Source organism: Epargyreus clarus, unplaced genomic scaffold (genome assembly GCF_041222505.1).
Source record: "Epargyreus clarus isolate Ecla_fem2 unplaced genomic scaffold, WU_Ecla_fem_2.2 ptg000025l, whole genome shotgun sequence".
NCBI classification, from domain to species: domain Eukaryota; kingdom Metazoa; phylum Arthropoda; class Insecta; order Lepidoptera; family Hesperiidae; genus Epargyreus; species Epargyreus clarus.
Window position 1 is genome coordinate 957,515 of NW_027332232.1, and position 72,089 is coordinate 1,029,603.

Sequence of the window (72,089 nt, forward strand, 5' to 3'; positions counted from 1 at the left end):
TTTCGTAACTTTTTTTTATAATACATGAATATCAGACGAGCATGCAGTCCACCTGATGGTAAGTGGCTACTGCCGCCCATGGACATCTGTAATCATCTCCAGATAGGATTAGATATTCCTTCCTGAGGTCGGCCACGAGCGCAGCTACCCCTGATGATTAAGCTGGAGCGCCTCGAAAAAGTACGTCCATTAACACATGCTTCACAGCAGCGCTGAACCACAAAATAAAAACTAATTTTGTGACTTAACACTGCTGTTATGAGTTAGAAATAGGTGTGACGTGGTGCCGCCGGGAGTCGAACCACAAAGGGTTTTACCACCTTAGTCATCGGGTTTTCAGGAAAAAACAATATTTCTGAAATAGAATTGGAAAAACGTATTTTACGGTTTACGGTAACCTATATAATCGATTTCTCAACTCATTTAAATATGTAACATACAACCAAGTCCCAATTTTTTTATACTATAGGAGTAGCAGACGAGCATGCAGTCCACCTGATGGTAAGTGGCTACTGCCGCCCATGGACATCTGTAATCAACCCCAGATAGGAAAATAGGAATAGAAATTTCTAACCTAACCGATGCTATAGAATTTCATACAGGCTTGATATTGGTTTGTCCCTGTAGTCCAGGGACTAGAATAAGGCTACGGTATCCCCTGCCTGTCGTAAGAGGTTACTAAAAGGGGGCTTCCGGGGTTGCGGGCGGCAAGAGCGGGAGGTTGAGCCGTCCGGTAAGCAACTCCGGGAAGGACGGCGTGTGTGTGGTCGTATACCGTCGTAAACACCAGACGGTGTGGCGAGTCCTGGAGCTCACCTAGGTGGAGCCCGAAGGGGCAACGCGTTCAGAGGACTTCGGTTGCGTTACGTAGGAGATCCCGGAGTCCTCTTGACAGCGTAGAGGACGGCCACCGGGGGGGTTTTAGTGCGGTAAAAATCCCACATAACCGTGTCGCTCCCACGGCACCGGGTACCTTTTGAAGGTTTCCCCCTCGTAAAAAAAGGCTTGATATTGGTTAGGTTAGGTTGGAACATAAAACAAATATAATATTTATAATTATTGAAACGATTATTATTATTGCCTGCGAGTGGGTGGGTCCGATTTACGATAATTCGGATCTAAACTATAGTTACTATGATACAACAACTAAGATGACGTTTACACAATAGATTTTTTTTTTCTATCTTATATGATGATCTTTCTCCAGAATATCTGAAGTGTAAATTTCAATATCTGATAACCATGAACAGCACTTACGTTCTTCTGAGACGCTGACTCTCTTAATTCCTTCTCACCATTCTGGTTTCATGTCCTATTCGTTTGCTGTTCAGGCCGCTCGATTTTGGAATGCGCTTCCTGAAGATCTTAGAAAACCACTCAGCAAATCAGTGTACAAAAAGAAACTTCGCGCACATATTTTTTAAACCTAGACATGAAATGAATTAAATATAACATTTTCTCTTTATTTACGGATGTATATATTATATAGTATGTATTTATTTTGCATATATTTTGTATATTGTATTATATTTATGTGTATACATTGTATATATATATATATATATATATATTATATATTATTATCTTTATGCAGCCATCGTTGTCTTTCTCACTACCCGAAGGTTGACTGGCAGAGAATACTATATAGCATTAAGTCCGCCTTTGTGCCTTTACATTTCTGTAAGGTTCATAAAGAATAAATAAATAAATAAATAAATTTATCATTAATAATTTCAGTTAATGTTAAGATTTTCTGTTCTTCAGGCTTTTACAATAATCTTAGAAATAAAAGATTAGAAGCTTAAGAAAAGATTTAATTCATCACAAATAATCACAAAACTAAACAAAATGCTTATTAAATACTTCCACATATTTAATTCTAAACGTTAATAAAAATAATTACTTCAAATATTAACAATTTAACGAAAACAATAAATCGGTATAAAATCGGGCAGAGTTTCGGTGTTCAGCTCAACGTCTGACGAACGAAAGACCCGGCACTTGCTCTTCTTCGGCTTATAAAGCCGTAAAGGTGGGGTGATGTGACGTCACGTTCGGAATACCCTCTTCATTTTTCAAGAATAGCAACACCACATTTGCCGGGTCAACTAGTACATATATAGATTTTTCCTTCCTTTTTCCTAAATAATTTGTCATCGAAATGTGTATCGAACAGGAAACTTGACTATAAACTGGGTAGGTTCTAGCACTGAAATAAATTTAGGTACATACCTAAATTGGGAAAATCATATAAAACAGACATATGACAACTGAATAAAGCATAACGTTGTAAGAATTCTAACATGTTTGTCCTCTGTTTTGTGTGTAATTTGTAAAAATGTTTCGCGCTTATTTTTTTATGTTTCTTATTAAATTTTCGTGCTCACAACAATTGAAGCTTTATGAAGGTAAGTCATATAACTATCCACATGTAGTTTTATATTTCTAATATTTTATTTTGAAGGTAGAACCCTTTGTGGTTACGATGGCAACACCGCCATACATATTTCTACCTAATACCAGGCCTATCTTGTGAAAGTGAAAGTGTTATTTCCTCCTTAAAACAGTTAACCTATTTCCTATTTCTACCTAATAACAGCAGTTTTAGGCGCTGCTGTGTTCCGGTTTGAAGGGTGTGGTAAGGGAGACAGACTTTTCCGAGGCGTTCCAGCTTAGTCCTCAGGGGTAGCGGCCCATCTGTGGCCGACCTCAGGTAGGAATATCTAATCCTATCTGGGGTTGATTACAGATGTCCATGCGCGGCAGTAGCCACTTACCATCAGGTGGACTGCATGCTCGTCTGCTACTCTTATATTATAAAAAAATAAGTAAAAAAAAAAAAAAAAAAAAAAAAAGTAAAATATTCCGTCATACATAGTTGAACAAACCTAACGCCTTATTTTTTTCTCGCTTATCCATTGTATAAAACCAACTGAAATTGTCATATTTTGCTTAAAAAGATAAATTTCCTGCAAAACATGATTAAAATAATATTGTTTTAAGAGATGGTAGTAACTCCCGAGCACTGTTATGCGCTGCTGTGTTCCAGTTGAAGTGTGGTAAGGGAGACATACTTATCCGAGGCGTTCCAGCTTAGTCATCAGGGTTAGCGGCTCATCTGTGGCCAACCTCAGATAGGAATATAATCCTATCTGGGGTTGATCACAGTTGTCCGTAAGTGGCCGTAGCCACTTACCACCAGGTATATGCTCGTCTACTACTCCTATATTATATTCAGTTACATAAATATAGTCCGCGCCAAGCTGCTAGTCCGCTCTGTAGGACTACTATGAGTTTACAAAAGTATTACTCGCTAGCGACTGCGTAAAATAAATGTATGAAAAATTGTACAGCGCCTCTGGTGGTTACTCGTAGAACTAAAATCCGTAGTGACGTAACTCGATACGTAAAAAACCTATCGAAATCAAATCGCTAGCGAATGTCATTATGATCTATTGCCATACAAATTCGGTCCCATGAGTCATTAATTTGACAGACGTTGTCAAGAAATACCGTAACGATAGTAGTTATGTTATTCACTAGCAAAATGACAATAGTTTTCTATTTACCATTTCTATAGTGGCGTTTCTATGCCAACTCATGGTAGTGCTACCGAAGTTGTTGCGAGCAGGTGTCATACAATTAGCTATGGCGACGCGATTCATTTTTATATTCAGAGCGGACTAGCAGTTTTACACGGACTATATAATATACTTACCTACACACAGGTCAAGCTAATAAAACCGTGGTAAAAATATCCTTCATGTACAGGGCCGGATTTAAGCAACCGGGGCGGCAGCCCCGGGGCCTCCACAAAAGGGGGGCCCGCACAATAGAGACGTCGGATTTTTTTTTAATTCCGACTCGTAAACACTAGTAAAAAAAATATATTTTCCTTTGATATTTTTTTCGCTGTTTTACCTTTATCTACAGTACTTTGTACAAACATGAATACTAGAAGAATTTACCTGCGTATCACAATAAAATATTTATTGAAAAATTCAACTGAAAAAAATTTTCATTTTATTCAGAAAATAATTTGGGGCCAGGAGGCCTCCACTCCTTTGTTGCCCCAAGGCCTCTAGACCTCTAAATCCGGCCCTGTTCTTGTATAAGACATGGGGGATATTGTTAAAGCTAGTAAAAGCGTGTTAATAAAAAATGAATATTTTGCTGGCACGGAACCCTCCTGCGAGTTCGACTTGCACATGGCCAATTATATTTATACTACTGAATTGGAACGCACTCTCAACTGAGAAGATCCGGTGAGAAACTCAGCGGGGTTTTTCTTTTTTTATCCAGTGATAGGAACGTAAAAATGAAAATTAATTAAAACACAATTTGTTGGAACAAATAACATCATCATCAACTCATCACTGTCCCACTGCTGGGCACGGGTCTCAGAATGTATTCTAATTTATTAATTATGATATTTGTGTGTATAATTTTATATTTAAATAATAATAATAAATAATAATAATATTTAAATAATAATAATTGATCCTGTAATTTTATTAATAATTTTGTACGTCAGTGATGACAAAATGTATATGAAGCATTTTACAAAATAAATTTGATTTGATTTGATTTGATTTAATGAGTACAAGGCCATAGTCCACCGCGCTGGACAAGTGCAAATTAGTAGACTTCAAATAACATTAAATACATTGTTTTTACCGATTTTTACACCATTATAAACACATGGTGGTAAAACCCATGGTATTTTGAGCGTCTCTTTTCCTGCTTTATGATTTAACTGGAATATGTACTTGTTTTTTAAATTAACCGAAGGCTTATTACAAATTAATTATCCCTTATTTAAACGGTGAAGGAAAACATCATTAGTTTCCTGAGAATTCCTAACATAGTTCTCAAAGGTATGTGAAGTCTACCAATACGCACTTCAGCGCGGTGGACTATGGCTTACCTAATCCTCATTCTGAGACCCGTGCCCAGTAGGACAGTGATGGGTTGATGATTAATTATTAATTACGTAATCAGAAAATCACAGATGTCTGGGACTTGGGACTCGGATCCTTGATTGAGCCACGTTTCAACCACTAGGCTATCCGCTTATGTCCCTGTAGTTCCGGGACTAGAATAGGGCTACGGTATCCCCTGCCTGTCGTACTCGTAGGAGGCGACTAAAAGGGGGCTTCCGGGGTTGCGGACGGCAAGAGTGGGAGCTCGAACCGTCCAGCAAGCGACCCCGGGAAGGACGGCGGTATGTGTGGTCGCATACCGTTGTAAACACTACATGGTGCGGGAGGAGTGAAAACTGCTCCCCCAGGGTAGAGCCCGTTGGGCATCGCGCTTGGAGGGCTCCGGTTGTGTTCCGTCGGAGATCCCGGAGTTCTCCAACAAGCGTTGAGGACGGCCACCGGGGGGGTTTTAGTGCGGTAAGAATCCCACATAACCCGGCATCGCTCCCACGTCGTCGGGTACCTTTTGAAGATTTCCCCCTCGAAAACAAAAAAAAAAAGTGTGTGTGTGTCAGCTACGACGCACGATTGGAGTTTACTCCTTACGAACGATAATTATGATATATATCGAATAGAAAATAGTTAATGACGTTTTAATGTTTTATATATTGCTAATTATTTTTATTGTAATAATTACTTTCATATGGGATTTGAACTTTTTGTATTTTAAATTAATAAAAGCACTCTTGATTCATATTTTGGTTAAAAACGCTACTTCCTTTTTGAGAGGATATGATGATTGTAATAAAAAGGAGGGATTGTAATGGATACGTTGCCGCCCAGCGACATGTATACATGTCCGAAACGAAATGTACCGTAACCGTCCACGGACATGTATACATGTCCGAGTTTAGCACCTTCGTATTTGGCTTATTTTAAATTATCTGTTTTATTTGTGGCTAAAAATACTATACTATTTTAATATGTAGTCTGTGAGCCTATTTTACCGATACAACGCATTCCTTCACGTCACTAGTACAAAAAAATAAAATTATGACATTTCTATTCAGTGACTTCACTGGTGTTGCGCGTAAAGTGTGGATATATATGTTTGTCTCTTTCTACGTAACGCCTCAACTTTTCGTGTTACACTTGATTTTACTCCTCATAAAATTTCCGTACCGGGCCTTATAACTCAAATCGTTTCTTAAGGAGTAAACTCCAATAAACTCCAAAAACAGGCTATCCGCTTAATGATTAAGCCCTTAATAATGTTTCAGGTGACGAGTGTCCACTAACTAATAGAAGTAAGGGCATTTGTGTCCTAATGCGCGATTGTCCAAGTGCTATAAATAAATTGAAGACATTTGACGAGTACCCTAAGGTATGTGTAATAAGGACCCCTCTGTGGTTCGGCTCTGGCGGCACCGCTTATTTCTGTTATAACAGCAGTGTTAAGCGCTGCTGTGTTCTGGTTTGAAGGGTGTGGCAAGGGAGACACACATTTCCGAGGCGTTCCAGCGAGGCGTCAACGTAGTCAACGTTGCCTGGACATTTGCGATACAGGCGAGGAGTCGCCAATACATCACCGGCCATAAAGGAGAGCTCTTTTTGCATTTTTTGATGAGACCCATATCATAGCGCTAAGGGAATACCTCAGGAGGAATTTCATTCCACATCTTGCACGTCTGTGGCAAGAAGGTAGAGGACCGCCACGAGTCCAGTTGCTGTGGATGGAACTTCATCTTTCGGCGAGTGGTGCGATGGAGGAAGGATTAAGTACCTTTTATCCTGAAAAGTACTGTTCCCGAGGAATAGTTAATTTTTTTATCTAACCTAACCTAAGCTAGTAAACTATAATTTTAAGGAGTTTTCATTTTTAACTTTGTTAAAATTCCTCTCGTTTTCAGACATGCTCTTTCGTGAGAGACGAACCTGTGGTGTGTTGCCGTAAAAAGGACATTACCACCACAACACCAATGTAAGGACCAATTTTTATGGGTTCCGTACCAAAAGGGTAAAAACGGAACCCTATCACTAAGCTTCCGCTGCCTGTCCGTCTGTCACAGGGCCTACCTCTTGAACCGTAATAGATAAACACTTTTTTACAGAGTACCTATATATAAATGTAGCCGCTATCAAATACTAAAAATAAAAAGTAATTGCGAAAGTGCGAATTGTAGCGCACTTTGCGAATAATTTATTAATTTTATTTACATAACACGCAATTTTATGTTTTCGATGTCATGGACGGTTAGTGTATACAGTAATGTTACTCGGCCGCCATCTTGTCTTAGGTATATGGTATATGGACCGCATGCTCGTCTGCTACTCTTATATTATAAAAAAAATCGCGACAAACTAGTTTTGATATATATATATATATATATATATTTTTGATGTGAAACATCCATAGCCGCACGTAAAACCGATTTCTGGCGTGGTGACGCATGCCGTGGCGACGCTATACGATGGTATATATATACAGTCTATATGCAGTAGTGTGTACGGTGAGGCGACGCGTCGCCATGCGCAATCGAATTCAATAAATAGTCATCGTTATCTGGAAAAAAATCGTAATATTTTATTTTATCATTATGACATATTTAGTTCCTATCACAATATGTCCTTTTCTGCATATTACTTTTACAAAATAATGTCGATGTTTCACATCTGCCAGGCGTCCCGTGACGGCTCACATTTTTTTGTATTTATTTCAGGACAACTGTAAATGAGTGTCCACCGGTATCGCCGACGAAGACAGAAGTAAAAACTGGAAGAAAAGCTCGGGACAGTAAGTAACGTGTGATAAAAACCACCCATTGATACGGCACGGAAACGGCAACACATAGCTTTACCTTTTTTATTTATTTAGGGTTCCGTTTTTTTTTTTATTATAATATAAGAGTAGCAGACGAGCATGCAGTCCACCTGATGGTAAGTGGCTACTGCCGCCCATGGACATCTGTAATCAACCCCAGATAGGATTAGATATTCCTACTTGAGGTCGCCCACAGATGCGCCGCTACCCCTGAGGACTAAGCTGGAACGCCTCCAACAAGTCTGTCTCCCTTACCACACTTCAAACCGGAACACAGCAGCGCCTAACACTGCTGTTATTAGATAGAAATAAGTGTGGCGGTGATGCCGCCGGAGTCGAACCGCAAAGGGTTCTACCACCTTTAGCAATACGACATACGATACGACAACGACACGACACGACACGGAAACGGCAACACATAGCTTCACCTTATTTAGGGTTCCGTGCCCAAGCGGTAAAAGCGGAACCCTATTACTAAGCCTCCGCTGTCTGTCTGTCTGTCACAGGGCTCTATCTCTAGAACTGCAGTACTTTTTTAAGTAACCTAAGCTTTTTCTTTCTTTTCTTTTTTTTATATTTTTTATGGTAGTTTTTATATTTTTGTATTTCTTTTTGTATATATGTACATACATTTTGTTAATAAGTTTCTATTAGTGTATAATTTCATTATTCTTTCTAGTTTAATTATTTTTTTTTATTCGAGATTTTATATCGAAAATTGTAATGTATATAAACTAATTATTATTTAATAAATAATTTATTTAGCTTTTCTCAAGTTAAACAATTTCAATTTTAAATAATTCAAGTTAGTTCATCTTAAGTTATCATATCTGTCGGGCGTCCCACGCACATTTTATTTTTATTTTTACTACACTTATTAGCTTGACCTGTATGCATCTAGGTATGTATGTATGTAACGGAATCTTTGAACTCGATTTTTACCCACTTTGAACGTTCAGTTTAATTCAAAATTTTGAACAATTATCAAGAACCGATGACAATACACGATTTTAATAATATTGTCCCATTGTTGTTATCAAGATCATTAGGATTTACGATTTTCGAGGCGCTATTCGGGATAGCTGGCGCCACGGCTATGTGGTGTGGACTAAATCATAACTAATTAGCCAAGTGATGCTACAAAGTTTACCATTGAATCGCTAGATGGCGTTAATTATCGGGATAAAGTTCATCGCATAACTAGATTGCAACAATAAATTATTACCTACATTTTAGTTTGATTAACTATAAAGTGTAGTTTTTAGTTTTTTTTACTATTTATATTTCTTAACCACTAGGCTATCAAGCTGGGCAGTGATAGCCTAGTGGTTAAGAAACGCGGCCCCTCGATCGAGGGGTCCGAGGTTCAAATCCCAGGCACGCACCTCTGATTTCTCAAAGTTATGTGCGTATTAGAAATTAATTATCACTTGCTAAACGGTGAAGGAAAACATCGTGAGGAAACCTGCATACCCGAGGGATTAATAAAAAAAAATCTCGAAGGTATGTGAAGTCTACCAATACGCACTTGGCCAGCGCGGTGGACTATGGCCTAATCCTTCTCATTCTGAGAGGAGACCCTTGCCCAGCAGTGGGACAGTAATGGGTTGTTGATGATGATGATGATGATATATTTAATATGTCGTAGTGCGTGAAACGAAACGTGAAGTCGTCGATTGACTTGGGTGTATTCGGAGTCGAGATGGACCAAACCATAGACATATTATCCTACTAGTATAATATATCTATGGACCAAACGGTGATTGTCATGGTAGATGGATGTCTTTTTTTATAATATAGGAGTAGCGGACGAGCATACAGTCCACCTGATGGTAAGTGGCTACTGCCGCCCATTAACATCTGTAATCAACCCCAGATAGGATAAGATATTCCTACCTGACGTCGGCCACAGATGCGCCGGTGCCCCTGAGGACTAAGCTGGAACGCCTCGGAAAAGTATGTGTTCCTTACCACACCCTTCAAAACGGAACACAGCAGCGCCTAACACTGATGTTATTAAGCAGAAATAGGTGTGGCGGTGGTGCCGCCGGAGTTGAACCACAAAGGGTTCTACCACCTTCAATCTGGTTCAATGTCATCTGGTTTTGGGTTTTTGGAAAACGAGTTTGCTGCTGATGATGGACTGATGGACTTTGTTGGGTTTGCGGACGTAAAGCAAGATGCATGTGCTGTCAACCTCCTTCCGACTTCACCACGTTTTGACAATCTGTTTTGATCCGACCTACCAGCGTATATTTGATTATTGATCTTTCATCTGCTATAACCAAATACATCGAGTGTACCGCGACTTTTATTTCTGTGAAATATGACATCTACGATGAGCGAAAACCGAATAGCGATAAACGGTGGTAGAACCCTTTGCGGTTCGACTCCGGCGGCACCACCGCCACACCTATTTCTACCCAATAACAGCAGTGTTAGGCGCTGCTGTGTTCCGTTTTGAAGGGTGTGGTAAGGGAGACAGACTTTTCGGAGGCGTTCCAGCTTAGTCCTCAGGGGTAGCGGCGCATCTGTGGCCGACCTCAGGTAGTAGGCGCCAGTAGCCACTTACCATCAGGTGCACTGCCTACTCGTCTGCTACTCCTATATTATAAAAAAAAGTCCACACACCCTTTGTTAAGTATACCATTATTTTCCAGAGTGTATTGAATACCAGGAGCAGTTTGTGTACTCCTGTTCCAAGGAAACTGGCTACACAAGAGTCGATAATTGTTGGAGTGACAACCACATCAACATTGTTGAAGGGAAAGACACTTTTAAAGGCGAATTTCCTCATATGGTAATTGATTTTTTTTATATAATACTAGCTGTGCCCCGCTTTCACTCGCGTTATTTCTTTTTAACTAGTTCTAAAATATGAGTAGCCTAAGTTACTCCTTATAACATCAACTACATGCCAATAAAAGTCCCGTCAAAATCGATTCAGCCATTTCAGAGATTAGCCAGAACAAACAGACAGACAGACAAAAAATTTAAAAAATGTTAATTTTGCCGTATATACCGTATCTATATTCATATGCATATAGTAAAAAGCGGTTATTTCAATGTTAAAAACAGACGCTCCAATTTTATTTATATGTACCTATAGATAGGAGCAAGCAAGGATTTATATGTACCTATAGATAGGAACAAGCGAGCATGCAATCCTGATGGTAAGTGGCTATTGCCGCCCATGGACATCTGTAATCAACCCCAGATAGGATTAGTTATTCCTACCTGAGGTTGGTCACAGATGCGCCGCTACCTCGGAGGACTAATCTGGAACGCCTCGTAAAAGTATGTCTCTTACCACACTTCAAACCAGAACACAGCAGCGCTACACTGCTGTTATAACAGAAATAGGTTGGGCGTGGTTCCTTCAAAGTGGTTTGATGTAGACCAATCATAATAATTCGGTATTTTCAGGCTTTATTAGCATATACACCTACTCCCAACGAAATATCTTTTGATTGTGGTGGCACTATTATAAGTGACAAGTACATACTGACGGCGGCACACTGCAGTTCGACAGCTAATTTGTAAGTCGGATTCTTCTTTACTCATTCGATTCTTCTTACTGGTGGTCATAGATCAGTAAAGATTACTCACGCCTTACAAGAAAATGTAACCAGTTTTGACAATTGAAATTGTCACTGTCATCTGTTTTCGTGTTTGAAAAATATTAGAAAAAAAGTAGTTTTAAATCATTTACGACTGAAACGATTCTTCGATTTTGTGTTTTTGCACCGCTTAACTGCACATTTCGGCATTGTTCCGTGTAAATTACACCATGACAGCCATTAAATAGCTGACGCATTTGTCAGCCGTTTAAGCCATTTAATGGCTTCCTTCAATTACAAGGCGGTGAGATATCTATACTTATCTAGACTGGTGGTATAATTTAACTGTAGGCAGTAAATTTCTAAACGACAACGAAAAAAATATTCCTTTTATTTGGAAAATAATTTGAGTCTCGCTTCTTCGAAGCGGACCGCCAAATCAGGTCCCGGGCAAAATTGGTAGTCCTGATGGTAAGTGGCTACTGCCGTATGGACATCAGTAGGACTACCATGAGTTTACAAAAGTATTACTCGCTAGCGACTGCGTAAAATAAATGTATGAAAAATTGTACAGCGCCTCTGGTGGTTACTCGTAGAACTAAAATCCGTAGTGACGTAACTCGATACGTAAAAAACCTATCGAAATCAAATCGCTAGCGAATGTCATTATGATCTATTGCCATACAAATTCGGTCCCATGAGTCATTAATTTGACAGACGTTGTCAAGAAATACCGTAACGATAGTAGTTATGTTATTCACTAGCAAAATGACAATAGTTTTCTATTTACCATTTCTATAGTGGCGTTTCTATGCCAACTCATGGTAATGCTACTGTAATCAACCCTGATAAGATTAGACTTATACCTGAGGTCGGCCACAAGTGTTTCTACTGGGGAATAAGCTGAAGCGCGACGGATAAGTAATGTTACCAACCAACAAGTAGCTTGCCTAAGGACACTACACATCAGTTTGATTATTGATGTGAAACATCTATAGCCGCACGTAAAACGGATTTCTGGCGTGGCGACGCATGCCGTGGCGCCACGCTATACGATGGTATATATACAGTATATATGCAGTAGTGTGTACGGTGTGGCGACGCGTCGCCATGCGCAATCGACTGTGCGATCGTAATATTTTATTTTATCATTATGACATATTTAGTTCCTATCACAATATGTTCTTTTCTGCATATTAGTTTTACAAAATAATGTCGATGTTTCACACCTGCCAGGCGTCCCGTGACGGCTCACATTTTTTTTTTTATTGTATAAGAATTATTTACGTCATAGTCATGTTTATAAGTTATTGCGTAAATTACATATTTAGTTTTATATTATTAATTATTTATGTCTTTAAAATTGTTATTTAATTAATTTATGTTATTTTATAAATGCCTTATCATTTTTCAATTTATGGAATGTTTTACCGGAAATATGTGTTAATAAACGTTTGTTCAATTATAAGTATAAAAAGGTAGTGCAAAATTATAAAATCATATTTAAGTAGAAGCTCTGCATTGACATGATGTATTCTAATATTCGGTCTGTAAGAGGAAACTGCCCGAGAATATAGTTAAATTATTTCACGACTACTTTTATTTAAGTCTATCCCAGCTGCAGTTACAGTACTTATGTCTCCCTTACCACAGCACAACCGGTACACAGCAGCGCTTAACACTGCTGTTATAACAGAAACAGGTGTGACGATGGTGCCGCCCAAGTCTCATACCATGAATATCATCCGACCGCCCGTGTAACATCATGAAAACTTTTTTTTTTTTTTTTTTTATAATATAAGAGTAGCAGACGAGCATGCAGTCCACCTGATGGTAAGTGGCTACTGCCGCCCATGGACATCTGTAATCAACCCCAGATAGGATTAGATATTCCTACCCGAGGTCGGCCACAGATGCGCCGCTACCCCTGAGGACTAAGCTGGACCGCCTCGGAGAAGTCTGTCTCCCTTACCACACCCTTCAAACCGGAACACAGCAGCGCTTAACACTGCTGTTATTAGGTAGAAATAGGTGTGGCGGTGGTGCCGCCGGAGTCGAACCACAAAGGGTTCTACCACCTTCAAAACCTTTGTTTTATTTCAGGGGAAAAGTTAAATATGCACTGATAGGTGCGCTGAACAAAACTAATTACACGGCAAACCAACTACACAAAATCAAAAATATCATCCCACATCCCCGCTACAGATCTCCAAAAAAATACGACGATATAGCGCTCTTAGAGCTGGAGACACCGTGAGTATCAAACTGTCCTACTGCTGCGCGCGGTTTGAAATTAAAGCCTTTGCCACACCAAGTGCGAATTGGTAGACTTTTACCACGCTTTTATTAGCTTGACCTGTATGTATGTATGTAACGGAATCTTTGAACACGATTTTATCCACTTTGAACTGTCAAATTTATTCGAAATTTTGAACACTTATCAAGAACCGATGACAATACACGATTTCAATAATTTTATCCCATTTTCCTCATCAGGATCGTCAGGGTTAACGATTTGGCTTGTACGATTTCAGCGGGGTTTTTAGTTTTTTAAACTATATTTATACTATTGAAGAGCATGCAGTCCACCTGATGGTAAGCTACTGTCGTATGGACATCTGTAATCAACCCCAGGTGACGTAAGTCCTACCTGAGGTCGGCCACAAGCGTTGCTACTGAGGTCTAAGTTGGAACGCCTTGGACAAGTTATCATCATCATCAACAACAACCATTACTGCCCCACTGCTGGGCACGGGTCCTCTCAGCATGAGAAGCATTAGGCCATAGTCCACCGCGCTGGACAAGTGCCTATGGTAGAATTCACATACCTTTGAATACTTTTTTTAAGATTTCTCAGCTATGCAGGATTTCTCGCGATGTCTTCTTCACAGCTTGATCAGGTGCTAATTAATTTCTAATACGCACATAACTTTATAAAAATAGAGGTGCGTTATTGTCATTTGATCCTTAAACTTCTCGATCAAGAGGCCGAGTGTCTTAAACACTAGCCTATCACTGCTCTCTGGTATACTGTTGTAAAGTGTGACTTTAATAAGCACAGAATAACTATATAAATGACTTAAACTGTCATTAACTAAGAATGATGTGATCTTTACTTGAATCAGTATGACGTGGTCGTAACAATACTCTTCCAGACTCAAGTTAGACCCATACACAGTGCCGGCTTGTCTGGATATTTCCGGATTAGACGATGTGGAAGCCATCGCCACCGGCTGGGGACAGACCACATATAGAGGGAATACCTCTGACGTCCTCCTTAAGGTAAGCGATTTAAATTTTTAATATAATATAGGAGTAGCAGACGAGCAAGCACTCCACCTGACGGTAAGGCTACTGCCGTAAGGACGTAATCAACCGCAGATAAAATTTTATAAATCCAGGGGGCATTCGACCACCTGAGATCTGCCCGGGCAAAGAGTGTATTCTCGAGACCCGAATTTTCTGCCCTGAATTTAATATTTTTGTCCCATTCATCAGGATCGTCAGGATTGACGATTTTCCTTGTGCGATTTTAGCGTGGTTTTTAGTCTTTTAACTATAATTATTATAAGTTACCTTGTAATAAATGAGGCGTATTTTTAGAACACAACATTTTACTCCGCAGTCGGGAAAGAGGAGGAATGTTTTTTCAAGTGTCACAATTTTCACGCCCTACAGCCAGAAACCGCTGGACGGTTTAACATGACACGTGAGGAGTCGGTGGATTCGTCTTCGTGGCGACGTAAGCTACATTTCAAAGCCGTCCACTTTTTTGTTTTTATAATATTTTTTTAATTTGCAGGTGAAAATTGAGAAGATTGAAGAGGAAAAATGTTCCAACATTTATTTGACAAATCGCAATTATGCTAATGGCATCGACTCGAGGACTCAGCTTTGCTTTGGAAGTAGAGATTCATCCAAGGACACATGTGGTGTGAGTTCTGTGCTTATGACGCGGTATTGAACAATTTGATGGTGCACCCTTTGTGGTTCGACTCCGACGGCGCCACCGCCACACCTATTATTGCCTAATAACAGCTGTGTTAAGCGCTGCTGTGATCTGGTTTGGAGTGTGGTAAGAGAGACATACTTTTCCGAAGCGTTCCAGCTTAGTCCTCAGGGATAGCAACGCACGTGGCTGACAACAGGAATATCTAATCCAATTTGGCGTTGATTACAGGTGTCCATAGGCGGTAGTAGCCACTTACAATCAGGTGGACTGCATTCTCATCTGCAGCTCCTATATTATAAAAAGTCTCCACAACCTTCAAAGTACTTCAACCTAATCTGTAGTTTTCCTCCCCAGGGCGACAGCGGCGGACCACTTCAGGTGAAAGACAAGAAGATAAAGTGTATGTACACAGTCATAGGAGTGACGTCATTCGGTCAACATTGTGGCGTCGCGGGCGAGCCTGCAATATACACCAAGGTGTCGCCCTACGTCGAATGGATCGAAAGTGTCGTGTGGCCAGCTTAAGAAAGAAAATAGTTTATTCAATATTGCAACACTCAGTACAATTGCAATTAACAAAATAAACAAACTGCACGTTTATAAAGCAAATTAATAATTTTTTATTATTTATTAAGACCGAAACATATTATTAAAAAACCAAAATGGAAAAAGTAGTACAATTAAATACATGAAAACCAAAGCACTAAAGGCTGAAATATGTGTAGCCGACTTCAGGGGGTTTACCACCATCTTTTAAAAACATCACAGTTCAGGAAAGTTTTATTTCAATATTGCATCAATATTATTTTGATTAGTACCACGTCATCCTTTAAAAAGTTTTGTTTTATTCCTGCCGAATGATGTAAAAGAAAGTAATTTGTCTATTCCTTATCCAAGAGGAAACTGACATCGAAATAAGTGTCATTTCTTTCATACCACTGTCTTGATTGTTCCGTCATACGCAGTTGAACAAACTTAAACCGTTATTCACTTTTCGTTTATGCATTTTATAAAACCAACTGAATTTATCAATTTTGCTTAAAAAAATAAATTTCTTGCAAAAAAAGAATGAATAATTTTGACCGAAGACAAAAGCCGTCGATTTTGTCTTATTTGGCGCCAAAAAAAGGATTTTAGTCTCCTTCGGGCGGTGGGATTTAATACGCCTCGTGCCGCCACAATGTCGGGTATAGGACGAGGTTTAAAACAACTCGTAACGCAGTAATGGAAAGTACAGAAAAATCTGTGCCGCTGGGAACGTGTTAAAAAATTCTTGCAAAAAAAGAATGAATAATTTTGACCGACATCATACACAACTGCTTATTGTAATATTATAAAACAATCTTACTTTAACGAGTTCGAGGTACGAAATTTCAATGTGATTAAATAGGTAGGTGAAGGTGGTAGAACCCTTTGTGGTTCGACTCCGGCGGCACCACCGCCACACCTATTTCTGTTATAACAGCAGTGTTAGGCGCTGCTGTGTTCCGGTTTGAAGGGTGTGGTAAATGAGACATACTTTTCCGAGGCGTTCCAGCTTAGTCCTCAGGAGTAGCGGCGCATGTGGCTGACCTCAGGTAGGTATCTAATCCTATTTGGGGTTGATTACAGATGTCCATGGGCGGCAGTAGCCACTTACCATCAGGTGGACTGCATTCGTCTGCTACTCCTATATTTAAAAAATAATGTAGTAATCTAATCTTATCTGGGTTTGATTACAGATGTCCATCCAGCAAAAGCCACTTACCATCAAGTGCTGCTAAAATATATAGCCAGTGTAATCATATTTTTATTTCTCTGTATAGGTTTTATAATAAAAATACTGTTTTAAATCTCTATTATTTATTAAACCTTACCTAAATATATCATGGAAAATACTCAACACAATAAAATTCCAAATGAGCGAGTTTGCAGAAAAGCTTCCAAATTAAAGAATAAACTTAAAAGTGATAAAATGACACATTTGTGAAAATTATACAAAATATTATAGAAAAAGTTTAGTAAGTAATTGTCAAGTGTCGATCTTTGGTGATACATCTATCCAAGATTAATTATTAATAACCGTCTGTATTCAACTTGGTTGTTTCGCCTTTTGACAGTACATTTGTCAATTGCAAGTCAATTTTGTAATAAAAATTCAGCACTTCATTATTAAGAATATTTATGGAGTTTCTTTCGCCGCTTCTTCTCCATAACGAAACACCTTGTGAAGTGGTGGTAGTTGTATTGACATTCAAAAAGTTGATTTGATTGATTTGATTTGATTTATTATTTTTCTAAAATATTAAAACGCCCCGTAGCCGGGAGAGCTAAGGCCGCTTCATCATCATCAGCCCATTACTGTCCCACTGCTGGGCACGAGTCTCCTCTCAGAATGAGAATTAGGCCATAGTCCACCGCGCTGGACAAGTGCGTATTGGTAGACTTCACATACCTTTCGAGACTTAAAACTCACACTCCTCACGATGTTTTCCTTCACCGTTTAAGCAAGTGATAATTTGTCATACGAACATAACTTTTGAAAATCATTACATTTAACAGCTTTAAACTTTCGCATTATCCTCTAGAAGATTCCTTCTTCTAGAACGAGTGACCGTTTTCTCTTCTTTCCCCAACTTTCCCGGACTAGTTGCTCTTTTTAGGGTCCTTTTATCCCTTAGGGTCTTAATTGACCCTTTTTCCACCTTCCCCTTGGGATCCGTCTTTTTTGGGCCATCAGCAACCTTTTTGCTTTCAGATTTCGTTTTTCCCTCATTTTTAGTTTCAACTAACGGTCTTCTAACACTTTTCGGAGTAGAGAACTCCGCTTCTAGATTCTTTACTACTTTCCCGTACGTTTTAACTGACATGGGGGTGAAGAATAGTTCATTAGGGGTTGATTGGGGGGTGAAGAATTCTGTGTTAGGGGTGTTTTCGATATCGGTTACTGTGATATCCGGTTTTAATCGCGGTCGGGGGGTGACATTTTCGAAAATAGGTTTACTTGTGACCGGTATGGGGACTTTGAAATGTGGCTTCGACGGTTTTATTTTCACATCATCATCTGGATTATCGTCTAGATTAAGTTTTATCACTTTGCGCTTAACATTCGGCAGTTCTTCTGCTCTCACTAACTTCACTTCTGACTTTACTGGCACGAACTTGGTTTCAGGTGTTTTTGGTTCATCAACATTTTTTGGACTTATTTTGAGAGCGTCAAAATCGATTTCTATGCCTAATTCGGGAGTTTTAACCACCTGACGAAGTTGAGCTGACGCTACCATTAGATTGTAGATCTCATTCTTTAAATACAGATCGACTGTCACCTCTGACATAAGCTCGTATAGCCTAACTACATAATCGTCCGATCTCTCGTAGAAACCTTGCGCTAACTCGAAAAGGGACGCCTCTATTAAAAAATCAATTTCAATCCTCTTAATTTCCCTCCTGTACACCTCACCAACAATATCCAGGACATTCTCATCAAAATGTCTAGTCACAAACCGTTGTAACTTATCCCCAAGCCTGTACCTAGTCAAATCGAACACTTTCGACGCCCCCTCAAAATAATTCCTAGCTATATCGTATTCCTTCGCCCTGAAGAACATCGCCGCCTCGAGTCCACATGTCACACATGCGATGACGTCACACGTCAGCATGTCACATGCGTAACATGTGCATGTTGGGTTATGTGTAACGAAATCTGGTAACTTGAACGCTGGGATGGTGATACACGGGACTGAGGGACTAATTTGTGTTCTTTTCATCATGTTATCCAACATAGTCTCTATGTGTGCTGGTTTAGGCGTGAACGCCTCGTGTTTTATGTTAGTCTGCGGTCCGAGACAGTGCGGTTGAGTTTCGTTAGTCGGTTGCAAGCCTAAGATATGTTTCAGGCGGTTATCTATCTTTACCTGTGAACAAAATAATATTTTATTATTAATACGACTATAGTCCTATTGGTCTAGAATTCGCGTGGAGGTACCACCGTCACACCTCCACATGAAGCTCTGCGTGTGTGTGTGTTTTTTGTTTTCTTTTTTATTATAATATAGGAGTAGCAGACGAGCACGTATTCCACCTGATGGTAAGTGGCTACTGCCGCCCATGGACAGATGTAATCAACCACAGATAGAATTAGATATTATTGAATACGGATACGTTTAAATTAAAATACAAAACAGCATTGCTAAAGAAACAACTTGCAACAGAAAACTTGAAGCCTGCCTACAATAAATTTTTAAATTTAAAGACATATTTTAGTAAGTATTGATAACACACACACACACATACACACACACACACACGTACACATACACTGACATACACACTCACACATCTACATTCACGCACTCACGCAAGGGTTATTGTTATTATTTTTTTTTTGTTTTGTTCATAGTTTGTAAAATGTTTGTAACTTTATTTGTCTATCACATATATCTATTTCTCTGCATAATATATGTTTCTATTATTTTAAGTTTCGATGTAGAGATAAAAGTAGTAAATGGTTGGGAACCAGGGACCTTTTCTCCCGCATAACACCATAGGGAGAAGGGGGTGACTGAAAATCAGCGCTGAACAGGATTACAATCCTTGTCAGCAAAAGCTGAGTCACTTCCTTTTGCCTAGTATTAATTTTAAGTTAGCTGTAATGTGTATTTTTTTGTATTTCAAAGGCAATAAATGTTTATTATTATTATTATATTCCTACCTGAGGTCGGCCACAGATGCGCCGCTACCCCTGAGGACTAAGCTGGAACGTCTCCAACAAGTCTGTCTCCCTTACCACACCCTTCAAACCGGAACACAGCAGCGCCTAACACTGCTGTTATTAGGTAGAAATAGGTGTGGCGGTGATGCCGCCGGAGCCGAACTACAAAGGGTTCTACCACCTCCTGCGGGTGTGTACTGACTTACATATGAGGCGAGCGGCTTAGTGCTCAGGAGTGACGTGTGATCGGCTTCAGGTGGAACCTGTTCTGTGTGGAGTTACAGATGTCCATACGACAGTATCTACCATCAGGTGGACTGCATGCTCGTTATTAGGATTCCGTACTCAAAAGGTAAAAATGGAACTCCATTACTAAGCGTCCGCTGTCTGTCTCTCACAGGACTGTTTTACGCCAACCGGAGGTACCTCCCGAACCATACTGCTTCGGCTATCAATCATTTGCTATAATTTTTATGTAATATAGGAGTAGCAGACGAGCATATTTCACCTGATGGTGGTGGTGGTATAGTCCGCGTAAAACTGCCAGTCCGCTCTGAATATAGAAATGAATCGCGTCACCATAGCAAATTGTATAACACCTGCTCGCAACTTCAGAGCGGACTAGCAGTTTGGCGACTATACCTACCTGAACCATACCTCTACTGTCAACACAAACCCACCTGCGTATCCTCAACATTGCTAACATTGACGATGCGAGCGTACACCGCAGCCTGCGTAACCGCAGCGGCCCGCGGCAGTGTCGCAGCTGCGGCCGCCCGCGCGCGGCGGTACAGCCGCTGCGTAAACGCTGCGGTCACCGCGCGGTTCCCGGACGACGCCGCGCGGTACTTCAGTAGCGTGGCGTGTAACCGGCGGGTTGTGTATGTCGTGCCTGTGAGATTTAAAAAAAAATGTAGATGAGTAATTTTTAAGCTGTAGTGCGGAGAAGTGCGGTGTGGAGAGGGGAGAGAGATAGTAAAAAATGTAGATGAGTGTAGTAGTTCCGGGACCAGAATAGGGCTACGGTGTCCCCTGCCTGTCGTAGGAGGAGACTAAAAGGGGGCTTCCGGGGTTGCGGGCGGGTAGAGTGGGAGCTCAAACCGTCCAGTAAGAGACCACGGGAAGGTGTGGCCGCAAACACTACATTGTGTGGGAGGAGCGAACGCTCCCCCAGGGCAGAGCCCGTTGGGCATCGCGCTTGGAGGACTCCGGTTGTGTTCCATCGGAGATCCCGGAGTTCTCCAACAAGCGTTGATGACTGCCACTGGGGGGGTTTTAGTGCGGTAAAAATCCCACATAACCCTACGTCGCTCCCACGACACCGGGTACCTTTTGAAGGTTTCCCCCTCGAAAAAAAAAAATAAAGCTAGCTACTTTTATACATACCATTAGTACTGATAGCAATATAATGTCTCTGTATATTATTGACAGAGCTCAATATAGTTTGCACGGAATATCTATCTTCTAATAAATCAAATTGCGCTTCCATTAGACGCCCGATAGATAGATCCACTGAAAGAAAATAAAATCATCATCATTATTCGTGGTAGAACCCTTTGTGGTTCGACGTTAGCACCACCGTCACACCTGTTTCTGTTATAACAGCAGTGTAGCGCTGCTGTGTGAGTTTGAATTGTGGTAAGAGACATACTTATCCGAGGCGTTCCAGCTTAGTCCGATGTAGCGGCGCTTGTTGCCGACTTAGGTAGGAATATCTAATTCTAACTAGGGTTGATTACAGATGTCCATACGGCAGTAGCTTACCATCAGGTGGATTGTATGCTCGTCTGCTATTCCTATATTAAAAAAATATCATCATCATCAACTCATTACTGTCTTACTGGGCACGGGTCTCTCAGAATGAGGATTAGGTGCGTATTCGTAGACTTCACATATCTTTGAAATCTATTATTTTTAAGTTTTCTTAGGTATGCAGGTTTCCTCACGATGTTTTCCTTCACCGTTTAAGCAAGTGATAACTAACTTCTAATACGCACATACATTTGAAAAATCAGAAGTGCCTGGGATTTGAATCTCGGACCCCTCGATCAAGAGGCCGAGTTTTTTTCAAATTCAAATTCAAATCTCATTTATTCAAAATTGATTCATATAGAATACTTTTTGAAAGTCAAGAAACTACCAGTAGGCTACTAGGTTTCTCAACCACTAGGTTATCACTCCTGGAGTACTACTAGCAAATAACTATTTATTAATCTGTGCTACTAGTTGATATATTATACTTACGATTAACATTAGATTGTTTGTTATAAGCCTCCAAGATTCGCGTTTGAACGAATGCCACGAGCCTAGCCGCCACACCTACTAGATCTATCTTATTGTAGTATATCTGAAAAATACATAGACTTTAATAAAAATAATTATAGTTTAAAAACTAAAAGCCACGCTAAAATCGCACAAGGAAAATCGTTAATCCTGATTCCTGACGATCCTGATCAACAGAATGGGATGAAATTATTAAAATCGTGTACCGGCATCGGTTCTTGATAATTGTTCAACATTTTAAATTAATCGGACCGTTGAAAGTGGGTAAAAATCGAGTTCAAAGATTCCGTTACATACATACATACAACAAAAGCTAATAAAAGCGTGGTAAAAAATACAACCGACTTCTATGTCACTACAAAGTAAATAATAATTGAAATAAATGTTGGTTTAGTACATAGTTCATAGTCGGCGTTTCATATTGGACATGCTGTTCACGTCGTTATCCAACGAAATATTGAGCAATTATTTTTTACTTTGTTGTGACATAGAAATCGGCTGTATTTTTAACACGCTTTTATTAGCTTCAGACGTATGTATGTTGGTATGTTGGTATGTTAGTATGTAACGGAATCTTTGAACATGATTTTAACCCCCTTCAAAACGTCGGATTAACTCGAAATTTGGCATACTTATTGCAAAAAGTGTGGGGTGCTCCACTTATCAAGTTCGAAAAGCACCCCACACTTTTTCCACAATTATACTATTTACTGTTCCTTAATTGATTCTTAGATTGAAAATTATTTTCTACTTTTTAGTTGATTTTATCATAAAAGCGTGTTTTTTAGTTTTTTGAACTATAATTATTTTTATAATAATCGACTTAACCTAATGGTACATGTGGAGCTGGAGCTACTTCAGACCACACCATTTTGTCAGACAAATAATCATTTAGTTTATAGTACGCTTTTTTATATAGCGTTTGTTTAACGACATGTTTGAACTTTTTTTCTGTAAGATTCAAAATGTGGTCGGGTATTTTATTGTAGTAGCGAATACAGTTACCCATGAAAGATCTAGCCACCTTACATAATCTATGTTTAGGAATTGCTTATTTATTTCTATTTCTAGTATTAAAGTTATGGTGGTTACGATTTTCTTCAAACATATCAGTGTGTTTTCTTACATACATTATATTAGATAAACATTAATATATAGTTAACTAGCTGACCCGGCAAACGTTGTTACCATATAAATAAAAAAATGTTAAGAGTGAACAACCCTTATCACTTAGGGGTATGAAAAATAGATAGTAGCCGATTCTCAGACCTACTGAATATGCATATAACATTTGGCGAAAATCGGTAAAGCCGTTTCAGAGGAGTACGGTAACTAACATTGTGACACGAGAATTGTATATATAACGAGCTTTTGTCCGCGGCTTCGCTCGCGTTACGAAGTAATATTTTCATCCCCTATTTTATCCCCTTGGGAGTAGAGTTGATCGAAATCCTTTCTTAGCGGATGCCTACGTCATAACATCTGCCTCCATGACAAATTTAAGCCCGATCCGTCCAGTGGTTTGGGCTGTGCGTTTATAGATCACTATGTCAGTCAGTCACCTTTGAGTTATATATATTTAGATAGAAGATAGATATTTTTAAAGTATATACTTACCGCCACATCACACATATAAATCAGGCATATCTCCAAACTGGCACCATTTTTCATCAGAGATGCTACAAACTTCGACGCTGTAGCAATCATATTATCAATATAATCACTCCGTCTGTCCGTAAAACTTATAATATTACCAGCGCTCCTTATATACGATTCTCTGCAAAAAAAAATATAGTTTTAACCTAAATACCACGCTAAAATCGCTATATTTACGATCCTGACGAGAAAAATGTGACAAAATTATTAAAATCGTGTATTGTCATCGGTTCTTGATAATTGTACAAAATTTTAAATTAATCGGACTGTTCAAAGTGGGTAAAAATCGAGTTCAAAGATTCCGTTACATACATACATACAGGTAAAGCTAATAAAAGCGTGGTAAAAATCAATCATAATTATTTTGAAATAGATGTGGCGACTTTTTTTTATAATATAGGAGTAGCAGACGAGCATGCTTCACCAGATGGTAAACTAATGGCGTATAGACTTCTGTAATCAACCCCAGATAGGATTAGATATTCCTACCTGAGATTGGCCACAGATACGCCGCTACATCTGACTAAACTGGAACACTTCAAACCAGAACACAGCAGCGTTACACTGCTGTTATAACAGAAACAGGTGTGACGGTGGTGCCGCCGGAGTCGAACCACAAAGGGCTCTTAGTCAGATAGGACTCTAATCCTATCTGAGATTGATTACAGTAGTAGCTTACCATCAGGTGGACTGCATGCTCGTCTGCTGATTCAATAGAAAAATGTATATATTTACTCACTTGTCTCCCACAGTTAAGGCTATATCACAGCATATGCTAGATAGCTGCAATCCATGCACAATGTCTTGCATATGCAAGAAATGTTGCACTGTCACCTGGGCGATTTTCAATGCGTTATGTAATAGAGGAATTGAAATTTCTAGAACAAAAGAAAACATAATTTTAATTATCAGTATAGTTCGGATAGGTATAGTAGGATAGGCTTGTCCCTGTAGTACCGGGATCAGAATAGGGCTACGGTATCCCCTGCCTGTCGTAAGAGGTGACTAAAAGGGGGCTTCCGGGGTTGCGGGCGGCAAGAGTGGGAGCTCGAACCGCCCAGTATGCTACCCCGGGGAGGACGACGGTATGTGTGGTCGCATACCGTCGTGAACACCAGATCGACGGGTCCTACGTAAACTGGTGCAAGTGCGTTTTCACAACTTTACAGTAGAGCGATTTGAATGTGCTAATGCGTGTCACTTTAACATTATTCACGTAAAATGCAGTTTTTTTTTTCAAAAGGATTCAATTATACCATTTTAAAATTTGAACTATGTACGTTGAATAATATTAAAGTTACACGCATTAGAACATACAAATCGCTCTACTGTAAAGTTGTGAAAACGCACTTGCACCAGTTTACGTAGGACCCGTCGAGATGGTATGGGAAGAGCGAAATCTGCTCCCCCAGGGCAGAGCCCGATCGGGGCATCGCGCTTGGAGGACTCCGGTTTTAGTTTTAGTGCGGTAAAAATCCCACATAACCCGGCGTCGCTCCCACGTCGTCGGGTACCTTTTGAAGGTTCCCCCTCGTAAACAAAAAAATAGTTCGCGCTAAACTGCTAGTCCGCTACGAATATAGAAACAAGTCGCGTCGCGATGTTTGACTATTCACCCTGTATACAGGGTATATACAGGGTGAATTTTTCAAACGGGACTTTAGGGCTAAGTTTCAAACTATAAGGATTAGCAAAAAATGCTCAAAGGAGTTACGAGGCCGATTTTGTTGGAATACGCGAAATATTTATAATTAATGAATGGCGGGAAATTAACTACCAAATTAATATGAAAAAGTATGTATTTTCTTAAAATTGAGGCATTTCCTTTAGTTTGTCATTTATCATTACTTCCCAGAATTTGGTCCTTATAAGCGACACTATCAGATAGTCGAATAATATAGAGGTATGTATTTTTTTTTCAAAATGAACTCGTTCGATTCCCGGCTAGGGAAAAAGTCATTTTAAAAAAGTAATGATGCAGTTTTAGTCTTTCTTAAAATTGGCCTCGTAACTCCTTTCGCCATTTTTCGCTAATCCTTGTTTCGCATTTAGCCCTGAAGGCCCGTTTGAAAAATTCACCCTGTATACTAAACTGTTATATCTAATTACGTTGGGCCGCAGGGCATTTATTTTTAATATATTATTTAAAACATTACCATCCACAATCAGTTAAAATTCCCCCTGTATATACTAATACCTAATTTCGGCTCATAACCTCGTGGTAGCGTGGCCGAGCGGTCTAAGGCGCTGGTTTAAGGCACCAGTCTCTTCGGAGGCGTGGGTTCGAATCCCACCGCTGCCAATTTCTTTTTATAATTATATTTTTAATAAAAAAAATAATTTCATGAAGTAACATTATTAATGTGTAGATTATATCTTCTCATATATAAAATTCTCGTGTCACAATGTTAGTTACCGTTCTCCTCCGAAACAGCTTTACCCATCACCAAATTTTATATGCATATTCAGTAGGTCTGAGAATCGGCTACTATCTATTTTTCATACCCCTAAGTGGTACGGGTTGTTCACCCTTAACATTTTTTTGTTTATATGACAACAACGTTTACCGGATCAGCTAGTATAAATATATTTTTTTGTGTAAAAAATTATGTTTATCATTAACTAGAATATTAATTTACATTTTAGAATTTTTGTCTGCCAAGGATTGTAATTTTATAATTTCTTGTAGTCAGAAGTTCTCCAAATTCTAATATTTGAATAGCTAATTATTATAATTATGAATAACGGGCTCTGTTTAACAGACAGATTTTAAGGTGGTAGAACCTTCTGTGGTTCGACTCCGGCACCACCGTCACACCTGTTTCTGATACAACAGCAGTGTAGCGCTGCTGTGTTCTGGTTTGAAGTGTGGTAAGAGACATACTTATCCGAGTCGTTCCAGCTTAGTCCGTAGTAGTAAGCGTATCTGTAGCCGACCTCTAAAGGACTCTAATGCTATCTGGGATTGATTACAGATGTCCATACGGCAGTAGCTTACCATCAGGAGCATGCTCGTCTGCTACTCCTATATTATAAAAAACACATCTAAAACTATGTAATAAAACTTACTTTTTATATTCCGTATGACTTTGATCCATATTTCCGTCGCCCTCATAGCAGCTTGTACGGAATGATGCTCTTGTGGCAATGTCCTGATGGCTTGCCCCAAATCTGGATCTACCGTCTGTTGAAATAAATAATTATACATAGTTTAAAAACTAAAAAACACGCTAAAATCACGGTAAGAGAGATATACTTTTCCGAGGCGTTCCAGCTTAGTCCTCAAAGGTAGCCGCGCAAATGTGGCCGTTCTCATGTAGGAATATCTAATCCTATCTGGGGTTGATTATTGATGTCCATATGGCAGTAGCTTACCATCAGGCGGACTGCATGCTCGTCTGCTACTCCTAAATAATAAAAAACAATCTCATTTTGGCTTACAATGACTTACATGTTCCGTTGTCTTCCATCCATACTTCTCACTGGCTTCCGTTAAGTCATACTCCGTTTTGAGGCACAATAAAGTTGCCAGAACAACATCCTCTTCAAAACTCCGTGCCTACAACAATATAAAAAACTCAGAAACAATAATATTTGTGAAATAAAGAACAAACTAAAACAAGAATTAATTTTACTAAAACACGAATGGCGCTAAACTCAACTATAGTCTGATTCATAATTAGGTGTCCAAAATGTAAACAAAGGTGTTGACATGTCAAGAAAATTTGTTTCAAATGGTAGTTTCTTATTTTTGATGATATTAAAGTAATAAAACAATAATAAAATGATAATCAAAATAAATTAAGATTAATTCACATTTTCTAATATTTATATTATCTCAATTTCGTTCCATACAGTAATAATAATAAAAAAAAGGTTGGTAGAAAATTAAAATGTAATAATGGTAACACAATCGGAATCCAAAGCATTTCTGGTGCCGTCATTTTTAAGTTTCGTAGCTGATGTTATTCATTTTCGTGACTGTGATCGCACTCTAATATTGTCTCGTTTTCATCGCGCATTTGTTAAATTGTGTATAGTTGTTTAAGTTTAAAGTTTTTTGTTGAGTTTGTTAAAATTTTGGTTTCTTGTTAATTTTAACAGTGACATTTCTTTGTTTACATTTTGGACACCTAATTATGAATCAGACTATAGATTAGTTTTCTTTTTTACGTGACAACGTCTTATAATTCGATGGAGCCGGCTGCACGCACCAAGAAACATGACTCATGCGGCGTTCCCTCGCTCTGAGGCGTTCCATTTAAGGCTTGAAGTGCAAGCGAGAGCGCGGAACGTGCGACAAAGAGGCACAATCGGCCTCCGCGTTCGGCAGCGTTCGACATAAAAATTGACATAATTGTATTTACGCGTACAAATAAATGTAACTTGATCAATTCCATTGTGATATCCATTTACCTCCTTCTCTATATCCATACAAAATATCTATCAAACAATAAAATTGAATGTTTCTTTTGTAAAATGCAACCATTCCATCAGTATTTTCTTATGACGTTGTCACGTTCAACTATCGTCAGTAAACCGACTTTACAGACAACCGATTTTTTTTAAGTATAGAAGTAGCAGACAAGCATGTAGTCGACTTCATGGTGAGTGGCTACTGCTGTATGGGCATCTGTAATCAACCCCAGATAGGAAAAGATTCCCATCTGAGGTCGGACACATGCGCCGCTACCCCTGAGGACTAAGCTGGAACGCCTCGGAAAAGGATGTCTCCCTTACCACACCCTTCAAACCGGAACACAGCAGCGCTTAACACTGCTATTATAACAGAAATAGGTGTGACGGTGGTGCCGCAGGAATCGAACTACAAAGGTTTCTACCACCTTCCAACTTAGTCCTCAGGGGTAGAGGCGCTTCTGGCCGTTTTCAGGACGGAATATCTAATCCTATCTGGGATTGATTACAGACGTTCATATGTTCAGTAGCTAACCATCAGGTGGAGCATGCTCGTCTGCTACTCCTATATCATAAAAAAAAAAGAAAAAATTGAATTTGAATAATTTCTTTAACATACCGATTTCTCCTCTAGATCTTCGACCAATCCTAAAATAATTTCCTTATAGTACTCAGTATGTATAGACCGAACCACCGATGGAGTTTCTATTACTATTTCATATAACATCTTTAATAGCACGTCTCTGTCTTCTAAAACTGAAATATACATAAATCATTATTAACACGGTAATTCTTATTAAACTAGGCAACTTAATCGTGGGTCCAAGGTTCGAATCCCAGACATATTAAAAACTAGTTTTTGCCCGCGGCTTCGCCCGGGTTTAAAAGAAAATAATATGACATACTAACATACATAAAACTGAAAATTCGTACCTTCATTGGAACGACAGTGGCGCCATCTGGCGAAAAGTGATCGTACCAACTCTGAAACCTTCGTGGGCTCATGGACAACAACTTTGCTCAAATGCATAGTTTACGATTAAATCCTTACTAATATCGATTAAAACAATCGATTTTTTTGGTCCAAAAGATCGATTCTCCGATTAATCGATCTTAGATCGCCATCCCTAGTTCCCGTGGGATTTCCGGGATAAAAACTATCCTATGTCCGTTCTCGGGTCTCAGACTATCTTTGTACAAAATTTCATTGAAATCGGTTCAGTGGTTTAGGCGTCAAGACGAGATAACCAGACAGACAGACAGAGTTACTTTCGGGTTTATAATATTAAGAAGGATTAATTATAATTTGCTTTCAGAGGAAAGGAAAACATTGTAAAGAAACCTGCATACAAAAAAAGTTCCTAAAAGTCTATCAATGCGCAAAAAACATATATTTCAAAGGTAAGCATGGAGTCTACCTGATGGTAAATGACTGCCGCTGCCCATCAACATCCGTAATCAACTCCGGATAGGATTAAATTCCTACCTGAGATCCCCCACAGAGGCGCCGATGCCCCTGAGGACTAAGCTGGGACACCTCTAAGTATGTTCTTACCACACTTCAAACTCACACAGCAGCGCCACTGCTGTTACAACAGAAAGAGGTGTGACGGTGGTGCCTAAGTCGATCCACATAGAGTTCTACAACCTTCAAGTTCATTATAAATATTTTGAAAATAACTTACCGGGCAACCAATCATTATGTTTTTCTTTCACCATATCATTTAAGGATCTCCATATTCCGGCTATGGGTACTATTGATGGCCATAACTTGGCATACATTTGAAATTCATGTTGCAATAGTTTACTGAAATAGAAAATAGTTTATAATTAGCTTAAATTTAAATCTACACACACATCTTATAAGGAAATAGAACCCTCTGTAGTTAGACTCCGGCACCACCGTCACACCTGTTTCTGTTATAACAGCAGTGTAGCGCTGCTGTGTTGGTTTGAAGTGTGGTATGAGATTATCCGAGGCGTTCCAGCTGTGTCCTCAGGGCTAGCGGCGCATCTGTGGCCGACCTCAGGTAGGAATATCTAATCCTATCTGGGATTGGTTACAAATGTCCATGGGTAGCAGTAGCTACTTAACATCAGATACAGCATGCTCGTCTGCTACTCCTATATTATTAAAATAAATACAGTTAAAAAAACTAAAAATCACACTTTTACGATAAAATCAACTAAAAAGTATAAAATAATGTTCAATCTAGGAATCAGTTAAGGAACAGTAAATAGTATAATTGTGAAAAAAGTGTGGGGTGCTCCATTTATCAGTTTTCGAAAAACGATCCACACTTTTTCCATTTTCACTTGTCTATACTAATATTATAAAGAGGAAAACTTTGTTTGTTTGATTGTAATGAATAGGCTCAAAAACTACTGGACCGATTTTAAAAATTCTTTCACCATTCGAAAGCTACATTATCCACGAGTAACATAGGCTATATTTTATATGAAATATATTCGATAAATAGATTTTGAGGTGGTACAGTTTGCCGGGTCAGCTGGTTATATTATAAAGGAAATTGGTCAGAAGTGGACTATGGTCTAATCCCATACTCTGAACCCCTTCCCAGCAGTGGGATAATGAGCAACAAGCTACTCACCTAAATTTCAAATTCTGCACAAATTTTGTCAAATCTCCATACGTATTTTTTTCCAATAAATTTTTCATTACGTTTAAAACTGTCATCATTTGATAGTCATCTTGATTCTCATCTAGACCACTTCTGTCATCATCTGCCCCGATTTTCAGCATCTTCGCCTTAATATCCATGACTAAGCTCATATACTTCTCCGTGCTCGGTTCTGCGTCGCTAAGAACCAAGCTTAAATACGCATCATACAATGCTTGCTCATGTAATTTACTATCTAATTCGCATATACTCTTATTGTACAACCCTCGGCTGATATTCTTCAATTCTGTCACCGATTTAGCGTTCTTAACTTCATTCTTCAAGTACACATCGAAAGTTTTGATCGAATATTCGTAATGTTGAGCTTTATTTAAATTAATCGCTGTGTTATGTACGTCTGTTTGCAGTTTCCTGAAGCATTTGTCGAAGTTTGAGCAACCTAACGCCCTCAATTCGTAAAGTATCACGTACTGATGCTCAATTACTTTGTTGTAACACGACAGAATAATTTTTAAATCAATTTTCTGATTAACCGCAGCGGATATAACATTTTTGGCAAGAAAAGACAGACGCAGAGCGTCGTGTAAGCCACTCCTTACTGAACAGTTCTCGCATTTCAATAACTGTGTTGTTTTACCCAATTTTCTCATCAGCAACAGCATAAATTTCAAACAATTCGTTTGTGTATCAACATTCCATACTTTATCGAGTCCATTTTCTATGAACATCTTCAAATATTGATTAAGGAACGGATATGTTGCGTATGTGACTGTCTTATAACCCAATTTTTCAGACGTCTCACAACTGATGATTAAGTTTTTCAAGATCGTTGCAACATAATCCTGATCGTTACTGTTGAAAATACAGCAAAAACCGTTCAAGAGAAATGTTTGCAAACAATGGAAGATGTCTGACGAATGACCGAGTACCTTAATACAACATCTAACAATACCATCAAGAGATGTTTTAAAATTAACCTTCAAAGCATTTTCCGTTACAACAACAAAACATTCGTTAAACTTTGTGTAGAGATCCAATGATTCCTTCTCCGTTACATTCTTAAATCCTTCTACATCCTTTGATATTTCATTGAATATTCTCTCGAAGATATCATTCAACTTTTTAGCAGAATCGTTGAATATAAAAAACAATTTCTTCACGACAAACACAAGAAGATTGCCACAAAAAGGTACAGTATCATATATTTTTACAACTCTAATCAAATCTTCGGTTAACTTAGGTAATAATTTGGCAACGTTCACTCGGTTAGCTTTTAATCTTTCGATATATGTCAATCTATCCGCAATAATACTCCAGTAAGTCTTATAATAGTCGGTGAGTAAGGCACTATCGTCACACTCAAACGGCATGTACGAGAATTTCAGTACTAACTCCGGTGGTGTGGGTGAATTCTGAAAATTCAAAATCCAAAATTTATATGTAATTCAATCATACACAATTTTCATATTTTTTAATTAACTCTCAACAATAGCAAACACAGTGGTAGAACTATTTTTGGTGTAAAATTCTCGTGTCACAATGTTAGTTACAGTACTCCCCCGAAACGGCTTTACCAATTATCACCAAATTTTATACGCATATTCAGTAGGTCTGACAATCAGCTACTATCTATTTTTCATACTCCTAAGTGATAAGGGTTGTTCACCCTTAACATTTTTTTATTTATATGGCAACACAACGTTTGCCGGGTCAGCTAGTATATGTATTATAAAAAAACCTATTTCTTTAATAACAGCAGTGTTAAGCGCATCATTCTGGTTTGTAGGAAGTGGTAAAGGAGGTATTCCATACTATTCTGAGGTATTTCATCTTAGTTCTCAGAGTTATTCACCTGTGGCGGACCTCAGGTAGAAACCTAATCTGGTTTGATTACAGATGTCCATACGGCAGTAGCCACTTACCAAAGAGCCTGCTTGTTTATTACTTTTACATTTTGAGCATCTTAACGTCATTAGTGTTCCCTTATTGTTGCTACAGAGCATATGCTTTTTTTTATAGTTTAACCTAACGATAAGGCAGACGTGCTACCTGATGGAAAGCAGTCACCGTCGCCTATGGACATTCGCAACACCAGAGTCGCCAATGCATCGCCGGCTTTGTATGAGAGCTCTTTTTCCACTTTTTTTGTCATAGCTTATAGTTGTGTTTGACCACATTAGCTCTCTGATTACACCTGCGCGCAACAACTTCAGAGCGGACTAGAAGGTTGGCACGGATCTTACCTGTTTAACAACATGCCTGTGTATATGGTAGATACAAGCCAACGTTTTGACTCTGTCTCCCTTTTCCATATTTCTTGTCCCTCTCACACACTCTATGCTTAGAACCAGGAGGGCCTTGTTGTCCACACCGCTACGCCATTGGGGTACTTTGTCGAGATTCCTGCAAGAAAACAAAATTATCTAGATTTATAGATATATTGTTACTAGCTGACCTGTTTTTAAATGGTAAGGGTAAACAACTTATCACTTAGGGGTATGAAAAATAGATAGTAGCCGATTCTCAGACCTACTGAATATGCATACAAAATTCGGTGAAAATCGGTAAAGCTGTTTCGGAGGAGTACGGTAACTAACATTGTGACACGAGAATTTTATATATAAGATTGAGGCCATTATAGGAATTGGGAACTTTGAATTAATGAAGTAGTTAACAAGTATACAGATCAACTCATGGAGGTCACTGTTACCTATGGACATCTGCGACTAACTTCATGTGTCAAGTTGTACCTGAAGTTGTACACTGTTGGATATAAGTCTCTATCTATATGGTAGTGATTTTATATAATGTAGAAGGAATAAACGAGCATGCAGTCCATCTGGTGGTATGGCCACTGCTGTCCAAGAACAAGGGTAATTAATTCTACATAGGACTAGATTCCTACCTGAGGTGGGCCTCACGAGTTGCTACTTTTTTATTAGGAGTAGCAGACGAGCGTGCAGTCCACCTGATGGCTACTGCCGCCCATGGACATCTGTAGTCAACCCCAGATAGGATTAGATATTCCTACCTGAGGTCGGCCACAGATGCGCCGCTACCCCTGAGGACTAAGCTGGAACGCTTCGGAAAAGTCTGTCTCCCTTACCACACCCTTCAAACCGGAACACAGCAGCGCCTAACACTGCTGTTATTAGGTAGAAATAGGTGTGGCGGTGGTGCCGCCGAAGTCGAACCACAAAGAGTTCTACCACCTTTAAAAAATACTTAGAACTAAGTTGAAACGCCTCGGATAGGTATGACTCCCTTACCATACCCGCCAAAGCAGAACACAACAGCGCTTAACGCTGCTTTTATTAGGCATAAATAGGTGCTTGCTCCGGAATCGGACCACAGAGGATTCTACCATCCATTACCATCAGGTGGGCTATAGGCTCTTTGGCTACTATTATAATATAGAATGCAAATTGGTAGAGATGCTCGTAAAATCATTTTGTTTTGAAAATAAAGAGTTATACTGTTGAATATTTGTATTTTTAAATAATAAGACTTTATATATACCTGCATAATACGCAAAGGGCGTTCAAAGCGAACGTACCCTTGTCCTTTTTAGGCAATGCTGATAAAATAGTTTGGTAATCTTCGAAAACTTTATCCAAATTTATAACGTCTTTTTCAGAGCTACCTGCTTTCAGTTTCGCTATGAAACCGTTCGCATCCATCTTAATCACTCACAAACGCAGTTATTCATTAAAAACATACAATATTCAATATAATAATTAACCAAATTTCACAATCAACATTCATTGATAGCAAACTATTTTCAAATTCTTCGACCGTTTGTAAGTAAGTTGTCAATAGTGTCAATCTATAACTTTTTTTAAAGTAACTAATATTATTCGTAACTTGTAAACGACAGACATTCATCCTAATCATTTAGAAATCATTAAAGAAAATATGTTACTTTCAAAAATGAATGTATAAAGCTTTAAACAAATATTTAGAAATAGATGTTTATTAATATTAACAGTCATATTGAAAGATATTATATATTAAAAATATTCTTTATTTTAACATAAGACAACACTTTGCGTTAAATGAAACGACGTTTACGTTTTGTTGATTCATCAACGTAGCATAAAATAAGTAAAATGATATGAATTTTTGTAAAAATAAATTCATTTTATAAAGAATATTATGTAAAAATAGTAAAATGACTCCTTATTTACCATTATAATGTAGATATAAGAAAATAATTATTTTTCGAGTTAACTGATAAAATTTTATATCTATGGCGAATCCCAGATGGATCAATAATGCAGTATGCCATCGACATGCACTCTGTCATAGATAACAGAAAAAACATAAAAAACACAGCCGGCTACCTGTGAATTTCGCGTTTTCTTAAGAAATAATCGAAAATATTGTGTTTTATAAATGTGCAAACGCTGAAATTACATTATTATGAAGTGGTGATGTGATATATTGGTTGAATATTCTACAATATCGGTAAGTCCTTTTTGCCTCCATTTTCAATAGATAACATTAAAATCAATATTGTATTTTTTATATATTAGAGATAAATAAGCATATAACTGGCTTGATGTTACGATTGAAAAAGAAGACTATTAAAATTCAAGTTCAAACTTAGACCATGGGTACTCCTGAAGACTAAGTAAGACTAAAGAACGCCAAATATGTTATATATTCAGCTGATTGTTAGGGTTCTCAGTGTCATAGATACCACGAAATTAGCGTACATAATTCCAGAATAGAAATATATTGTAATTATTAAGATATCAAGTAAGCTGACCAGGAACCTAACCTCATGAAGGTTACCCACATGTCCAGTGCAGTGGACTGTAGCCTAAGCCTCTCACTCTTAGAAGAGACCCGTTCCCAGCAGTGGGAGTAGTGGGTTGACGACGGTAGCTAATTTTAAAGGTAGTAAAACGCTTTGTGGTTCGACTCTGGTGGTACCACCGCCACACCTTTTTCTATTATAACAGCATATTATAGCATTGCTGTTTTCTGCTCTTTGTGGTTTGATTCCGATTGCACCACCGCCACATCTATTTCTGTTATAACAGCAGTGTTAAGCGCTGCTCGTTTCTGTTTTGAAGGGTGTGGTAAGGGAGACATACTTTTCAGACGCATTCCAGCTTACTCCTCAGGGGTGGCGGCACAAGTGTGGTCGACCTCAAGTAGCAATATTAATCCTATCTGGGGTTATTACAGATCGGCAGTAGCCACTTACCAACATGTGGACTGCATACTCATCTGCCACTCCTATATTATAAAAGAAAATTATATTATCTTTTCAGATCATCGAAAAGAATCAACAATGGATTTGTTATCACGCAATCACATTTTTATATATGCCATGATTGGTTTATACATGGGTTGCTCCATACCTGTGTTCGACAAAGTCTACAATACCCTGAAGGTTGTCATCGACGAGAAGTTTCATATACCACAAGCTCAGGCCTATTGCAACGGACAGTTTGATGTATGGGACCCGAAGATCACAACTCTACCAGGATTGTATTTGGCTGCTGCGAAGTTTGTGAGCCCTATCCTACCTTGTACCACTTATAACCTGAGATTCTTCAATCTAGTCATCTCCGGAATTAATATGGGGCTCATATACATAATCCTGAACATCGTGTACGGACACAGCTGCAGTCGATTCAATCTGACGTTACAAGCTTTGAACATGGTCTTACTACCTCCGCTATACTTCTTTGCGCATGTTTTCTATACCGATGTGTTATCTCTGATGTGTCTCTTAGTTTTCACGATCGCTGCAATCAAACGTTACCGAATAATGATACTGATCTTTGGTCTAGCCAGCATCGGGTGCAGGCAGACTAACGCTATATGGATTTTAATGTTTTTCTCGCAAAAACTATGCGAGATTGCCCTTAAAGCGTCCAGGGTGTATGGGAACGTTAAGATAGAGCATAATAAGAGTATTAAGAAGAATTCGAGCATGTATCACGTTTTGGACCGGTCGGCATTGAAACGTACCTATGATTATGAGGATGGCTACCATGTATTCTCAATGCCGTTCGATAGATTATACAAGAGCATGATCCACAATGAAGAACTCCTCACAGACTTACAGCACTGTATGGTCTTGTTCGTTCCCGTTTTAGCGTTTGGTCTGTTTGTCTTGTACAATGGTTCGATAGTGGTCGGAGATAAATCAGCCCATACCATGACACTGAACTCACCCCAATCGCTATATTTCCTACTGTTCTACGGATTCTTTGGGCTGCCATTCGTGCTGGCACGGTTTAAGTCCACGATGAAATTTATGCTCCAGAATAAATTAGTTGCGCTCGAACTCGCAGTGACTTCTGCCATATGTGTACACTTCAATACGGTGGCCCATCCGTACCTTCTAGCGGATAACCGGCACTACACGTTCTATATTTGGAATCGTTGGTTCGGTAGGTACCCCGCGGCACCGTACCTAACTATACCGGTCTACGTTTTCCTAACATTCAGTCTGTTGGATACTCTGAGAACTCAAAACTGCATATCGTTTCTACTAGCGTACTACCCATCTCTTATGTTGGGAACAGCGCTCCAACGCCTACTTGAAATAAGGTATTTCATTGTACCCTACTTTGTGGCCAGATTGAGGTTCCCGAAGTCACCTAACTGGCTAATAATATGTGAGTTCCTTTGGTATATGGCCATCAATGTAGCCACATTCACCATTTTCTTCACCAAAGAAGTTAAATGGGAGGAATTTGAAGAACCACAAAGAATAATATGGTAAAATGAATGACCTGTACTTTTAAGATGGTTTATTAGGCGAGTCTTACGGATTTTGATGATTTTCAACTATCAACTCCCCTTCCCCTTCTGGTCACTCCTTCCCCCTTCTTGTTGTCACTCCTCCCTCTTCTTCTGGTCTCTACCCCCTCCCTTGTGGTCACTCCTCCGCTCTTCTGGTGACCCCCCCTCTTTGTGACGTCACTCATTTCATTTGATAGTTTTATCATTTTTTTAACACAATATTATTGCCTTATGAAAGAATTTCATACCTTAAAAAAGTGACAGCGCTTCTAAAGGCCCTTATAAAGGCTTAAATCATACTTTTTTCTCAAATTGTCATATTACCTGTCACACCTAACTTAGCAGCTGAGTGACGTCACGGCTCAGTACTGTCACGTGACCACGTGACACTTCACTAATGACAGAACTATTCTTCATAGTACATTCAAACGTTATTCCGTAGAATTTTGAAGTAAATGTTACTAGTCGATGTATAGATGTAAGATTTTATCAATCTAAATGTTATAAAATAAATATGTTTAGACACAAAATACTATTAATTTCTTGAAAAAGTCTCGAAGAATACATTGAAGCGCTGACTTACATATGAGGCGAGCGGCTTAGTGCTCAGGAGTGACGTGTGATCGGCTTCAGGTGGAACCTGCTCTGTATGGAGTTACAGATGTCCATACGACAGTATCTACCATCAGGTGGACTGCATGGTATTCTACTTTAACTAACTAAATACAGATATAAATACGAATTTTGGCCACTTCAATATATTATTTCAGAGGCTAAAACTATCCTTTTTGACCTAAATCTGAATTTTAAAAACAAAAAAAAACATCTTTTACTAAACTTTTTCAAAAATATACTTTTGATATTAGAATTTTGGGACTGTCCTTGTAAATATGTATTTTTGAGTTTTTTTTCGAAAATGTATGCTTATTTTAGGTAACTTGTAAATAATAGGTAGTTTTTTAGGATAGAATCCGTATTATATAGCTTTTTTAGTTTAATTCTGTTAAGGATATTGCATTAATTTATTCTAAAAGTTACATCAAAATTAATTCCACTGTTTAAAAGACAATTAAATTTTGGAAATATTATGATGAAAGACATTTATTTATTCGTTCCATTTTTTGTTTCTTTGTTTTCTTCTGCTCTTTTCTTTCTTTCTTTGGCGACATTCAGAAATACGTAAAGTTTAATTTCTTGACTAATGTTTTTTAAAACGACTTATATATTTTTTTTTCATGTTTTTCATTAAATATTATTTCTAAAAAACATATGATATGGGTATTTGTTAATTTTCAGAAATGACTATTTTTTTCTACATTCTAAGTATAATTTTAGCAACATATTATATAAAATACATTAGTAATAATAAGTTTAACCTCATCTAAAGACTACGGTACTTAATACTATTTTTCAACTATATTTAATTATTAATAATAAATTATTAAGTGGACTAAGAATTTTCATTTTTATATCTAAGTTAAAACTTCTAGTGGCGACATCTATTGAATCTCGAGTTTTCGCAAAACGATAATAGATGGCGCTGGTTGGCATTCCTGAAACACGCTATCAATGTTTTCTTAAAAAAAGCTTTTTTAAAACAACTTTTCTGTACTGTTATAAATGTGTTATTATTTTTATATGTATCGTATATACAAATTCTAATATTTTGTATTCTTCAGTATGTAATATTTATATCTTTTGTATAACAGAATATAGGTTTTTTTTTTAATATTTGTAAGAGAAATATTTATCTTAGTATAAGTTATTACTAATGTGTGTTTGTTACGATTATCAAAACTTATTGTATTCAAGGCAATTGTTATTTTTTTCTATTTTTTTAAATTTCCAAAATGTTTTCAAAAAAAGACATTGTTATTTAAGTGTTTATTTCGCTAAAATTGATGTTTGTTATTTATCGAAATATATTTTTATGTATAAAATAAATTGTAAGTGCCAACACCAGTTTTCGTTGATTTATATATCTATTTTATATTGAAGATAATTGCTCATATCTATCGTAAATATATTGTGATGCAAAAAAAAATAAAAACTGTTGTGTATTTTGACTTATCGATGTGAATTAGACTTTTTCAACTGTGACTAAAGGTTTATTTAGATCTACAGACATATAACGTTTCAGACGCGTACCGTGACAGACAAAAGTATTCTCCCATGATATAAGGACCATGGGACAAAATTTTAAAAGTCGTGTATTGTCATCGGTTCTTGATAATTGTTCAAAATTTTTAATTAAACTGACCGTTCAAGGTGGGTAAAAATCGAATTCAAAGATTCCGTTACATACATACATGCAGGTCAAAGTAATAAAAGCGTGGTAAATATTATATTATTATTATATTATCATTTTGTCTGCCACGACACGTGTCTGTGACGTTCGATATCTGTACACTAAATGAGGACTTGTTCAACAGCATGTATGTAAAGAGTGAACTACAGACTATTTTCTCGCTTTAGAAATAAAAATAATTCAATTGTCTCCATTGTAGAAGAAATACTTTTGTCAACTCAAAACATAATGTGACTTAATAAATATTTGATGTGTGGTAATTTGATTTTATTTAAGTTTATCCCTTCGTAGTACGACGTTGGCACCATGTTATACCTATTTCTGGCAGATAAAAAAGTTTTAAAGGTAGAACCCTTTGTGGTTCGACTCCGGCGGCACCACCGCCACACCTATTTCTACCTAATAACAGCAGTGTTAGGCGCTGCTGTGTTCCGGTTTGAAGGGTGTGGTAAGGGAGACAGACTTTTCCGGGGCATTCCAGCTTAGTCCTAGGGGTAGCGGCGCATCTGTGGCCGACCTCAGGTAGGAATATCTAATTCTATCTGGGGTTGATTCCAGATGTCCATGGGCGGCAGTAGCCACTTACCATCAGGTGGACTGCATGCTCGTCTGCTACTCTTATATTATATAAAAAAAGTAAAGCGTTGCTGTATTCTGGTTTGAAGGGTCAAATTTAACTAAAAATAAAAGTGACAACGAATGAAAGATAAAAATCAATTTAAACTTTTTTAAAATTTATTTCCACAAATATTTCATAACACAATCGGATGGTAACACAGTTTTTGTAAAACAATAACACAGTTTCAAATTTCTAAAATACAAAATAAGTATCAAAAGTAAGTAAAATTATTATTATTAACTATAGATTCTATAATGGTAATAAATTACATTTTTTTATTATGTTCTCACAATGCACATTTTCTAAATTTTAACACATTTTTTAAACATTGTCCAAAATAAAAATGCTCTGTTAGCGACCAAATATACAAAAATAAGAATATATTTCTCTTAATTACACAACTAATTTAATTATACATTATTATTAATTTAAATTTACATTACATTATTATTATTATTTTAACGTCATCTATAGAATTTTCTATTTGACACTTAAACCACTTTTTTTATAAATAACTGTACTTTTGTCATAAATGTTATATTTTATTAAAATTTGTATGTTATTTTATATAATAATATTGTATGTATGTAATTGAAACTCGATTTTTACCCACTTTGAAAGGTCCGATTAATAATAAAATATTGAACAATTATCAAGAACCGATGACAATACACGATTAATAATTTTATCCCATTCTCCTCATCAGGATCGGCAGGAATTACGAGGACTTACGAGTTTCCTTGCGCGATTTTAGCGTGGTTTTTTTCAAAACTAAAATTATTTTACTAAGAACATTCGGTAATGTGTTGAGTTTGTAAAATATAGATACATAAATTATATAATGTTATACTAAAAATGTCAAATAGAAAAATACTATAACAGACGTTATAACCTACTTAATTTACTAGTATTATTAAAATAATCTATAAAAATTGCTATTAATTTATCTAACGGCTATGTAAATCGGAAGATCTTGTACCTGAACCTGCTGAACGAAATTAGTATTTGATGTCTTTCAAACTACATTAGCGAATTACATAATGAGATGTAATGATGTAAAATCCAATGGAAAAAGTCTTCCCTCAAAAATATACGAACTGAAAGTGCTACAACACGGAAGATATACTACAAAACTTCGTTGCAAGAACTTTGTATCTTGAATGAAACATTTATTAATATATAAAGGGTATTCTCGATACGCGGTTTTGATTATTATTGATAAAGTTTTCCGGGTTCGATCTCTGCCTGACAGATTATAAAGCTATATTTCTTGAGTGTATCACGATAAAAGAAACATTTAGAGGAAGATGACATATTTTCATACATATTTTATAACTATGACAATTGACAATTATGACAATTGGATTCCCGCCAAAACTCAATCTCTCCCGCGAACCCCACCGCGCCTCACCGCACCACAGATTAAAAATCACTCCACCACAGATATTTGAATGAATTTAAATCTGTTTAGGGTCTGGGTATTTATGTATTTGCGTTTGTGTGTTCATGGCACACATAATACAGGGATTCCTAGTGTGGGGTTGTGGGTGTACAAAGCGTATTTTTGCCAATATTTCGAAGAGTTGCATGGATAGTCACAGCGAAACTACCACCACTTTGCCGAGACCACGATCCATGCAACTGGCAATCATAAAATAATAAAATTAAAACCGCGTACCGTACCCGATACATATTAAAAAGTCTCAATTCCGTGATAATATTAGTCTAATATAAACATATAATCAACACATATACTTTCTTCGGGCAATATTTTTGTAAATTTATTTCTAAGTAACTTAAAAAGATAACGTTTATTAAATAAATAGTTTGAAAGACATCTAGTCGACACCAATGTTATCCATAATTATACGGGATAAAATAATAATTCTTACATATACAATTTATTCATAAATTATAAATAATACATTTTATTACAATTTTAAATGCTTAGTCGTCACACGACACAATATTATACATTTCTGTACGGAATGTGTAAAATATTTTGATAATTTTACATGAATTATACATAATATTTCATTTTTTGTACTATTTTATTTTTATTGAGATTTCCTGTGAGCCACAAACAGGAAAAGAAAAAAATAACATATAAATGGAACATAATATTTCATTTTCTTTACTATTCTATTTTATTTTGGATTACCTGTTGTACAAACAGGAAAAGAAAAAAATAACATCAATACAACATAAATTATACATAATATTACATTTTTTATACTATTGTTTTATATTTTGGATTGCCTGTGAGCCACAAACAGGAAAAGAAAAAATTAACATATAAATGGAATGTATATTTTGTACACTTGTATAATTTGTATAATTAATTTGCTTTGCAATAGAAATGATTATTAAGTACATGTGTTACTACATAAACATAAAATTATTATTATTAATGTGTGTTAATTAGAATATTATGCTTTGAATTGAATAAAATTAAAAGTGCCGCCCATGGACATCTGTAATCAACCCCAGATAGGATTGGGTTCCTACCTGAGGTCGGCTACAGACGCCGCTATCCATGAGGACTATGCTAGAATGCCTCGGTTAAGTATGTATCATTAACTATAAAACAATAAAAATTAAAGACACGACACGACACGACACGACGCGACGATACGACACGTATCGTATCGCACACCTAAAAATATTTCTTCTGCTAAACTTACAACCCTTCCCAGCTAACTTCATGGAGGCGATGTTTTCGTCATAGATTAGTAAAGATACTTCGCCGCCTTGAAATTGAATGAAGCCACAAACGGCTTATTAGTAAGTTCTTTTTTTGAATTCTTGACAAATAAAAACATTTTTAGAGAAAATTTACGAATAAATAACTAATACTGCGTAATTTACATAATAAATAAGTAATTATTTCAAATATTTTAGGGACATTTTAGCACGGAGACGTGGCAAAACTTTTTTACGCAACTATTTCAATTCTCAAAACTGGGTACATTTTCTTGTTAGGAGTGAGTAATCTTTACTAATCTATGGTTTTTGTACTAAATCACTCATATTTTTTCCTAAACACCCCAAAAAAAGTCAAACTTCTAAATAGCGAATCAATTGTAATTTATCCTAAAAGCGTACGAAATACAAATAATGCAGTTTCGTTTTATAAAATTTAAAATAAATATTTACTATAAAAGTGAAAAAATATCACATACACACATCATGTGATTCCAATTTTTAAAATTAATAATGAAGTAGCTGAAACTAACTAATTTTACATCGAATACGTAGCCAAATTCCTTAAATTTGCCTTTTTAAATAAAAAAATCTTTTTGAATTATGTATTTTTTTTCTCTTTCTTGTGCGACCTCCCAGGGGGTCTAACTTTGAAACACACTGCACTGTACTAATTTACTCACAATAAAACACTAAAAAAATAATAACTCCTTTCAATAACGATTAGAAATGGTTAGACTCAAAATTTTTGACAAACTATGTTTTAGTATTTTTACGTTTGATTTAAAAAATTTAATTTCGAGTTTTAAGGAACAATTTTTAAAATTTAAATTTTAAATTATGACTAATTATTTAAAAACACTGTTATACAATGTTGTAATTCCTTAATTAGGAACTAAATATATTATTATTTTGCCATTGAAGAAAACTACAGTCTAACTCATAGCAGACACTGCCGTATGAACTATAACCAACCTCAGATAGGCTAAGGCTGCTTGTCCACCGCACCGTCACCGAGCCGATACCGAGAACGAGATTATTTTAAGCCGATTTTAATATGTCGTGACGGCGATAGTTTGTCCACCGCGACCTATATCGGCGGTTTATTTTGTTCGATCGATGTCGGCGTGTGACGACAGTGTATGGACCAGTTCCAACGTGTTTTATATTGCCGGCACATCGGCCCGTCGAAAACTCGGTGCCGATCTAGCGGTCACGCCGATCTACTCGCAATATCGGCGGCCGGGATGACGGTGCTCGGGTGACGGGCGTGCGGTGGACAAGCGGCTATAGTAAATGTATATGGGCTACTTCGGCGCCGTCATTAATTATCGGTATCGGCTCGGTGACGGTGGCGGTGGACAAACAGCGTAAGCCCTATCTGAAGTCGGCCACAAGCGTTGCTAATGAGGACTAAGTTGGAACGCCTCGTGCTTTACCACATAAAGTAGAACGTATTTTTACGCTATTTTAAGACAAAATATCATAAAACTAATATATAGTGTAAATAATGTAAAAAAAAAATTACAAATTAATGGTAACATATTATATCACAATCAAAATTATTCCAAAATTTACTTTTGAAATTAAGTAAAACAAAATTTAAATTGGTAATATAAAAGAAGTTATTAAAATAAATAATTATAAATTGAAAATTCAATTCGTATAAAAATAAAAAAAATGGATAACATTATAAAACGCAGAAAGAATATTTTAAGAATCGGGTTAAATAGCGAAAAAATATTGTAAATTATAAATAAAAATACATTAATTTCGTAATAAAAGAATATACAAAACAGAAAAATTAAACATAAATAAATATTTTAAAAAATTGCGTTAAATAGCAAAAATAATTGTAAATGATAAATAATAAACATATAAATTAAAAACTAAAAACATAATTAAAAAACGCTACGAATATATGCGTAACATTTAAAAAATATAGTACAAAAATTAATAATATCGTATATAAAATTGTAAAACGTAAAAAAGTTAAGTAGAAAAATAATAAAATAAATTGGTAACGTATCAATTAAAAATATAAAAAATAACACAAAGTAATACGAAATACAAAATATAAAAATACAAATAATAACATTATCATTTTTTTAATCTTTTTTAAAACAACTTTAGTATTTTTAAAATTAAGTACGCTCATTAAAAAAATATATAAAAAATACATTAAGGAACAAAAATCACAAAAAACGCAATAAATTAATAATTGCACAACCAAAAAATTATTAAAATTAATATTCCAACATATACATAAAATTCACATAATAATTATTACTATTAAGTATGTCTGAACCCGCAAAAAGTAACGAAAAAATAAAAAAAATGAAAAAGTCACTCAACGAAGGTAAAATACAATATTATAGGAGTAGCAGACGAGCATGCAGTCCAACTGATGGTAAGTCACTGCCGTATGGACATCTGTAATCAACCCCAGATAGGATTCCTACTTGAGGTCGACCACAGCCGCTACCCCTGAGAACTAAGTCCGGATAAGTATCTCTTACCACACTTCAACCAGCAGCGCTCAACACTGTATAACAGAAACAGGTGTGACGGTGGTGCCGCTGGAATCTAACAGTGTTCTACCTTCAAATCCCTTTTAAATCCATTTATCCTCTTTCCTCCCATTCAGCAACGGTGTGGATTCAATCTCCTTGCAATCCTTCACAGGACTCACATCTGGTTTCCCGTTGAAGTATTTACCCAAACTTGAGTTGGTCACGACGTACGGTATCCCAGAGAGCTCTGACGTCAGAGGGTTGTAGTATTGCTGGTAGCATAATACAGCTACGGAGAAGCCCAGAGCTGATCCCACTAGGATATCTGAAAAGAAAAAAATATAGTTTAAAAACTAAAAGCCACGCTCTATTCGCACAAGGAAAATCGTTAATCCTGATTCCTGACGATCCTGATGAGGAGAATGGGATAAAATTATTGAAATCGTGTATTGTCATCGGTTCTTGATAATTGTTCAAAACCTTATATTCATCGGACCGTTCAAAAGGGGAAAAAATCGTGTTCAAAGATTTCGTTACATACATACATACAGGTCAAGTTAATAAAAGCGTTGTAAACAAAAGGTACTTTAATATACATACATATAATCATTTTTTACTTAAATATGGATATTATTTTATTGGTCTATTTTAGTGGTGGTGGTAGTCTTAGCTCCGGAACAGCGGCGGCACCACCGCCACACCTATTTCTACCTAATAACAGTAGTGTCAAACGCTGCTGTGTTCTGGTTTGAAGGGTGTGGTATGGGAGACATACTTTTGCGAGGCGTTCCAGCTTAGTCCTCAGGGGTAGCGGCGCATCTGTGGCCGACCTCTTATCATATCTGGGGTTGTTTTTTTTTTTATATTATAGGAGTAGCAGACGAGCATGCAGTCCACCTGATGGTAAGTTGCTACTACCGCCCATGGACATCTGTAATCAACCCCAGATAGATATTCCTATCTGAGGTCGACCACAGATGTGCCGCTACCCTGAGGACTAAGCTGGAACGCCTCGGAAGTCTGTCTCCCTTACCACACCCTTCAAACCGGAACACAGCAGCGCTAAACTGCTGTTATAACAGAAATAGGTGTAGCGGTGGTGTCGCCGGAGTCGAACCACAAAGGGTTCTACCACCTTCAAAGAACACACTCACCCTGCCAGTGGTGGTGATAGTCACAACTCCGGGACAGCGCGATACAGCCAGCCAGAGCGAGAGGCGCCAGGCAAGCCAGCACCCTGGGTCCGCTCCCACGACGCCGGGATAAAGCACCCAAACGACCACATAACCATGTCGCCGCTACACCCAGGGAGCAGAAGGACACTGAAAAACAATGGTTACTGATGAGGCACTGACATACGTTATAAAAAAAAAATCGGTTGTCTGTAAAGTCGGTTTACTGACGATAGTTGAACGTGACAACGTCATAAGAAAATACTGATGGAATGGTTGCATTTTTCAAAAGAAAATTTTAATTTTATTTGTTTGATAGTTATTTTGTATGGATATAGAGAAGGAGGTAAGTACGCGGAGGCCGATTGTGCCTCTTTGTCGCTCGTTCCGCGCTCTCGCTTGCACTTCAAGCCTTAAATGGAACGCCTCAGAGCGCGGTAACGCCGCATGAGTCATGTTTTTCGGTGCGTATTGCCGGCTCCATCGAATTATAATTAATTAATTTGAAGGTGGTAGAACCCGTTGTGGTTCGACTCCGGCGGCACTACCGCCACACCCATTTCTACCTAATAACAGCAGTGTTAAGCGCTGCTGTGTTCCGGTTTGAAGGGTGTGGTAAGGGAGACAGACTTTTCCGAGGCGTTCCAGCTTAGTCCTCAGGGGTAGCAGCGCATCTGTGGCCGACCTTAGGTAGGAATATCTAATCCTATCTGGGGTTGATTACAGATGTCCATGGGCGGCAGTAGCCACTTACCATCAGGTGGACTGCATGCTCGTCTGCTACTCCTATATTATAAAAAAAAAAAAAAAAAAAAAATATAAGATGTTGTCACGTCAAAAATTGTTATATCTTAGACTTGCAATTAATTAATACAATATCTATTTTGAGAAAAACGCGTTTTATATTTTTCAAACCATAACTGACGTCTGACACTTGCCAAAGAGTTGCTGCCAGTACCTCATATATACAATCTATGAATCAGTGGCGGACTAGGATGGTTTGACGACCCGCGTGGCGGAGCGGTCACCATAACGGTCTGACGCGCAGAGGGTCCCGGGTTCGATCCCCGGCCAAACAGAAATCTAAATGATGAATTTAGGTTTCTATTTGTGGGTCTGGGTGTTTGTGTATTTGTCTCTGTGTCCATGGCACCCACGACACAGGGAATCCTAGTGTGGGGATGTGAGTGTAGAAAGCGTATTAAGGTCGTCGGAGACCCGGGGCGGAAAGTTGAATGGAGGCCCCCACTGCTCCCAGATACACATTTTTTACTAAGCAACTGTTTGGAGGCCCCCCAGGATCGGAGGCCAGGGTCGGACTAAGCTGGAACGCCTCGAAAAAGTATGTCCCCCCTACCACACTTCAAACCAGAACACAGCACTTAACACTGCTGTTATAACAGAAATAGGTCCCTCTCGTTAGCAAAAAAATGGCTGAAGAAAAAGGTAGATACTCACAGCTACTATGGCCGCTGGGGAAGGACTTTCTGCCCTCCATAATGTCCATGGTGTCGCCAGTGCATTGCAGGTCAGCTGTCTCTATACCGTCCGGGAAGCAACGGTAGAAGAAGTCTGGACGGGGTCGACCTGGTAAATATATAAAATAATTGGCCAAGTGCTAATCGAACTCGCACAGAGGGGGTTCCGTACTATCAAATTTGCTTTTTAGGGTTCCGTACTCCGCAAATTCATTGACTTCTATGGCTGTTAGAGAACAAATACTAATAATTGACCAAATGCAAGTCATGTGCGTAACAGGGAATGTTCCGTACAACCAACATTTTCATTTAATTTTTTTATTTTTAGTATTTTTATTATGAGCTACTGACCCCCGACCCCCATATATTTTCAACTTTTTTTTAATATTTGTTGTTATAGCGGCCACCTTTATACATACTCTGTAAAATCAAGTGTCTATCTATTACGGTTCAGGAGATAGTGCCTCGTGACAGACGGACAGACTGCAAAGTCTTAGTAATAGTTCCGTTTTTACCCCTTGGGTACGGAACCCTAAAAACTTATTTATATGATACCAATCTTACTTTTGAAATTAGAAAATTAATTAATTGAATTGAATTAATTGAAATTGTAGAAGTAATGACTTACCAACAATTAATTTCATTGCATCCGTGATGACTCCATTTATACCCAGAGCTAACGACCATGTTAAAAGTATCTGAAATATTAGAAAAAAATATATTTTGTAATATGAAAAATACAATATGTGTAGCATAATGCATTTTATAAAATGTATTTTCTGTAATAACTGTAAATCTTATTTTTTCTATATTATAGGAGTAGCAGACAGGCACGTAGTTCATCTGATGGCAAGTGGCTCTTGCCGTTAGGACATCTGTAATCAACCCCAGATAAGATTCCTACCTGAGGTCGGCCACAGATGCGCCGATACTTCGCTGAAATGCCTCGGAAAAGTATGTCTTCCTTACCACACTTCAAACCAGAACACAGCAGCGCTTAACACTACTGTTATAACAAATAGGTGTGGCAGTGGTGCCGAACCATAGAGGATTCTACCAACTGCAAAATTTGGTTATAGATACGGCAGTGACGTGCCATTAGGCGGACTATCTGCATTGCAATCTTATGAATAAAAATTATTATAGTTTAAAAACTAAAAACCACGCTAAAATCGCACAAGGAAAATAGTTAATCCTGACGATCCTGATGAGTAGAAGGGGATAAAATTATTAAAATCATGTATTGTCATCGGTTCTTGATAATTGATCAAAATTTTAAATTAATTGGACCATTCAAAGTGGGTAAAAACCGAGTTCAAAGATTCCGTTACATACATACAGGTCAAGCTAATAAAAGCGTGGTAAGAATAGCCTTACTGTTGTGTAGAGCTAAGCCATTATATAAGTTAGTGTTAGAGTAATATTAAGTTAGTCATAATAAAGACACCAAACCATCAATACGCCTCTCAATACAACAAGAGCTTTTGAAGGTGGTAGAACCCTTTGTGGTTCGACTCCGGCGGCACCACCGCCACACCTATTTCTGCCTCATAACGGCAGTGTTAGACGCTGCTGTGTTCCGGTTTGAAGGGTGTGGTAAGGGAGACATACTTTTCCGAGGCGTTCCAGAGTCCTCAGGGGCAGCGGCGCTGTGGCCGAGCTCAGGTAGGAATATCTAATCCTATCTGGCGGTGATTACACATGTACATGGGCGGCTGCAACTTACCATCAGGTGAACATGCTCGTCTGCTACTCCTATATTATTAAAAAAAAAAAAAGCTGCGTCACTATATTATTCGAATGAAAAACAAACCTCAAACGCGTCATTGCAGTCGTTACACCCAGCCCACGCCATCAACGACAGTACACACGGTACAGAGAGCACGACGGCCCACAAAGCACCCCCCGGCACATACGACTCCCTGCGCGGATACTTGCAATCCGTCTCCAACTCCGACGGCTGGATTATACGAATGAACGGCGTCATTGTTTCCATGTAGCTGGAATTTAAACGAATTATAGTTTAAAAAGTAAAAACACGCTGAAATCGCACAAGGAAAGTTAATCCAGATTCCTGATGCTGATGAGGAGAATGGGATGAAATTATTAAAATCGTGTAGTGTCATCGGTTCTTGATAATTGTTCAAAATTTTAAATTAATCGGACCGTTCAAAGTGGGTAAAAATCGAGTTCAAAGATTCCGTTACATACATACATACATACAGGTCAAAATAATGTGTACCTCCAAATTTTTATATATTTTAATTTTTAGTATTTTGTTATCATATCAGCCGTAGAATCCATTGTGAAAATTTAAACTGTCTACCCATTGCAGTTCAATAGATAAAGCGAAAAACGCCGAATAATAGCGGTTACTCGTATGGCGACACCCATTCATTTACATTTTTTCTTATTTTTAGTACTTGTTGTTATAGCGGCCATCTTTATACGTACTTTGTAAAAAAATCAAGTGTCTATCTATCACGGTTCAGGAGATAGAGCCCTGTGACAGACGGACAGACAGCGGAGGCTAAGTAATAGGCACAATAATAGGGTTCCGTTTTTACCATTTACGCACGTTTTACCTGTAAATTGGGATGTCGAAGTCGCACACCGAGGGTTTCAAAACATAAATGTTTTTTCCTCACTTTATTTTTAGTATTTGTTATCATAAGAGCTACTTAGAAAAAGAAAATTACAAGCGTCTAATTCCTACGGTGCAAGTGATAGATGGGTTCACAAAGGGGTCTACCACCTTCAAATTACAAAAAGTCAAATTTTAGTAATTAAAGACGCTTTCGACACTCACAGCCCCACACTAGGACACACACTCCCTGTGTCGTTGGTACCATGAAGACACAAAGACGAACAGACAAACACCCAGGCCCAGAACTGATATCCAAATTCGATATCTGTCTGGCCGGGGATCGAATCCGGAACCTGCGCATCTGACTGGTATAGTCCACGTAAAACTGCTAGTCCGCTCAGAATATAGAAATGAATCGCGTAGTCATAGCAAATTGTATGACTACACCTGCTCGCAACAACTTCAGAGCGGATTAGCAGTTTGGCGCGGACAATACCTATTACTTTAACTGGTATGATAAAAGCTAATGTTAACCGCATTATGATAAATACGTAATCTCATACAGGTATGGATAATAATATTATTGAGCAAGTCATTAAAGATAAGAATTGGATATGGCTGCCAAATGTATTACTTCACTAACTATATTCACATATTCTTTTCCTTTTTACAATATAGGAGTAGAAGAGACCATGCAGTCCACCTGATGGTAATTAGCTACTGCTGTAGGACATCTGTAATCAACCCCAGATAGTATAAGATACCTACATGAGGTTGGTAGCAGATGCGCAACCCCTGACCCCCCCCCCCCCCCCCGAGGACTAAGCTGGAAGGCCTCGGAAAAGTATGTCTCCCTTACCACACCCTTCAAACCGCAACACTGCCTTTATTAGGCAGAAATAGGTGTGACGGTGGTGCCGCCGGAGTCGAATTATATACACATGCTGTTAGGGGTTCAGAAAAGGACATAGGTGACCTTTTATCCTCAAAAAAAGAAAATCCACTAAAAAAAAAACTCTGACACCAAGCAAAGCCACAGGTAAAACCTAGTATGATAATATTCCACAACGAAGAATGTAATAGAAGAATGCATAATGTGAACGTAATAACCATTCTTAATGGCCTGATAACACCTGATAAGAAAATGATGTATTGTTATTACAAGTACATGTTAATTCAAAAGTACGCTAGATTTAAATATGAGAATTTCTATTATTTCAGAAAATAAAACATTGTTTAAGCATCTGACTTTGTCTGTATATATAAGAGTGTAACTTTTCGTGTCTACTCTTAAATATATTTACAAATAATTCGCCAAATACGAGTCGATACCGAGGCTTCCAGACCACCAAATAAATGTTCATTGTTGTTTTACTTATTTTTATTCATTTTATTATTTTCAATAATATTTAGTTATATGACACAACAATAGATGGCGTTGGGATGATGATGAATGATATGTAAACAATATTTATAATAAAATTAAAATAACTATATTAAAATGTTTTATTATTATTATTTGTATTTGTTATAATAGCAGTTAAACGGATTGTAAAAATTCAACCGTCTTAGTACGGTTAAACAGTTAGATCTAAAAATGCCGAAAAATACCGGTTTGTTGTATGGAGACCCCATTTAATATTCAACTTTATTTTATTTTTAGTATTTGTTGTTATAGCGGCCACCGTTATGCATCCTCTGTAAAACTTTCATATGTCTATCAATTACGGTTCCGGAGTAATATGGTTCCATATTTACCCTTTCGGTATGAAACTCTAAAAAAGTTGTTAGGAAAATTGTGAAGTCACAATAGCAATTTTTATCAATTTTGTCTGTCTGTTTGTATGTTTGAAATTGCTTCAAACCATAACCACTTCATTGAATTCAATGAATTTACAATATCTTGACTAAAAACTAAATTTTTATATCATTCAAATCAATCAACTCTATCAAAAGTTATTACAATTTAAAATCAAAAGTAAGTTTTCTAACATTGCATGGTATGTGCGGAGCAGAGTTTCAGTTTACCGGTATACTCTGAGCTTGATAGATGGTGTTGTACGAATGACTTTATATTCTGAAATGCAGGCACGGCTTCTTTATGATAGATTATTGCATATTTACATATATAATATTTCAAAAATTATGTTTAGGAGTAGTACGCCCAGTAGACAATAGTACATTACAATACGAGGACGAAAATTTTTTTTCTGACAAGTGTGAGTTTGCAGGCCGAGCCGCAGGCGAGGACTGCAATCACACGAGTCAGAAAAACATTTTTCGTCCGCGTGTTGTATAAAATTTTATATTACGGGGTCGGAAATGGGGGTTTTGCGCACGCGAAGCGTGCGTAAAACGTCAATTTACGCACGCCGTGATATAAAATTTATTCATAATTAATACGACAAATTTGAACAAAAATATGTCTCTAATTTTTTTTAATATCATCATTAACTTATCATAATTATTGCTTTTGTATTTGGAAAACCAGTAAAAGTAATTCTTTTTCATTACTGTCTCAATGCTGGGCAGGCATTTCATCTCAGTGAGATTAAGAGTGACTTGACAATGATCTAATATCAGTATCAGTAGTAGGAGTAAGAGTAAAATAAAGGAAAATCCTTGTGGAAAATATTTTCCATAGTATAGTCCGGGTAAAACTTCTAGTCCGCTCTGAATATAAAAATAATGATTCATTCACGTCACGTCGCCATAGGAAATTGTATGAGTACACTTGCTCGTAACCACTTCAGTGGACTAGCAGTTTGGCGCAAACTTTAATTAGTAATGTTATAATAATTATATTTTTATTAGTAATAACTATCAGTGGAAACTTGTTATTGGCCTTTATGTACCTATTCTTCTCTTATAATTTATGTATTTAGCTGTAGGTTTCCCAAAAATGCATAATTATTTGAATACCCTATTTGTAACACCATAATTATGTACTGTATGCATGAGCAATAAAAATTCGAATTTTGAATTTGAAAATTAAAAAAAAAAACAATTAATAATGTTATAATTAACGGTAATTATAATGTTATATATGACTGAGGATAAATTTCACGATTTTTTTATGAATTTAAAAATATGATTAATTAAATGAGTTATGAATTATAATTACAAAATTAACAAACACGTATTTCTTGTGTCATGCCATAAACATGAGAAAACTCAGAATGACTCAGACTCAAATTCATAAAAGACTAACAACTTAATAAAATATAAATAAGTTTGAAAAATCCAAACACAAAGAAATTATATTTCTAAAGCTGATATTTTACTAATATTGAAATGATTCCAAATTTGAAATTATAGAATGAATATGATTTTTACGAGGGAAATAAATGTGCCTATTATGTTTTTTTAAGATTTTTTTCTAAACACAATACGACAAACAAAACATATGGTCATACATACCAAAACGCAGACAGAAGGGCGATGCGGATAAGTATTTCCACAAAAAGGCTGAAACTAGCAGATCTGATAAGAGGCATTTTTAACACAGAAAGATTTAGAATAAGTTAGAAATTTATTATTTTTGTCGAAAATTTATCAAAACATAGCAAAAGTGCCGTTCGGAAACCTTGCGCGGGTTTTGACAACCGACAACGTCACTATTATTTTCTTATTGTCAAAAAAGATTACTCTTCCAGTAAAATTTATTTTCTAAATATTTATTAAAAATATTAATATTTATAAACTTTATGCATTTTTATACATTTTGCAAAATACATGGATAAGTACATCATTTAATATTAAAAAGAACTTTTAAATGTTCAATACAATCCATATTATTTTGCTACTAGTTTCCGAACGAGCGTAAAACGTTTTGTTTTTGCAGTAGACTTCACTTGTAATTTCGTTAGAGGTCACTAGTGACGAAATAAAAATGATCTCTAATTTATATATATTTAATATTATTATTTTTTAAACGTACACAGATTCATATTGTTGAGGAAAAGGGTAGAAAAACTCTTTTTTTGCTTACTTAAAAAATGTAATTCTATTACCACACATTAAATACAGTTTAAGCGAAAAAAGTAAAAAGTAAAATCACAGAATGACCAAAGAAAGTAATTGTAAAACTAACAACAAAAGTAACAGAAATATAATGTGATGTAGAAATAATTTAATATACTTTAACTTAGATCACAAAAACTCAATTTAGGTGTCTACTCAAGGTACATGATTATAAAATATTTTCTTCTAATGACATTTATACACAAAACACAATAAGGCCACAAACAGGTTGTTCGAAAGTACTTAAAATCAGAAATTACGTGTATTTCTTTTTATTTGACATAATTTGATCAACAACTGCGCTTTCACAGTTGACATATTTTCAGTCACTGACTGTAAACTCACAAGACTTTAAAATTTATACATTTCCCTTTTATAAAGTCCTTTCACAGCAATTTAATGCCGTTTTTAGTATCATTTTCCAAATCAGATCTTAAGATATTGCAACAGTAGTAATTAAGTACAACGCAAAAAGTTGTTAGTAGTAATATAAGAGTTTTATACAAATTAAGGTTACATACGAGCGATAGAAGCGAATAGACCGACAGTCGGCGGTTACAACCGTCGCCGATAGTCGTCAGCTATTGTTAATGACAGACAATACTTTGCGACGGTCGGCGACAGGCGTCAGCGGCTGCGGGCGACTACCGCCGTTGGCAGGGATCGAATCGATTAATCGAAGAATCGGACCAATTCTGTCTTTTGGACCAAAAAAATGGTTATTTTAATCCTATCCATTAATGTATCGATTTAGTGAATCGATATTTCAACCTAAAAAATCGAAAGTCGATCTTTTCTAAGTTGAATGAATGTTCTAACATTAGAAAAGATTTTTTGCCAAAGGATATGTATTTCATTTGTTTTTTGCTATCTTGCCCGTCTACAACTAAGAAAAGATCGAAGATTTAAAGAATTGATTCTTTAGGCCCCGATTTTTTTGTGAATCTATTTCTTTCACTTCGATTCGAATCGATCTTTATCGGAAAGAATCGCCAGCCCTAACCGTTAGTTTTTAGAGATTACCGCTAACGCTGGCAGTTGCCGGCATCGACTGTCCCTTAAATATTTATACAGAGCTCTAAGATGTATCTTTACATAAGAATAAAAAACAATATAAAACGTTCTTAAAGAAGGTTGTGTAAAGCCTGACCATTCCCAAACAAAAATACACAAAAATAGAAAGTAAATTAATAAATAACATAAATATAAATGCAATATTATAATTATACATGTGAGTGCACCAAAAATATTATAATAATAGAAAACATTACACTCTATAGATACAATATAAGGTGGTACGAAACTTTCACCATAAAGAGATAACACTACTTAATATCTACTCTATTTAGAAGAAGGACAAAACATTTAAATTTGTTCTACAAGTTTCAATTTGCAGAAAATTACAATTTCTTGAAGTATTCTGTTAAGCTTCATACAATGTGAAAGATTCCTATGATATTAAAATACGTCATATTTTAAAAATGTAATAAACGACCTTCCAGTCCACCAGTTGAAATGTATTTAACTTAATATTTTATAGACAACCACTATTTTAGACCCCCCCCCCCCCCTCTACGAAGTTATGACTTAGGTTATGCAATAAATGGTCAAAAATTAAAAACAATAATATGCTACATTACATATGAATAACCCACTACATACTAATGCTGCATAACCGCTTCTGATCTGCTTTAAAGATTATGGTAGGCAGTGGCGGCGTAAGACCTAAATTTTATGTCGGCAAAACATTTTTCGGGGCCCTCTGACACAATACAATGTAAACATAAGGTTATAGGTTAAAGATAGTAGAACTCTTTGTGGTTCGACTCCGGCGGCACTACCGCCACACCTATTCTGCCTAATAACAGCAGCGTTAAGCGCTGTTGTTTTAAGGGAGACATACTTTTCCGAGGCATTCCAGCTTAGTCCTGAGAGGTAGCGGCGCATCTGTGGCCGACCTCAGGTAGCTAATACGTAATTCTATCTGGAGTTGATTACAGATGTCCATGGGCGGCAGTAGCCACTTACCATCAGGCGGACTGCATGGTCATCTGCTACTCTTATATTATAAAAAAAAGTGATGGACTAAGGTCGGAAGCCCGGGGTGGAAAGTGGAATGGAGGCCCCTAGTTTAAAAAGTTGATGGCCCACGTCGCCCACGCTTTACGCGGCCTCTGGTGGTAGATTAAATAATTTTAATTACACGAGACATTCCAATTTAGTTCTTAGGATTAGCAACACATCCGCAGTCAGATAGGAGTCTTATCTGAGTGCAACACTCACTCAGTTTTGCACTCAGATAGGACTCCGATCTGACGTCGCTTACAGATGTCTTCGGTGGCTACTTATCAGGTAGACTGCATGCTCGTAAAAAACTAAATGGGAACGCTTCATGTGCGCTACACACACACACATGAACTATGAATATATTAAGTTATTTTAAAGGCACATTAATACTATTTTTATAAGTATGAAGAGTAAACTTGTTAATAATGTATGTTTTTCAATTAAAAAATGCAATTTAAAGTGTTTCCCTTTCACTCTTTCTCTATAATGTGTGAGTGAGAAGAATATACAAAGCTGCCCTTTTGGCTTACATCCGTTATTTAAACAAGTTATGTTATTTTAAAATGTATGTAGTCCGCGCTAAACTGCCAGTCCGCTCCGAACATAGAAACGAGTCGCGTAGCAAATTGCAGATATTAGCGGGATGAAGACAGCTCGGGACCCTCCCGGCACTCTTCACTGCCCGCCCACGGGTACATAGCTGCGTTTGTGTGCCTTTACGGAGTAACGTAAGGCACACTTAACTAAACATGCGCGCAACAACTTCAGAGCGGACTAGCAGTTTGGCGCGAACTATAACATTACTCGACATTCAATCTTATGAATAAGAATATGATAAGAAAAGGTCTTGAATACATATAATTATGTACATTTATAATGTATACCATTTTTGTCTTCATACAAATATTTCCAACATAATTTTTATGGTAAAAATGTATAATGTAAGTATACATTTCGAAACAAAATTACAAGTAGTGCTCTTAAAACTACACTTAACCTAATAATTAATAAAGTTTAGTCTAATAAAGTATAATAATATTTCCATTACTAATCTACTGACTAAAACAAAATATAACAAAAGATCTTAGCAAATGCTTAAAATAAATACCAACTTCAGTTTTAACTAAAATATAAAAGTATTTAATAGCGAAGACTACGAGTTCCATAAATAAATTGGAAATAAACAAAAAAACAGAAAAATAAAATTATAATATAGCTGCTTTATAAATGAAAAAATAATACATGCGTTTAGTTACTGCATCGTTAGTAAAAATATAATTGGCTGAACGTTTATACGACATGGTGATTAAAAGAAAAAAATGTAAATCATATTTTTAATCTATGTTCTATTCTGTTTGTTTGTGATCTTAATTTACGCGCCAATTTCAATTTATTTTTTATGTGTAAGAAAGTATGACAAACAAATGTCTGCCTGAAAAGTTAAATTAAATGACAACGAATACTTATATTATGTAAAAAATAATGAACGAATAATTATATTATATAAAAAAAATATGAAACCATGCTTTTTACAGATCAGTACTAGATCACTTTACATTCTGTATAAGGACTAATTTGTAACGGTTTATATTAGTTCCCTTAAGCGCGGAGAACACAATATTATATCATAATCGCACCAAAAATAAATAACAGATTTCATATTTAGCGTAACTCAAAGTTTTAGTAATTTCGTTAAATAAAGATAAGGTTAGTTTTATTTAGAATACGTCAAAGATATAAAATGTTATCAAGTTATAAAAAATATTTAAATATCTATAAGCATATTACAACAAAAAAAAAATACACTTTTTAGGTGTAAATATAATGGCCAGAATGGACCACAGTGGATCTTAGAGTTTATTAAGGACTACTTATATGCCAGTATACCACCATACATACATAAATATAACATACTTAGACCATAGATTAGTAAAGATTACTCATTCCTAACAAGAAAATGTAAACTTTGACAACTGAAATTGTCTCTGTCATCTATTTTATAACTATACTATAACAGCTGTGTTAGGCGCTGCTGTGTTCCGGTTTGAAGGGTGTGGTAAGGGAGACAGACTTTTCCGAGGCGTTACAGCTTAGTCCTCAGGGGTAGCGGCGCTTGTGGCCGACCTCAGGTAGGAATATCTAATCCTATCTGGGTTTGATTACAGATGTCCGGGCGGCAGTAGCCACTTGCCATCAGGTGGACTGCATGCTCGTATGCTGCTATAAATATATATATACATATTGTGATATACTGCTATAAATACATATTGTTACGGTGGCAGTGCTGTATCTTCTATATAGGTAATGACATGATGAAACTGATCTGATGCTGAAGTAGCATGTTTATCATATCAACGCAACAACTAAACAATATATTTGTCGAGTTTAAGCTTGTTCTTCTAGATAAATACCATTATTAACATAACCTAACCTAACCTCACCAACTTATTCCTGTCCCACTGTTGTAAACGGGTGTCCTCTCAGCATAAAAAACGTACTTAAAATTACAAATATTATTCTAAATCATTAATAGTAGAGGATCCCAATATAGGACGACCTTCCCCGAGCTGGTTAATGGATGAAACATTTTTATATCAAATTAAATATGTAAAAAAGTGTACTGCAAACGGGTTGACTAAAAAATTTAGTCCAGAATATGCCATTCTTTTTTCTTAAACATATGACTAGTTTTGTTAATAGAAAAATGACATACTAATCGAAAGTATGAAGCCTATATAGGTTAAACGTTAGGTTCTGTCACAATCCTTGGGTAGGCCAACTTGTTTACCTATCTATACCTTTTACCTTTCACAAGGGTTGTGACAGGAAAAGAATAGTCAACCTAACATTTGCATATTCTATAGGCTTTATACTTTCCATTGGTATGTTTAATAATCCTTACTAATATTATAAATCCGAAAGTAACTCTGTCTGTCTGTCTGTCTGTCTGTCTGGTTGTCTTTTCTTCACGCCTAAACCACTGAACCGATTTTAATGATTTTTTTTACAAAGATAGTCTGAGACCCGAGAAAGGACATAGGATAGTTTTTATCACAGAAATCCCACGGGAACTAGGGATGGCGATCTAAGATCGATTAATCTTTTGGACCCAAAACATCGATTATTTTAATCGATATTAGTAAGGATTGAATTGTAAAGTATGCATTTAATCAAGTGATGATCTTTAGCAAAGTAGAAGGTACGAATTTTCAGTTTTGTGTATGTTAGTATGTTATATCATTTTCTTTTAAACGCGGGCGAAGCCGCGTGCAAAAAGTAGTTTGTCCATAAACCAGACCAGTGAAATTTAAGATTTTTTTTTATTGTAAAAAATCATAATCTGGACTGAATTTCTTTAGACAACCCATTTGCAATATAATTATCGACATATTTAATTCAACTTAAAATACGTTTCATCCCTTCACCAGCTCGGTGAAGGTAGTCTTATATCGGGATCTTAGACCATAAAGATCTCTGAATGGTAATCTTGTCGTATTGAAATTACTTTGTATTTCTATATTGTGTACTATAATGTACTGGTGTACTCTGTACTTATAAGTAGTATCCCATGGCATGTGCTCTGGCGTTCTTGTAGTAATCGAAGTATTCAGCTGGTGAGGTAGCATGTTTCTTTACAACTTCGTCGAGTTGCATCTGATCACCCCAGTCCGCCTGGAAGACAAAATGGATATACAAATTTTTATTACCAGATTTTTTTATAATAAGCAAAGGAGTACCCGACCACATTTTGAATCTCACAGAAAAAAAGTGCAAACATGTCGTTAAGCAAACGCTATGTAAAAAGCGTATTATAAACTAAGTGATTATTTGCCTGACAAAAAACGGTGTGGTCTGAAGTAGCTCCAGCTCCACATGTACCATTAAGTTTGAAAAAAAATCATTTTTTTTAAGATGTACTTATGTTATGGAGTTTCTTTCGCCGCTACTTCTCTATAACACCTTGTGAAGTTGTGGTAATTGTATTGACATTCAAAATGTGTTCTGTAAAGAACCTATTCTGAATAAAAAAAAAATGATTTGATTTGATTTGAGTAGCAGACGAGCATGCAGTCCACCTGATGGTAAGTGGCTACTGCCGCCCATGGACATCTGTAATCTGCCCAAGATAGGATTAGATTTTCCTACCTAAGGACTATGCTGGAACGCCTCGAAAAGTATGTCTCCCTTACCACAACCTTCAAACCGGGGTTACTAACTTACTACCATCTCTTAACACAATATTATTTTAATCATACTTTTACTTTTTTGCAGGAAATTTAACTTTTTAAGCAAAATATGACAATTTCAGTTGGTTTTATACAATGGATAAGCGAAAATTAAATAAGGGTTTAATTTTGTTGAACTGTGTATGACGGAATATTTTACTGTTTTAAGGAGGAAATAAAACATTCCTGAACTATGATGGTTTTTAAAAAATGGTGGAAGGCTCTCTGAACACAGCAGCGCTCAACACTGCTGTTATAACAGAATCTGGTGTGGCGATGGTGCCTTCTTAGTCGAACCACAAGTGATTCTACCACCTTTAAGCACTAATCCTGCACATAACACTACACCAACAAACATGATAGAAAGCCACTTACAAAATTCGGAAACAGTGATCTCCTCTCATCAAACTTCTTTTCGTTGACACATCGCAGAAGGTATAGCCTTTCCACCCACGGCCAGATCATATAATCCAGCATACCTGGTCGGTTGCCACCGAAGTAGTATGTACCTGAAATAAGAACCAATGTTTGTAGAACTCTTAATGTTTTTTTATAAATTGAATTAATTACTAAATAATGCAGTACCCTTAGTATGAACCTTTACATGTGATCGATCGAGTCCATATAGAATTTGCCCATACTATAGGAGTAGCAGACGATCATGCAGTCCACCTGATGGTAAGTGGGTACTGCCGCCCATGGACATCTGTAGTCAACCCCGGATAGGATTAGATATTCCTTCCTGAGGACTCCCACAGATACGCCGATATTCCTGATGACTAAGCTGAAACACCTCGGAAAAGTATATCTCCCTTTAAACCAGCAGCAGCTTAACAGTGCTTAACACTACCGTTATTAGGTAGATATAGGTGTGGTGGTGGTGCCGCCGGAGTCGAATCACAAAGGGTTCTACCACCTTCAAACCTACATGCAGCGTTTGTAGTGGATCGTTCAGGAACTAAAATTTGTCGTAATGTAACGTAGATCGAGGTTTCGAAATCGATTAAATTGATCGATTACTCTATTGAAAAAGACATACTCAGGGCTCGCCAGCCTGTGTCACATGGACATCTGTAACCAAGTCCATACAGAGCAGGTTCCACCTGAAGCCGATCACACGTCACTCCTGAGCACTAAGCCACTCGCCTCATATGTAAGTCAGTACACACACACGCACACACACGCTGAACGCGCACGCGTAAGTGTGACCGTGGTATACTCCGAGCCAAACTTCTAGTCCTCTCTGAATATAGAAATGAATCGTGTCGCCCTTCGATCACTAATAAGAACGTGTCGCCAGAGCGATTGTATGACTACACCTGCTCGGAACAATTTCAGAGCGGACTAGCAGTTTGGTGCGGACTATACCTGCCCGGTCAAACCATACGCCATATTTCATAATAAACATACCTCTTGAAGCTAGTTCCTTTTCGAAAATATCGAGAGTTTGAATAATCTGCTCGCTACCAAATGCGAAGTTTGTGTCGAAACACTCCAAACTGCCTTTTATTAACTGAAAAGAAGAAATATTATTTGTTAAAGTATATAAATATTGAAAAAAGCAGTGATAGCCTAGTGGTTAAGAAACTCGGCCTCTCGATCGAGAGGTCCGTGGTTCAAATTCCAGGCACGCACATTTATTTGGGCATGATAATTTTTCGAAATTATGTGCGTATTGGAAATTAATTATCACTTGCTAAAACGGTGAAGGAAAACATCGTGAGGAAACCTGCGTACCTGAGAGATTTATAAAAGAATATAAATATATATATCTCAATAAGGTATGTGAAGTCTACTAATACGCACTTGGCGAGCGCGGTAGACTATGGCCTTCCTAATCCTTCTCATTCTGCGAGGAGACCCGTGCCCAGCAGTGGGACAATAATGGGTTGATGATGATGATATGAATATTTAATATAGGTTTTATATTTTGGCGGCGAGAGATATGCCAAGCTAGGTGATCATGCCCGGACAGTGGCCGTGCTTCGACAGTCTCAGTTCGGGAAAATCAAAATATTTTATAAAAGTAAATTCTTTACAGAATCATATCATATTCATCACCACTTCGCAAGGTGATTCGTTATGGAGAAGAAGAGGCTAAAGTAATGGAACCACAACTTGTGTGGAGTGTGTACTTAAGACACAGTTTTATCTGCCAATACGCTTGTTTTATTGTACGGTTTTTCCACAATGTTTGTTTAATAATTTGTTTAAACTGTCTTTCTTTCTTCGATGGGTTAATAACAAATAAATAGAAATAATTTGTTTTATAAGACAGTTACCTCATTAAACCTTTCGATAAGTAGCCTGTCTTGAGCTTTCACATAGGGATCCTTGGAATGTAGAGGGTTCCGTGTGTACTTTTCGTCCAAATAATCACATATAACAACACTTTCGAACAGAAATCTGTCGCCTTGTTCTGTGGGAATCTCCAAAACTGGTATCTTTACTGAAATGAAATAATTATAGTTTAAAAACTAAAAACCACGCTAAAATCGCACAAGGAAAATCGTTAATCCTGATTCCTGACGATCCTGATGAGAAAAATCGGATAAAATTATTAAAATCGTGTAATGTCATCGGTTCTTGATAATTGTTCATAATTTTAAATTAATTGGAGCGTTCAAAGTGGGTAAAAATCGAGTTCAAAGATTCCGTTACATACATACATACATAGATACAACCCAAGTTAATGAAAGCGTGTTAAAACACTTCAGAAAGCACATAATCTTTGTGTTAAAGCTATAACAAACAAAAATGTATGTAAAAAACAATATACGATTGGCAATAAAAGAGCTTGCAGTCCACCTGATGGTAAGTGGCCACTGCCACCATTGGACAACTGTGACCAACTTTATAGGACAATCTGGAGCCGATCACATATGTATTGCGTCTCCTAAGGGCTAAGATTAGAGCCTCTCATATATAAGTTTTGAAGGTGGTAGAACCCGTTGTGGTTCGACTCCGGCGGCACCACCGCCACACCTATTTCTACCTAATAACAGCAGTGTTAGGCGCTGCTGTGTTCCGGTTTGAAGGGTGTGGTAAGGGAGACAGACTTTTCCGAGGCGTTCCAGCTTAGTCCTCAGGGGTAGCGGCGCGTCTGTGGCCGACCTCAGGTAAGAATATCTAATGCTATCTGGGGTTGATTACAGATGTCCATGGGCGGCAGTAGCCACTTGCCATCAGGTGGACTGCATGCTCGTCTGCATAAGCAGCATTTAACACTGCTGTTATAAAAGAAATAGGTGTGGCGATGGTACCGCCGGAGTCGAACCACAAAGGATTCTTCTCAATATCTGGGGTATACTCACATCTAGGATTCTTCACTCTGAACCACTCAGGTAGTCTCAAGGGGTCGAGTTTTAGGACCTCGTATTTCGCCTTCTTCGCCTCCAGGATGAGAAGAACCCGGTGGCCGTAGGGGTTCATATCCACATGGTAGAGTCGGAGTTTGTCCGTCAGTGGTGATGGTAGAGTGTGACCTGGGAGGTGAGGGTAGAAGGATATTAAAACACTTGTAAACGTATGGATATTCTTGAATATTAGAGTCCTCGCCAAACTTCTAGTCCGCTCTGAAGTTGTTGTCGCGTGCATGAATAGTCAGGGAACCATTGCGGTCGAACACAACTACAAGCATATACTCCGCAGCAACGTAATGGCACACTGACTGCGCTATGTATCCGTGGGCGCGGGGGTGTCGCTATCTTCGTCGCTAATATCTACAATTTGCTGTTGCGACGCGACTCGCTTCTATATTCAGAGCGGACTAGAAGTTTGGCGCGGACTCTACAAAGTTTATCCCCTGCATTTTTTTGGATAATATAGGAGTAGCAGACGAGCGTAAAGTTGAGATCATGGTAAGTGGCTTTAACAGTTGATGGCACGGAACCCTACGGGTGATTCCAACTCGCACTTGACCAATTATTATTGTACATATCATATCGTGTGTGGGCTCAAAGCAGAACATAGCTGTACAAGTAAACAGATTAAAAATCATTCCAAATTTGGCGCGAAACTCATTTAGATTCTTACAGCGATGCAATAACAAAACGCAACGTAAATAATGTATTGATGTCAAGGTCCATTCATTGCGGGTGATAGAGCCATAGAGCAGTAAGTTAATAAACTCCTAATCTATACATGTGATTAAAATTGAAGTGTCTGTATGTTTTAACACGCTTTTATTAGCATCGGTTGTATATATGTATGTACGTAACAGAGTAACGGAATCTGTGAACCCGATTTCTATCCACTTTGAATGTTCAGTTTAATTCAAAATTTTGAAGAATTATCATATTATTATTTTAATATTTTGTGCCATTATCTTTTTCAACAGCCTTAGAGAAAGTTCATCGCAAGTTACTAGATTGCAAATAATTATTGCTTTTTATTAGTTTCAGTAACTGTTATAGCGGGATTTTTAGTTTAGAAAATAATAATGTTATTTTAATATCAGTGTGGTAGGCACCATGCAGTCATCTGTAGCTCCAGATAAGATTAAATTGCTTCTTGAGATAGTCACAGATACGTTGCTATCTCTTAAGAACTAAGCTGGAACGCCTCGGAAAACTGTCTCCCTTAAAACCCTCCAAACCATAACACAGCAGCGCTTGACACTACTGATATAACAGGAATAGGTGTGGCGGTGGTACCGCCGGAGTCGTACCAAGGCTGACCAAGTGCGTATGCGTAGCCTTCATATGTCATGGTGTGTTAAGACATGCTTTCCCGAGGCATTCCAGCTAGTTCTCAGGGGTAGCGGCGCATCTATAGCCGACCTTAGAAAGAATACTCATCTAATCTGGGGCTGATTACATACGTCCAGGAGTGTCAGTCGCTACGTATTATAGGGTTTTTTTTATAATAAAGTGTAGCAGACAAGCATGCAGTGTGATGGCAAGTGGCTACTGCCGCCCATGGACATCTGTAATAAACCATAGATAGGATTATTCGAAGATCGGCTCGCAGGCTCGACGACTTCCAGCCTCCCGAACAAGCCGGCTTTCGAAAAGGCTTTAGCACCATGGACCACATACACACGCTGCGACAGGTGGTACAGAAGTCCGAGGAGTACAACCTGCCGTTGTGCGTGGCTTATGTGGACTATGAGAAAGCCTTCGATTCTATCGAGACGTGGGCGGTATTGGAGTCACTCCAGAGGTGCCAGATCGACTATCGATACATCGAAGTGTTGAAGTGTATGTATAAGGCAGCCTCAATGACGATCCGATTACACGACAGAAGTACGGACCCCATCCAAGTGCAGCGAGGTGTGAGACAGGGTGACGTATTGTCTCCAAAACTGTTTACCGCTGCACTGGAGGACGTGTTCAAACTGATGGAGTGGAAAGGATTCGGCATCAACATCGATGGCGAATACATCACTCACCTTCGATTCGCAGACGATATCGTCATCATGGCGGAGTCGCTGGAGGACCTCAATACCATGCTCAATGACCTCTGTGACGCCTCTCAACGGGTAGGTCTTAAGATGAACATGGACAAGACGAAGATCATGTCTAACGTCCATGTCACACCCATGCCGGTCGTTGTAGATGGCGTCACACTCGAAGTTGTTGACGAATACGTTTACCTGGGACAGATAATCCAGATGGGTAAGTCCAACTTTGAGAAAGAGGTCACTCGTAGAATCCGACTCGGTTGGGCAGCGTTCGGGAAATTGCGTGACATCTTCTCATCCAAGATACCTCAGAGCCTGAAGTCGAAGATGTTCGAGCAGTGTGTGTTGCCAGTGATGACGTACGGTGCCGAGACGTGGTCTTTCACTGTGGGCCTAATACGAAGACTCAAAGTCGCTCAGCGAGCTATGGAGAGAGCTATGCTCGGTATTTCCCTACGCGACAGAATTCGTAACGAGGAAATCCGTAGGCGAACGAAAGTTACCGACATAGCTCTCATAAGCAAGCTGAAGTGGCAATGGGCTGGCCACATAGTTCGCAGGACCGATAACCGGTGGGGTCGGAAGGTCCTCGAATGGAGACCACGTCTCGGCAAAAGGAGTACAGGACGCCCCCCGACCAGGTGGACTGACGACCTGAAGCGGACGGCGGGTAACCGCTGGATGCAGACGGCCCAAGACCGGTCGGAGTGGCGCAGACTAGGGGAGGCCTATGTCCAGCAGTGGACCAGTAAAGGCTGATGGATGGATGGATAGGATTAGATATTCCTACCTGAGGTTGGTCACAGATGCACCGCTACCCCTGAAGACTGATAAAACGCCTCGCAAAAATGTCTTCCCTACCAGACCCTTCGAACCAGAACAAAGCAGCGCTTACACTGCTGTTATTAAGTAGAAAAAGACTAGGCACACAGCCAGGTAGACAGTACGCAGTAGGTGGACTGCATGCTCGTCTGCTACTTCCATGATAAAAAATAATGCGTTAATTAGTAAAATAGCGAAGTTAATAGGTATTATTACACCGCGCACTACACATACGTGAGTTTTTACTGTTTGCCCTGATAAACCAGACGGACATGTAAATATTGCTGCAATGCACACGTCACACATGTAAGGTCACGTATGCGATATGTACCGTGTGGTGCACATTCTTATAATATTTATCATTGATAAGAGAATTTCATTGTTATAATTATTGTGGGGCGTTTGGAAAAATAATGATATTTTTTTACAGAACCGACATCACAGTTGTCTAGATTGTAATTTACCTGGCATAAGATTAGTTACTTAACTAATTTCAAAAATGCGTTGTTTTATCTGAAGACTTGGAATGCTTCAGATAAGTATTTTTGTTTTAACAAACCCTTTAAATCTAAACATAACAGCACTTAACACTGCTGTTATTAGACAGAAATAAATCTGGCGGTGTTGTCTCCGTAGTCAAACCACAAAGTGTTCTATCCTTCCTACAGGTAAATTCTAACATTAAGTAAATTCTATTGATAAAGGCCCGGACCATCGTCTCTTTCTTAATAAATTCGTAAATTTACCAACTGATATTGGTAAAACGGAAGATTTACTTATAAATCTTAGTAAATTCACTGTAGTTCGAACTTTTACAGTAACAAATCATCATCGACCTATTAATGTCCCACTGCTGGACATGGGTCTCCTAACAGAATGAGAAGGATTAAGCCATAGTCCACCACGCTGGCCAAGTGCGTATTGGTAGACTTGGTTGACATAACTTTGAAAACTTTTTTTAAGATCTCTCAGGTACACAGGTTCTCTCACTATGATTTCCTTCGCCGTTAAAGGAAGTGATAATTTCCAATAAGCACATACCTTTTAAAAATCAGAGGTGCATGCCTGGGATATCAACCTCAGACCCCTCCATTAAGAAGCCGAGTTCCACTAGAATATCACTGCTTACAATATTTTGCCAATAAATGTTAGTAACTATAGTTCGGACTTTTAAATTGACATATACATTAGCGGCATTACCCGTTTGTAATACAATACTGGTTCTTGATATCTATCATACTGTATTGTGTAACAGAATACCAAGCTTTCTCCTTCACACCCGGACTGAGATTACAGCGTAAGTGAAACTGCTAGATATATGTTTAAACGCTTTCATGGTTATATAAACGGGCTATGTCCCGCAGTTTCACCCGCTAAAAGTATAAATAATCCCTTTGAAAGTGGTAGAACCTTATGTGGTTCGACTCCGGTCACACCACCGCCACGCTTATTTCTGCCTAATAACAGCAGTGTTAGGCGCTACTGTGTTCCGTTTTGAAGGGTGTGGTAAGGGAGACATACTTTTCCGAGGCGTTCCAGCTTAGTCCTCAGGGGTAGCGGGGGTAGCGGCGCATTTGTGGCCGAGCTCAGGCAGGAATATCTAATCCTATCTGGGGTTGATTACAGATGTCCATGGGCGGCAGTAGCCACTTACTTGGTCCAGCCGTTTCGGAGATTAGCAAGATTAAAAAGACATACAGACAGACAAATTTGTATTCGCAAATATCAAAAAATAGTCGATGGATTATCTTAACAATATGCTAAAACAATGTTGCATTATTTTTTTTATAATGTCTCCGACATAGCAGACGAGCATGCAGTTCACCTGATGGTAAGTGACTACTGCCGTCCATTGACATCTGTATTCAAACCTAGATAAGATTACATTCCTACCCGAGATCGGCCACAAATGCGCCGCCATCCCAGACTAAGCTAAAACGCTTCGGAAAACTCTCCATTATCACACCCTTCAAACCATAACACAGCAGCGCTTAACACTGTTGTAATTAGAAATAGGTGTGGCGGTGGTGCTGTTGAAAACCATTCATTCACTTTTAGAATATTTTTTTTAAAATTGAACATAGGTACATCCATCCGATCCATAGGGTTGGCAACGGTATGTCCTCGGACGAACCATTTTTTTTACGTTGCCAAGAGGACTCCGGGATCTCCTACGGAACGCAACCGGAGTCCTCTGAATGCGTTGCTCCTTCGGGCTCAACCTAGGTGAGCTCCAGGACTCACCACACCGTCTGGTGTTTACGACGGTATGCGACCACACACACCGCCGTCCTTCCCGGAGTTGCTTACCGGACGGCTCGACCTCCCAATCTTGCCGCCCGCAACCCCGGAAGCCCCCTTTTAGTCGCCTGTTACGACAGGAAGGGGATACCGTAGCCCTATTATAGTCCCGGGACTACAGGGACCCTCGGATGAACCATACCGGTTCGACCACCATAAGGATTACTGTCACTCATAGACAGCTAATCTTGATATTAAAGTCCAAGCACATAAGGACCACAAAACAAAACAAACCCATATTATTATCTCAGTTTTAAGTCTATATAATATTTAGAAATTATATTTCAATTTAGCAATTTTAAAACCAATTCGCTTTCAACACAATAGTAAATAAGTCATAATTATCTTCTAATTATATTTTGAACGCCTTTAAATGGTTCAAAATTTGCATCATACGGGTTAGCCGTTAAAATATAAGATATCAATATTTTAGGCACTTAAATTAAAATAATCGCAGTCCTTTATCTTATCAAAATTAAAACTATTATTTTTCAATTTTTTGAAAAAACCATACCATTTATTTGATTACATGTAATGTTTATGTTAAGCAATAACCAAACGTCGAATGACATCATCAAAACAGCTGTTTCACTTGTTCCGGTCATATCATATCATTTAAAATCAAAAATCACTTTATATACGACAAAAATTTGTACAATATCACTAAAATATGCACCAGCGAATTAAAATAAATATATTAATATTAATAGAAATGCATATTTTTGATTGAAAATAATCAATAACCAAACTTTATTGATTTAACATTTTTGATACCCCGCCCATGAAAATTGAAAAAAAAAACAGGTGCAAAGTTAGAGCTCTACCTCACTGTGTTTTTAAAATGAATTCAGTGAAATAAATTATAAAAAGACTCACCGACATTTCTTTGTTGATGGAAAGACATTTTCTGGGTTAGTTATGTAGAATTTTGTGTTACAATCAACTGTTTTTGTATTTTTATCCGCACCGCGTTTAACTCGAACTGTTACGGTGTGGAAATGAATAATACGTCACTTTTAAAATAAGCTACTACGATGACATCATCGTGACCCGATTATAGAGAACGCAACTGAATTGAACATGTATAAACATAGCCAAAGAATTGCGTCAATGCAGGACTTTTTAAATCAATCGGTTCATACTTAAAGGCCGACCATTGGTACACAAGTAATTTTTATTGGGTTTACCTACTTATTTTAAAAATAGTTATGTTTACCTAGCGAATGCTTTGGTAGGATTGCAAATGGTTATCATGTGCTGAACTTTTAGAACATTGTTGTTAAAAAGATAATAATTCGAAAATATTCGCCCAATAATTATTCTAAAATTTGGTCATTTTATCTGCGTATACCTTACATTTTTGCAGTATCTAATTTATTATAGGATTAAGTAACTATTTAAAAATATAACTCGCAGTCATTAATGTTATCTTTTTATAAAAATAATTAAAATTATGTAAGTAGTAAATACATTTTATATAAAAAAATGCAATATAGTATTCGGTGCAATAAAGTATTAATTAAATAAGATAAAATTCGAAATGTAATTATATCGGAAAATATTTATTGCAATAACGAAACGCTTTCAATGTTGCAAGTAATTTAGGAGTTTCTACTATTTAGGAAAAATGTATGAAAAACACAATTATTTTATTAAAATTAAATTGTTACACCTATTCTGTTTAGAGGGATTCTATTCTACTAGCTCACTGACTATTCGATTTTATGTGAAGAAATGTTTAGTATAAATTATTTTTTTATTTTTTTTAGCGTTTATATAACAAGTGTCTGTAATATATTAAGCAATATTCTTGTAAAAAATAGAGACAAAAGTAATCGACCTTAGAATAAATTATTACTATGAAAACAACCACTTTTCTGGTTAAAAATATAGCTTAGTCATTTCCACAATTTAGCCACATTTTCTTATATGGTTGGAATAAGAAATATTAAAATCCGTCAATCCATTCATACCAACATATGCTCGAAAACATTAGCCTCCGCAGTAGGGTAAGAATTAGGAGATTTTTAGTATGTATATGGCAACACAGATTTAATGTCAATTCTGATATTTTGACATATGACAACCTGTGACAATGGAGCATTTTTATATACTGTCTTAGTAAACAATAAATTTTTATATAGTTTACGTATTGA

General features: G+C 37.5%; 6 protein-coding genes and 1 non-coding gene across 8 annotated transcripts in view; 4 read left to right on the plus strand and 3 right to left on the minus strand.

The window, feature by feature from the left end:
* The first annotated feature begins 6,213 nt into the window (after positions 1-6,213).
* Positions 6,214-15,856, plus strand: LOC140752821 (serine protease snk-like). Its single transcript, XM_073087174.1, has 9 exons — positions 6,214-6,306; positions 6,833-6,903; positions 7,643-7,716; positions 10,404-10,543; positions 11,170-11,282; positions 13,407-13,556; positions 14,459-14,585; positions 15,106-15,237; positions 15,610-15,856. The coding sequence occupies exons 1-9, from the start codon at positions 6,250-6,252 to the stop codon at positions 15,778-15,780; spliced, it is 1,035 nt and encodes a 344-aa protein (XP_072943275.1). The 5' UTR covers positions 6,214-6,249; the 3' UTR covers positions 15,781-15,856.
* A 1,861-nt stretch (positions 15,857-17,717) lies between these two features.
* LOC140752740 (uncharacterized) lies at positions 17,718-34,741 on the minus strand. The gene is made up of 13 exons (XM_073087078.1): positions 34,462-34,741; positions 33,186-33,345; positions 30,913-32,354; positions 29,986-30,107; positions 28,920-29,056; positions 27,336-27,443; positions 26,954-27,068; positions 24,624-24,762; positions 23,846-24,005; positions 22,190-22,292; positions 21,332-21,457; positions 20,626-20,837; positions 17,718-19,148 (listed from the first exon to the last, which is right to left on the minus strand). The coding sequence occupies exons 1-13, from the start codon at positions 34,620-34,622 to the stop codon at positions 17,799-17,801; spliced, it is 4,335 nt and encodes a 1,444-aa protein (XP_072943179.1). The 5' UTR covers positions 34,623-34,741; the 3' UTR covers positions 17,718-17,798.
* On the plus strand, positions 26,105-26,186 carry TRNAL-AAG (transfer RNA leucine (anticodon AAG)). Its single transcript has one exon. It is a non-coding gene; the product is annotated as a tRNA-Leu (tRNA).
* Positions 34,742-35,222: 481 nt separating the features above from the next.
* On the plus strand, positions 35,223-40,049 carry LOC140752741 (dol-P-Glc:Glc(2)Man(9)GlcNAc(2)-PP-Dol alpha-1,2-glucosyltransferase). Its single transcript, XM_073087079.1, has 2 exons — positions 35,223-35,409; positions 36,225-40,049. The coding sequence occupies exon 2, from the start codon at positions 36,245-36,247 to the stop codon at positions 37,688-37,690; it is 1,446 nt and encodes a 481-aa protein (XP_072943180.1). The 5' UTR covers positions 35,223-35,409; positions 36,225-36,244; the 3' UTR covers positions 37,691-40,049.
* Positions 40,050-45,327: 5,278 nt separating this feature from the next.
* LOC140752761 (phospholipid phosphatase 5) lies at positions 45,328-54,690 on the minus strand. The gene is made up of 6 exons (XM_073087108.1): positions 54,511-54,690; positions 50,317-50,503; positions 49,132-49,201; positions 48,484-48,612; positions 47,008-47,175; positions 45,328-46,178 (listed from the first exon to the last, which is right to left on the minus strand). The coding sequence occupies exons 1-6, from the start codon at positions 54,585-54,587 to the stop codon at positions 45,955-45,957; spliced, it is 855 nt and encodes a 284-aa protein (XP_072943209.1). The 5' UTR covers positions 54,588-54,690; the 3' UTR covers positions 45,328-45,954.
* Positions 54,691-60,508: 5,818 nt separating this feature from the next.
* On the minus strand, positions 60,509-71,037 carry GSTo3 (glutathione S-transferase omega 3). The gene is made up of 6 exons (XM_073087204.1): positions 70,810-71,037; positions 64,721-64,891; positions 63,689-63,855; positions 62,817-62,919; positions 61,782-61,915; positions 60,509-60,852 (listed from the first exon to the last, which is right to left on the minus strand). The coding sequence occupies exons 1-6, from the start codon at positions 70,835-70,837 to the stop codon at positions 60,733-60,735; spliced, it is 723 nt and encodes a 240-aa protein (XP_072943305.1). The 5' UTR covers positions 70,838-71,037; the 3' UTR covers positions 60,509-60,732.
* A 989-nt stretch (positions 71,038-72,026) lies between these two features.
* LOC140752767 (uncharacterized) overlaps positions 72,027-72,089 on the plus strand; it is a 222,898-nt gene continuing 222,835 nt past the window's right edge. Inside the window, exon 1 of one of the 2 annotated variants that reach the window (XR_012103452.1) lies at positions 72,027-72,089. This exon is cut by the window's right edge and continues 123 nt beyond it. The gene's annotated coding sequence lies outside the window, so the exon portion shown is untranslated. The other variant, XM_073087117.1, reaches the window with a different exon arrangement.

What these genes read in the sequence shown, in the direction of transcription:
- LOC140752821 (XM_073087174.1), top strand. Translation starts at nt 6,250, where the DNA reads ATGCGCGATTGTCCAAGTGCTATAAATAAATTGAAGACATTTGACGAG. An exon ending in ATTACCACCACAACACCAAT is followed by an intron (nt 6,904 to 7,642) that starts GTAAGGACCAAT and finishes TATTTATTTCAG; the next exon opens with GACAACTGTAAATGAGTGTC. An exon ending in CATCCAAGGACACATGTGGT is followed by an intron (nt 15,238 to 15,609) that starts GTGAGTTCTGTG and finishes TTTCCTCCCCAG; the next exon opens with GGCGACAGCGGCGGACCACT.
- LOC140752740 (XM_073087078.1), bottom strand. Translation starts at nt 34,622, where the DNA reads ATGGATGCGAACGGTTTCATAGCGAAACTGAAAGCAGGTAGCTCTGAA. An exon ending in ACATAATGATTGGTTGCCCG is followed by an intron (nt 29,057 to 29,985) that starts GTAAGTTATTTT and finishes TGTATATTTCAG; the next exon opens with TTTTAGAAGACAGAGACGTG. An exon ending in AAGATCTAGAGGAGAAATCG is followed by an intron (nt 27,444 to 28,919) that starts GTATGTTAAAGA and finishes ATATTGTTGTAG; the next exon opens with GCACGGAGTTTTGAAGAGGA.
- LOC140752741 (XM_073087079.1), top strand. Translation starts at nt 36,245, where the DNA reads ATGGATTTGTTATCACGCAATCACATTTTTATATATGCCATGATTGGT.
- LOC140752761 (XM_073087108.1), bottom strand. Translation starts at nt 54,587, where the DNA reads ATGCCTCTTATCAGATCTGCTAGTTTCAGCCTTTTTGTGGAAATACTT. An exon ending in GCCCTTCTGTCTGCGTTTTG is followed by an intron (nt 50,504 to 54,510) that starts GTATGTATGACC and finishes TTTAAATTCCAG; the next exon opens with CTACATGGAAACAATGACGC. An exon ending in TGCAATGAAATTAATTGTTG is followed by an intron (nt 48,613 to 49,131) that starts GTAAGTCATTAC and finishes TATATTTACCAG; the next exon opens with GTCGACCCCGTCCAGACTTC.
- GSTo3 (XM_073087204.1), bottom strand. Translation starts at nt 70,837, where the DNA reads ATGTCTTTCCATCAACAAAGAAATGTCG. An exon ending in CCATCAACAAAGAAATGTCG is followed by an intron (nt 64,892 to 70,809) that starts GTGAGTCTTTTT and finishes CTCACCTCCCAG; the next exon opens with GTCACACTCTACCATCACCA. An exon ending in CAGAGTGAAGAATCCTAGAT is followed by an intron (nt 63,856 to 64,720) that starts GTGAGTATACCC and finishes ATTTCATTTCAG; the next exon opens with TAAAGATACCAGTTTTGGAG.